We start from the raw sequence: 72,089 nt of genomic DNA, 5'->3' as shown, positions 1-72,089 counted from the left end.
TTGATATATATATATATACATATTTAATATTTTGGCATTACTTCAAAATGAATATATATATATATATATATATATATATTATGATGTTTATATATATAAATAAATCCATGCTTCATATTCATTTTCATGTGCATGGTGGGACCACTCTTTTGAAAAATTCTTCTCTTTAATGAATGATAGCCCGTGAGTATATATATATATATATATATATATATATATATATATATATATGCATGCTTGCCATTACATGTAACTTCATTTTTAATAATATATTCATATTCATGGTGGGCCCGTACCCTTGAGGATGTCATGAGCATGCATGGAGACTATGCATGCTTCTCATTCTTTATTTTAGATTTTGGTATGAGACTTTAAACTATAGCAAAGACACCTACTCTATAGGCCTTGTGAAATAGGTTCTGCCTTATTGCCCTATGAAAACCCTGGTATGATGCTTATTATTGAAGCAATAACTCAAATTTCTTGATTCGTCAAAGCAATTTTTTTATGGTACGTGAGCCCATGCTCTTTAATTTGCACGTCATGAGCATGTTGCATGCATGCATACTATGGCATGAGTCTCATTTTTTTTTTAATGCTACAAGGAGGAAATTAGTTTGTATATTAATATGTACGTGGCTTTGAGAGAGCTTAACTGGTTTTCATGCAATTAACCAATATTTGTACCTCCGTTATTGGTTCCATTCCTTACTTTTATTTATTCATTTAATTTTTTTTTTATCACATCAACACCATGATCAACAAAGAACAGAAGATGACAACAATCTAAAGCATCCATTTTCAATTCTTTTTTTTTTTTAATCACATCAACACCATGAACAAATAACAGAAGATGATAACAATCTAAAGCATCCATTTCATCTAGAGTTCAGTGAAAATTTTCTTCATAGAATACATCATCTTCTTCTTCATCATTTCCATCACGATCCTCCATTGCTGCTTGCATCGATTTGGAATGTTGGATCTGCGTCTTCCAGGTGATGACGACACGTGCCGGATGGTATCCTCCATGCAAGAGTAGATGACCTATGTTTTGCAAGTTAATGGAGGTCTATGTTAAGGTGATCTCCTTCAGAATAGATATCAGCATCCTTCTTTCATTTCACAGAGAGACAGTAACAACCATGACAATGATGGCGATGATAGCAACGTGCAATCTGGACCTTTGCCCGGCGACAATGACGATATCGGGGAAGAAGAGGTTGGCGAAGCCATCGATGAAATCGGAGGGATCTATGACGACGAGTTCCGAGAGCGGTGAACGTGACCGGCCTGGTCTTTTGAACTTTCTCGTCTCTCCTCCTTCTTCTTCTTTCTCTTCCTCTGTTTTCTTTGCTTTAGGTTTCGGTTGCTTCTTCCGGGGTCCCTCCCTGCCAATCGTTTTCTCTTCCATTTTTTTTTTCTTCTTCATCTTCTCTGGGTTCGGTTAGTTTCTTCTTCAGTCTTTCTCCTATGGGTTTTGGCTGGTTTTCTCATGACTTCTTCTTTGGCCGGTTCCTTCTTTTCTATTGGCTTCTTTCTTAGACGAGAAATTCCCAATCTTGATCTTCTTCCTCTTCTGAAGCTTCTTCTATCCCGACCTCCTCTGGCTGATTCTCCTTCTCCCCCGTCTTTCAGTCGGTCTTCTCCGTCTTGTTCTTTAGGTTTCAGCTGGCTTCCTCTGTCTTCAATTTTCTCCCCAAAGGCCACCTCCTTGGACCACGTCGGTCTTTTCCTCCGTCTTTGGCCCATCCGATTGTGTTTCTTTTTGTAGCATTGTCCTAGTCATTGCTCAGATGGGAGATCGCGTGCAGCGTGCGATCTGAACTTTCGCCTGATGACAATGACGGTATCGGGAAAGAAGAGGCTGGCGACATCATCGATAAACTCAGAGAGATCCATGATGACGAGCTCCGAGAACGGCTAACGTAGCCGGCCTCGTCTTCTAAAACCTCATCTTCTTTTTTCATCTTCTTTCTTTGTCGTTTATCTTTGCTTTAGGTCTCGGCCCTTCTTCTCCTCCGTCTTCTTTGCTTTTTAGTTTCTCCTCCTCTTCTCCTTTATTATCTCCCTCTCTCCCCGTCGGTCTTCTTCGTCTCCTTTATAATATGAGTGTGTGTTTTGCCAAGAGAACCCCCAGGATCTTCTTTCTCTGGGTTCGGCCTCTTCTCATCTGACAGAGAGGCAATGGCCTCTCTCCCCTGGTCACTTCTTCCTTTTCCTTTTTAAAGAGCTCTCGTCTTTTCGTTATGTCTTCGTGGGGCAACATGGCGACGTGAAGCGGTTGTCCAGATCGTGGGGTGACAACGCCACCACACCATCAAACCACCACTGCACGTATCCTTTTATATATATATAGAATTTTATTTTCTTATATTATATATTATATTATATTTTATATTATTCTATATTATTCTATTTAATATAATTATTATCATTTATATATACAGGTTTATTTAGTTACTTTATTTAAGTGATTTGATTTATATACGTATATTATTATATTCTTTTATTTGATTTTTTTTTTTATCTTTGTCTGATTTGATTTTGAATTAAATATTATATATATTTTTTTATTGGATTTTGTTTATTGGATTTTATTTATTTTTATTTATTCTATATTCTCTAATTTGATTCGATTTTTTTTTATTTATATATACATATTTTATCGTAATTTATTTTACTTTAATTATATATATATATATATTGCTTAATTTATTTTATTTTAATTTATCTTATTATATATATATATATGCATTATTATTATTATTATTATTATTATTATTATTATTATTATTATTATTACGATTTGATTTATTTGATTATTTGATTTTTTTTATGTTAATTTAAATTTTATATTATTTATCTATATATATTTTTGCCCCGTGATTTGTATACATGACTGATCTTGGTATTGTGGTCGCGCCAAGATCGATGCTATAGGCGCCTTGAAATTTGGAATACCCCAAGATCTGTGCTCTGGGCAGATCTTGATATTTGGTTATTTTGGATCGCCTTGAGATCGGTGCTCTTGGCTTATCCGGAGATTTGAATATTTGGACCGCCTCGAGATCGGTGCTCTTGGCAGATCTTGATATTTGAATATTTTGGATAGCCTCGAGATCGGTGCTCTTGGCTTATCCGGAGATTTGAATATTTAGATCGCCTCGAGATCGGTGCTCTCGGCAGATCTTGATATTTGAATGTTTTGGATAGCCTCGAGATCGGTGCTCTTGGCTTATCCGGAGATTTGAATATTTGGACCGCCTCGAGATCGGTGCTCTTGGCGGATCTTGATATTTGAATATTTTTGGATAGCCTCGAGATCGATGCTCTTGGCTTATCCGGAGATTTGAATATTTAGATCACCTCGAGATCGGTGCTCTTGGCTAATCTAGATATTTAAGTATTTTTGGATCGCCTCGAGATCGGAGCTCTTAGCTAATCTTGATATATTTTTGATATTTGTGTATTTTTGGATCGCCTTTGAGATCGGGTGCTCTTGGCTTATTCGGAGATTTGAATATTTAGATCGCCTCGAGATCGGTGCTCTTGGTTGATCTTGGAATTTGTAATATTTAGATCACCTCAAGATATGTATTCTTTGATGATCTTGAATATATTCAAATATTATGAAATTTATTTATCTTATCCACATGTTGTCCTAATTTGATTATGATTGGGTCACATGTGATTTTAAAATTTTAATTTGATTTGAATTAGGACATGCAAAATTTTTGTATAAACAGATATGTTGGGAGATGTTAATTAGTTAGGATATGACATTGAAAAATCAGTGGAATTGTTTTATATGGACAATGGGAAGGCATTAAAAAGAATTTGTAATGATGAAGTGATTGTAAGCCTTTGTGATCAATTATATAAAACTTGGATAGTGGACATCTTTGTTGAATCATCAAGTGATAAGCAGGACAAGTTGTTGCCAAAGGCATTACTTACTAAGTCTGGTAATTGTGTTGAGATTGATTTCAATGAGGAACATATTGTAGAGTTGAATGTGGATGACGCTAATGATGGTACTGGCAATTAAGCTAGAAATGTAGTTGGCATTGAGGATGATGGTGCTATTGGTATTGAGTTCAATAATGAGAGTGGCAGTGTTATTGGGAATGAACAAATAAATGAAGGTGGCAGTGGCAATGGTAGTGGCAGTGGTAGTGGTAGTGGCAGTGGGCGGTGGTAGTAGTAGTGACAGTGAGAATAGTAGTGACAATAACTCAATAAAAGATGATAAAGAGAGGTTAATAGATGTCCCATTTATTGGTTGCAACTTAGGCATTGATGATGAGGCAGAAGAGTCAACTAGTAAGATTAGAAGGCATGTTAATTTGATAAGACAATTGTAAGGTGCATATAATGCTGTGATAGGTGATGATGATGTTGCAAGTACTGATGAAGAGACTGATGAAATTATTTATGGAAATGAGATTGTACAACAAGATATTGGGAAAGTCAGTGAGTATATAAGTGATTACTTTGATGACTCAGACCCAGGAATCTATTCTGATACTAGTGAAGGCGGCAATGCAGATGATGCTAGGAGACATAAGTCTTCCAAGATGATTTATAACCCTAATGTACCTCTTGATGATTTCTACTTGGATTTAAGATTTAAAGATATCAAATCATTCAAAAGTGAGCTTATTGAATTCTCAACTAAGAGGGGAGTTGAATTCAAATATATCCAAAATGATTCAATGAGGATTAGGGCTTGATGTGTAGGGAAAGAATGCAAGTGGTTGATATTGTGTTCTTGGTGTTTGGCCTAAAAGATGTATGTTTCAAAGCATTCATGCCTACTTGGAACTACAAAAAACATAAGGGTGACAGCTTCTTTCATTGCTAAAAGATTTGGGGAAGTGATAAATGGCATGTCTTTCATTAAGGCTAGACAATTAAGGGCAATGGTGAGGGTACAATTGGGTGTTTTTATAACCAACAAGGTTTGTAGGAATGCAAAGAATTTGGTGCTTAAAAAAATTGAAAAGTAGTTCAAGGAGGACTTCAAAGTACTGAATAATTATGCACTTGAGTTGAAAGCAGCAAACCCAGGGAGTAATGTGGTTATTGTGGCTGAAAAAAATAATCCAAATGAGCTCCCTGTATTTCAAAAGATTTACATTTGTCGTACTGCTGTTTGACAAGGTCCCCTTGCTTATATCCCGTAAGTGCACGGGTTTGCGAAGTAATAATCCCGGATGAGAGGGTATCGAATCCACAGGGAGTAAGGAATAAAAACACTTAATCTGCTTCTTAGCTATGTGAAAGATCAGTAGTGATAAGTGTGAAAATGATTCAATTCTCAAAAGTAAAAACAACAAATAAGAGAGCACGAGTAAAGGAAGAGGTAAGGCAATCGATAAAGATGGAGTACTCGGATAATGCTCCGCCTAGGACAATCGTTTCAAGTGCAAGAACCCTCTATTATGCTTCCTAATCAATGCAATGGTGAGTCGTGGAAATCCTTAAATACATAGTCCCAAATCTAAGGTCAACTATGCCTAACTCTATACATGTCCCGAAGGAGAGATTAGATAACCTCTCAACCTCGCACTCGAATAGAGTTGCAATGAGCTCTAGGGATTCCAAGTGATAAATCTCTTCCTAAATATAGACCTAACCCTTTGGTCAAGATGGAAGGTCCCTAACCACAATTAAGCCCTAGATACTAAGATCACCTCAACGCTTCACTCAGTTGCACGCGCAACTAAGCCCCAGCGGAGGGTCATCCCTTAGACCATTCACTCTATTATGGCCCAAAGAACTCGAGGAACGGAAGTAGAATCTATCACGTCAGAGGGGAAAAGGGACGCTCCTGTACCTCTCGACTCACCCTCTCAACCCTCTCCAACCTAGCTTTGTCTAACGCTCGTGGTGTGTCACTGACTCACAAGGTTACCAACAAGAACTCTCAACCCTAGTGTCACTCTAGGGGAAATGTTCATACAATCAAGCATTCAAGGTTGGAACTCACAACAAACATCAATTAATTGAAAGCATAATAAAGAGATTCAATGAAACAAATACATCCTAGGGTTCACAAATACCCAAGTACCCACTAGGGGTTTAGCTCTCCATGGAGCTAAGTACAATCAAAAGAAATAGAATGTAAAAGCAATGAATCCATAGAGAAACTCCCTCGATAGTCGTGTCGATGGTCTTGTGGAAAGTCCTCTACTCGTCGTCCAAGGATTCCCTTATCCGGTATAAGATACGCCTCGACGGAAGCTCCCCTACCAACCTTCTTCCTAAGGAATGACGATGTCAAAGCCGTAGAACCTCTCCGAAACCTTAGCCAATACCTCTCAAAATCCTAGCCGAAACACTCTCTCAAGTTGGGGAAAAGATGGAGAAAAAAATGCTGAAATCGGGGCTGAATCGGCTTTAAATAGGGCTGGAATCGGGCGACCACATGGGCCTGTGGATTTTTCACACGCCCATGTGGAATTTCCACACGAGCGTGTATAATTTCCACACGCCCGTGTGGATTCTCTGAATTCCTGTTTTCTCGGCCGGCTGTAAACAGTAACTGCTACAGTACGTGCTGCAGTACTCTGCCAAAAAAATACTCACGAATCCACTTTTCATCGAGGTAACATTAACGGGCACACGTTTATACCGTGGATCGCTTTGCTTTATCAATGATGGATAAGTTGATGGAGATCTTGTTCTATGTGCATAAGCCGGAATGCTTGAGTGTGACTGCCCTTGTGCCCCTCCAAATGGTTGTGCTAACTCAAATACGGGGAGGTTGGCACACACTCTAGCATCTCGCACCCGACTCATATCTTCGCGTTTGAACTTTAGCAAGATTTCCTCCAAAATCGGTGCATTGTGATCCACATTGGCTTCTTTCCTTCATAATTGGTTTTACAACCCAACCTGCATAAAAGTAACATAAAAACACACATATTAGTGTAAAAACCCGAGAAAAGTAATGCTCAACATAAGGAAAGAACGCTTCACATTCATATCGCACAAGCACTTATCACTGTTAAAGAAAGGTTTTTAGCTGGTTGCAGAAAGCTAGTTGGTCTAGATGGTTGTTTTCTAAAAGGGTTGCTTAAGGGCCAATTGCTTGTGGTTGTGGAAGGGACGAGAACAACCAAATGTTCCCTGTGGTATGGGCATTGGTATAGAAATAAACTAGTCAAACATGGTCCTGGTTTCTTGAACAATTGAGGAATGATCATTGCATGGGAGAAGGTTTAGGTTGGTCTATAGTAAGTGATATGCAAAAGGTATTCCTTGAATTTTTTTTTCAAATAATAGTTGCATTTAACTAACTGATAACATTCCATGCAGGGGCTAATCAATGTTGTGGTTTGCCTTCTTCCATTTGTTGAGCATAGGATGTCCGTAAGGCACATCTATGTAAGATGAGCAAGAAATATCAGGGTAAAGGATTATAGATCCAATTTTGGAATATTACTAAGTCAACAAGCTTCCCTGAGATGCAAAAGCAGCTACACCAAATGAGGAATCTGAAAGGAGGGGCCAAGGCTGTTGATGAATTACTAGAAAAATGACCTATTCAAGGTTGGTGTCAAGCTTTCTTCTCTGAGGTAATTAAATGTGAAGTGATTGACAACAACATGTATGAAGTTTTTAATGGAGTAATTCTAGATGCAAGGAGAAAACTAGTGATATCTATGCTTGAAGACATACAACAATATGTGATAACAAGGATTGCGGTGAAAAGGGACTATGTTAGCAAGTGGAAAGGGGGTTATGAACCAAATATTTTTGCCAAGCTTGAGAAGGAAAAGTAGAAAAGTTTAAAATGGTGGTTGAGTGGAATGGAGGTTCTAATCATGAGGTGTATTGGGATAATCTGATGGTTCATGTGAGAGAGGCTTATCTTGTTATCTTAGTAGAGCATAAGTGTTCATGTGGAAAATGGGATAAAATAGGACTACCATACCAAAATGCAATGGCTAAATGGGAAGATTCACTTAATTATTTGGCTAATTGGTTTAGTAAAGAGACATATTTAAAAGCGTATCAATTTCTTGTAAGTCCAATGAGAGGCAGGGAATTCTGGCCTGTTAGTGATGAAGGACCAATGCTGCCTCCCTTGGTGAAAAGAATACCTATTTGTCCAACAAAAAAAAAAGGAGAAGAGAGCCCTTGGAAGGTAAAATCAAGAGTAGCACAAAATTGTCCAAGAGAGGTAGGATCTTCACATGTAGTTACTGCCATGTTCAAGGCCATAACAAGGTCACATTCGCCAAAAAAATTGACATACCCGTAAGTGCTCTGAATTAATATCAAACAAGAGCACAAAGTTTGTCATTAGATTAATTTGTTCCCATGTTCTAAAGTTATGTCATTTTTGTAGGTAACAACTAGTGACACGGAAAATATATCAATCGTGAAAAAATAGGAAATTGATGCCACCAAAGGGAAGAGCACAATACCTCCTATAGGCAATGGTTTGGTCAAAATTTTAAGGGTAAGAAATAATTTCAGTATATGTACTTTAGAAAAATACAATGAATTGTGATAGAGTGAAAGGGTTGCTAGAATAATGCTTTTCTGAATTTTTTTATATGATGTAGGGTTCTCACAGTGGTGGAGTCATTATTAGGAAGGAAAATCTTCAATCTTCTTCATTTATCACTGCCTCTAGCTTACTTGTAATATTTATTCCATTTTAAAACCATCTCATATTGTGCCTAACTTTTTCTATTTCTTAGAATATGTTATTGTTGTAAATGTTGTCTAGGCAAGGAGGAATGCAAGAGCTACTACTGCTGCGAAGAAAAAGCAACATGAAGTTAAATAGCATACCACTGTATTATTTGAATTTACAGAACTCTCTATATAGTAAAGCATAACTTTTGCTACAACTAAAGATAAGGTTAATCCTTGAAGCATGGAAACAACAATTGGGAGTGGGTTTTGATGTTATCAGTATTTTTTTTTTTTTGTTATGATCAATGTAGTTTTCCATGGTATTTTGGTAATGTTAATACACATGGAAACAACAATTGGGTACTGTTATTTGGAACTAGAATAGTATTTTGGTAATGTATACAGAACATGATGTTACTTCTATAAGGTTGATATGATCAATTAAAGCACAATGTTGTTATTGATCATAATTAAAGCACATTGAATATGTTATAATCAATAAAACTTTCACAAGTTCTGATCTTGGTGTTTATTTTTCTTTTCCGTATTCTTGGATGAAATTAATGATCTTCAGGAGTTGAAGCTTATCAAGTTTGTAACTCTAATTTATAACTCTGTATTCATTCATAAGTTTTGTATAATAGCTTGGAATTTGAAAGTAGACATTAAATTTGTATCTCTGTATGTATTCACAAGCTCTGTATTCTTTTACAATAGTGTGGAACTTGAAGGAGACATTAAATTTGTAACTCTCAAACAATATCATCCAATCAACATAACACAAGGAAAAACAAAATGGTAGGTACATGCATACATGGTAATGAATAATGTTCTCTCTCTGCGGTGACAACTATGATGGCAATGACCACGATGGTGGCGACACCGCCCCGTGGATTGTTAAAATTGGGTATCATATCGGCATTCGATTTGGACCGACCCGGATCCCTTTTTTAAAAGTATTTTTTTTAATCCACCTGAGTAATTTTTTAATAACATTTTATCTATCACAAATGCCACATCATCATTCATGGATGGAGAATAGACGGACCATTACTTAGAGGACTTGATTATACTCATTCGAATAATATAGGGACTTATCATGGGCAAATTAAACGATAGGGACCACAGGGGCACATTACATATAATATAGGGATTAAATAAGGTATTCTACCTTTAATTTATGTATAAATATAAAATTTATAAAGAATTAAGTTGCAAAATATTTTAAAAAACAAAGCCCTCAATCCTAACCCATGTTCATCCGATCTTTAGCCTCCCGGGCCTCCACGCATGCTTGCCTCTTTTCGTCAATTGCCTACCCCAGACCTTTGTGCCCGTCTTTTCTCTCTACCTTTAGCACTTATTTTCATAACAAAAACAAATTCCCAAAATCATCCCAAAGCTCAAGTTCTATAAGCCCAAATTTTCTTGCCTCTTCAAGAATTACTTCTCAAATCCTGAAGCCACATACAGTGGAATATTTCATTGAGCAAGCGCACAAATTTCTAGAGATAGAAATGAAAATTTTAAAAGAAAAATAAGAGAAATTAGAAAAAAGAATTAGCAGAGAAAATGAGAAAAAAATGAAGAGTTAAAAGAGTTTATTCAACAAGCATAAAATGAAAAAGAAAAAAATTTTGAAATATTTTCTGAAAAATCAATGAAGTTAAAGAAAAAGGTTTTTGAATTAGTTATGCAGAAAAAACTAAACCAACAGTTAGCTGATTATAGGGTTTGACAATATTCTAAGCATAATAAGAAGCCTCCAAAGTAGGTGGGAAACTCACATAATACATACATTCATACATACACTCATACATACCTATATAATACATACACTCATGTATGTACATATCACCCACACACATAAACCCTTTTTGGTTGTTTGTAGGTTTTTTTTGTGTATGGTTGTTACATGCATACATATGCTTTGTTGTTCATTAATGTTTTCCATCTGTGAACATGATAAATAACTGCACCATTTATTTTCCATAAGTTATTATCCTATACTCCCTGGGTTTTTGCTAGTTTTTTATGTGGTTTATGGTTTGTTTTCCATAGAATTTGCTTTCACTTAAATAGTTTTGTATGTTGTTTATGGTTTATGGTTTGTATAATGTCACTGTAATGAAAAAATTGCATCATGTGGTTTGTAATGAAAAAATTTGGTGGTTGTGAAGAATTTGTTGAACCCCTAACCCATTCAATGAAAAAATAAATTATCATGTTCATATTAATGAATTTTACTAAATTAATATACATGGTAACTATAGCTATTGCTATTGTCATTTTTTTTATCTCAAATTATGGAATTTTAATCCATGATGTTAGTTTTGTAATCTTTGTTGCATGTGTAGATGTTGTGGGAAGAAATTGTTTTGAATGAAAGTAAACCAGGGACTATAGTTTAGGTGTAGGTGTTGCGTTAAAAAAAAAAATCATATAAAGTAAACCATGGACATTAATTATTGATAAATTTTACTTCATCAGGAATGCTAATTTGATTCTCTGACTTATGCATTTGGGTTGGAGAGTTATGTTTGCCCCATAGAGGGCAATATTGTAAAATTTGTTTTTGTATAAGTATTTTTGTATGATTAGTTTCTATGCTCCATTGTGATGCTAATGAAATTTAGATGGTCCATTGTTTTTTCCAGTCTTTTACTTACATGGTTTATGTTATGCTGCATTGTTTTTGGTAGTTTTTTTAATTCAAAACATGACCATGTTGTATGTTATGCAGTAATGATTTTTTCTTATGATGCACATAATGGTTTTGTAAGTGATGCTTTCAAATTGTATGTTATGCATTAATGTTTTTTTTTTTAAATGATGCATACAATGGACTTGTAAGTGATTATAAGGGCATCCTAAAATTAAATCAACCATGGCATATCAATAACGTATGGCTTTTTTGTAAGTAGTTGAGGTTTTTAATTATTTTTTGTAACTTACATGTATCATTATTTTGAATAAACATACATGCATGCTTTTTTTTTTGTTAACCATATCATATTAATGAAATAAACTTACATGTATGCTTTTTTTGTAACCATGTCATATCAATGAAATAACTTCCATGTATGCTTTTTTTCCCTTGTTCTGATCATTATTTGGTCAGTTTATTTATGGTATCTTGAAATCTTGCAAGTAGTTGGTGTTTTTAATTATTTTTTGCAATTTACATGTATCATTATTTGGAACAAACTTACATGTATGCTTTTTTTTTTTGTAACCATGTCAAATCATTGAAATAAACTTACATGTATATTTTTTTCCCTTTTTCTAATCATTATTTGGTTAGTTTTATTACGGTATCATGGAATCTTGCAAGTAGTTGGGTTTTTAAATTTCTTTGTAACTATAGAATGTATTTTTCACAATACCAGATGCTGAGTTGTTCACAATTAAGATGCACTATGCAATTGGGACTATAGAAAGGTTAGCTGGGTTTGTAGATATTTCTTGTGCATACCAAAAATCAAGAATTGAGTTATTAAGCATGGCTAGGGAATTCAAATTAGATGTCACTGATTGCAAAATATAGTGGTTGGATGTGAACAGTGAACCTACTACTATGAGGGAAATTAGAGATGATATGGATGCACTAACCATGGCAAATGGTGTTAACACCTCTAAGGAGATTTATGTGCTTGTTAGAATTGCAAATAGCTGTCTTGTATAAATAGAAAATGTACCATAAGAGGAAATAAAGGGAAAAGAGGAAATAAGTGCGCATCAGACACTAACTTAGAAGAGCTAATAATTGGTACTGACAGCAAAGTGAATAAAATAATCCTAACTTGGAATTCCATGATTCTGACTATGATTTTATTTTATCAATGGATCAGATGGAGATGAAGTAGAGACCAATCAAATAGAAAGGGCCATGGTTATTGTTATTGGGGAACCACGATGGTCTGGACATGACCTAGATATTGAACCAGATTATGCAAATACTGATGAATCCCAGTGTTGCTCAAGTGCAGATGAAGATGAACTGATTAGCAAGAGGCCCGAGTACTTAGAATTTAATGATGAATGTGACATGAGTAATCCACAATTCAAAATAGGCATGAAATTTAGGTCCTTCAAACAATACAAGGAAGCTGTTAAAAGTTATGGGATAAGAAATAGATATACCCTTAATTTCAAACCCAATTCTCAGAAAAGATGCAAGGCTTTCTGAAAAAAAAATTGTCCTTTCTACTTGTGGGCTTCCCCTATGGTAAAAGACAACAACACCATACAAATAAAATCTAGACATTTGAATCATGAGTGTGTAAGAGATTTTAACAACAGACATTTCAATTCAGAGTGGATAACAAATGCATATCTGGAACAATTTAGGGTTAATCCTACTTGGAAATAGCTAGAGTTATCCAAGCTTTGAAGATCAACCAAGAGGTTGACATCAGCACACTGGAGTCTTATAGGGCAAAGGGCATTGCCCTAAGGTGAGTTGTAAACCCTAATTTTGTTAGTAATTTATTTTTTTGTAATATGATTAACATGTTTGTAATTAATTTATTATGTTCTGATTGTCAATCTGTGTTAAGCCTCATAGATGGTGATGAGAAGTCATAGATGACAAGACATTATGAATATAGGTTAGAACTCTTGAGGACTCACCCTAGATTAACAATAAAGTTCAGATGTGATGTAGGGGTATTTTTGAGCCATGTACATTTGTCTAGCACCACTCAAAAGGAGCTTCCTGGCAGGATGCAGACAACTAATCTCCCTTGATAGCTGCTTTTTAAAGGGTTTGTATGGTGGGCAACTCTTATCAGTAGTGGGGATATATGCAAATGACTGCATCTACCCCATTGCATGGGTAACAATGGGCAAGCAGAATAGGGACAATTAGACATGGTTAATCCAACTTTTGGTAGAGGATTTGCATATCAATAACAGCAATAGTTGGGCCTTCATGTCTGATAGGCAGCAGGTATGTTATAATCTATTTGTTGATTTTAGCAATTAATTGTGAAGAATCTTCTAGTTCTGTTAATTAATTTAGCACTAAATCTGTGCTATAATTAACAATTTGGTTTTATATCTGTAGCTTTTTTTCAAGGCTACTTACTTTTTTTGTTTATATCTTTGATCCCACCTTCCGTATTTTTTTTATGTTTGTTGGGGTTGAAGGTGTGCCATTCACATGTCCATTCTTAGGGTTTATTACCTGCCATTGAGGAATTGTTTCCAAACAGTGAGCATAGGTTTTGTGTTAGACATATCCACACAAACTTTAGGAAACATTTTAGAGGAAAGGCATTGAAGGATCAAGTTTGGGCATGTGCAACTGCAACATGTATTCCTACCTTTGCAAAAGTCATGGCCACTTTGAAAGACATGTCCCTAGGTGCATATGAATATATGAAGAAGATAGACCCTAGGCATTGGACAAGGTCACATTTTTAGTCAAAATTCAAATATGATATACTGTTAAACAACATGTGTGAATGTTTTAATAGTCATGTCCTAGAGGCAAGAATTAAAGGAATAGTAACAATGAATGAGATGATTAGAACTCAATTGATGATTAGAATTCAGAAACAAGTGACTCAATGAAGAAATACACAAGTTTGCATTGCCCTAGGATAATGAAAGACTTGGAGAAGTTGAAGCGATCAAGTTGAAGCAATCTAGTTTGGAGGAGATCAATACCAAGTCCTCGGACCTAAAGGTCAGTTTGTAGTGGACAAGGTTACTGCTACTTGTCCATGCAGGAGATGGCAGTTGACTGGTGTACCATGCTCCCACGCCATATCAATGATATACTATAACAATGATAGAGCAGAGAATTACTTGCACAAATGCTACAAAGTCAGCACTTATATGGATACATATGGCCACACCTTATCCCCCACTCATGATAAAGATGCTTGGCCCAAGAATGATCAATGACCTATGATCCCTCCTAAACCAAGTACCAAAAGGAGAGCCAGAAAGACATTGTAGAGGAGGAAGGAATTGGGTGAAGAAACAAAAACTTCACAAATAGTAGAGTCAACAAAAGAGGTGCCACCATTAAGTGCAGCATTTGTGGAGTTGCAAGGCACAACAAGAGGTTCCATGGTGGTGTGCACGTAAGGGTAAATAATCTTGTTATTATGGCAATTCATTATGAATTTATAGTGTTCTGCCATAATCATTTCTATTTCTGTTAGTAGGGAAAAAATTCAAGTGCAGTGAACAAGCAACATGCACAAACTACTAAAGCAAGCCTAGACAACCCTATGGATAACATTGACTATTTTGAAAGGTTGATGCCTAGATAATTTTTGACTATTAATGTTTGAAATAAAAAATCTATAAGGTTGATGCCGTTATTAGTGGGAACCAAAATGAAATAATAAGAACAAATGCACCTGCAAAACATAGTGTACATGTATTTTACATATTTACATTCTTCTAGCTATTATTTAAATGCAGTTAATTTTTCCCAAGTTAACATTCTTATGACATTGTAAAATTCAAAGGTTCATTCTTTCATAAGAAGCACCCAACCATAGAACTGGACAACCCATGATCACTCAATTCTACCAAATGTACGGGTAAAGGCAATCTTTAATTATGCATTCATATCTGACTTTTGGCCTGTGAAATGTCATTTTTTAGGTAGTCAACATTCTTCTAATAGTATAAAATTCAAGTTTGATCCAAACAAATTTATTTATTTATTTGACCATGTTTAATTCAAAGTGTCAAACGTCAAGTAGGAGCACTCAAAATAAATCAACTCAAGCATTTGAAGACCCCAACTCATAGGTTAGTCAAAAATGATTTATAATCCTCAATGGTTCACCTTGATAAGCATGAAAAATGTTTGGTTTCCCTATTAGCTGTAGGTGATTGATGCATATTGGGCTACAACCTGTAATTAAGACAGTCATAAGGAGGCAAAAAATGAAAGTCTTGGGAGGCAAGGGTAGCACAAATGCAAATCTACAACATACTAGCAAAATAAAAAAATGCACCAACTACTTCAAAATTTCTAGTGCTAAAGCCTCAAGGGAAATATAAGGATGCTGAAGAAAGACATAGAACGAGATGGTGCAATGAGAAGGAAAATTTGGTACCATCCAGAGGAAGTAAAAATTCAATTAAACTAAAAAGCTTTTGATTATTGCCCAGGTGTACCATAATGTATGGTTCTGAAGTCAAAATTTAATGAACATATATCAACAGTTCTCACTGGTTTTGTTTCACCAGTTTTGTAAAAACATGCATTTTATATCTATCAATAAAACTAAAATTCTTTTGACTATTGTGTAGTTTTTTATTTTTCTTTCTTCTACATGTATTTTTTTTTAAAAAAATAGGCATTTCCTCTCAATGACCATGTTTATACTGCTGTGATGATTTCTTCAAAATAGGCATATCCCTTTCTATTTCACAAAATTTGCAATAGTTTGTAATAAGAGACCAAACATACAAGTTTATCCAAACAAAACAACAGTTTGCAATAAGGGAACAAACAAAATCAACAACAGCATGTAACTAATGAAAAATTCAACTCCATAATTTGTGTGTCTTATCTCATTCATCAAAACAAACAAGTTAATCTTATCTTACACAAAGAGAAGGTAACATAAGGGAATTGAAAAAAATTTCAAAATAGAAAAAAATTCATCTTACTAATTATGCCATTATCAAAATTTCAGAGACATCAGATGTTATATAGAGAAAATGAAATTGAAACAATGTCCTGAATTTCACACTTTCAACAAGATATACAAAACTAACAAATAATCCCTTCTAAACTTTCTATACACATGGATAGGTTATAGATTTACAAAGTAGAAAGAAATTCGCAATATTTGACCCTATAAGTTGTTCCTCCTCCAATGTGAGCACATTCGGGTAGGGCATGATCCTCCCATGCGAGTTCACAATGGTTGCTTGAAAATACCCTACCATCTGCACAAATTCTCCTTCTGCTCAGGATGCACCATGGTTGTTTCTCAAGGTGTGTGGCGAAGTGGGGAAGAAGATGAGCTGACATGATATGACATTTATAATGAGGTGGCATTGGTTGAGAGCCTGTATGAATGGGCTTGCTAATATGGAGGCATTGAGAAGGTCATTGGAATTCTCCCGTTGCCGCATAAGCAAGGGGGCATTGAAAATTAGCAAATTAATTGCCGATATAACGAAATTAAAGATAAATAACCAAATTGATCCAAATTAAAATTTAGTGACTGATTTGATTCAATACTAAAGTTAGGTGACCCAAAAAAATTACCCAGCTATATTTACATGTAACTTAACAAGCCAATTCCCTTGATATTTTAAGATATTTTGATCTTATTAAAATTTTTGTGATATTTATAAAAATATCATCGGTTGCAGGTATATAATTATTTTAATATATTTTTTAAACTTTATTTTTTCATATTTTACTTATTATATATTATTTATAATTTTTTTAAAAAAATTGAGATATTTAAAAATTTAAAATTAACATGCCCTCGCTGGGCCAACCCCATGGTTGGTGGGCCGTTTAGCGGCCCAAAATACGGCCTTTTTTCACACTAAGAATACAGGGATTTATCTAAAAATTTTAAATTTCAGGGTTATATATGAAAAAGAAATATATATTTCGAGATTTAAAATGTTTCCTTTATTAGGGGCTAAATTGAAAAACCTCCACCACATTTGAAACCCTAATCGGAGATCGTCGCCGGAAAGAGTTCGTCGCGCTCCACAATGTCGACACCGTCGAGAGAAAGCGGCGCCGGAGGCGAGGGATCGGTTGGCGACCTCATGCTCGTTGCAGCAGGGGCGTCATCCCAGAAGGCCGGGGACAAGGCTGGCACGCTGGTGGAGTACGGGAAGGGCGGGGGCGGCGGCGTGCTGATGAGGGAGGATGAAGAGGAACTCGAGGTCAAGCTCCGCCGCATTATTGATAACGTTCCTGTTCGCGTCAGCAACACCTCCGGCTCTTCCGCCGGCTCTGGCTCCGGCGACTTCCATCAGGTTCGATTTCAAGCGCTTCTTTATGAAAAAGTCTCGTCTTTGATTTAATTTTCTGGTGATTCGATTGTTGCTTTCATGTGTGGAAATTTTATTGTTCGTAATGAATTGAGAACAGCGAGTATTATAGATTAGAAGAATTTTTTTTTTTTTTGTTTTTTCTTGTAGCTTATTTGGTTTGTGTTGGATCTGTTTATGTTTGAGAAATAGCAGATAAAATTTGAAATTTGAGCCAGAAAATTGTCTTCTCTTCATTGTATTTGCCAATTTCACTTGTAAATTGTCTGTGGAGTTTGTATGAGTATCTTTTCTGAACCTGAAATGTGTTATGCTAACATTAATTTTGATGGAGAACAATTAGGGAAAGAGTATACCATTTGTTAAAACACTCTTGAAAAGCTCATCCTAGTTTAGTCATTAACACCTGAATGGATTTAATACATTAAATATTCATACTTGATGTTCTATTATGCTGATTTAGCTTGGGATTACCTTTTTCCTTGGTGGAAACTTAGCAGGTAAATAAGCCCATGCCTATGGCCTGATGTAAAGAGAACTTTAGTAGAAAATCACATGGCTTAAGTGTCGTAAACAATTATTGCACTGCCTTTCCACAGTTCTAATGCTTTGAGGTATAGTGTTTTATCCTTAAAGGATCATTATAAGTGCAAAAATTGGAATGCTTCCTTTTAAAGAGGAATGATGTGGCTTGCAGTTAGATTGGCTCGTCTAATTCCAGGGAATATGTTCTAATTTTTTTTTTTTTTCATACAAATAAGGGCATTCTACCTTGTACTTTATTGAAAATTATGGGCGTAACAAACTTATCAATCTACCTGGCAAGTCACTAGTTGGTTTGATTTGTTGAATTTACACATTTTTATAGTTGTTAGTGGTGAATAAATGGTAGCTTAATTTAAGTCTTTACTGATTTACAATGAACCTTTGTTAACCTCCACTAATTACAACATGCATGATACTGAGGTATCTATGGCTGAACTTTAATATATTAATATATTAATTTATTTTTTAAGTAAATATGATAATTATTGAGCCATACTAAGCTTTTTATATCTGGAATGCAAATCAATGCCTTCTCTTATCAAATCAAATAAAGAAATTGTGCCACGTAAGATTCATTGAAGTTAACATTATTGTTAGTGTTCTGAAGCATTATGTTTAAAATGAAGTCTATGTAGAGTGCCATATTTGTAAACCAATCTGGAGCATCACAAATTTCTTGATGGAGATTTCACTCTCTTCTTTGTGAAATAAGGTTCTTTTGAAGATTTCTAGACTTGGTTAAAATATAATGTGGTTGGTCTATGGCATGGTCAATTAGGGAATGTTGATGTTAAAGCCAAGCACATTTGGAACTCTTTGTTTGGGGGTGAGATTTAATCTCTGAAAATTTTATGGTCGGTCATCCTCAGAATGCCTATTTGAGGCCACCCTTTTTCTCCATTTTCTTCATTGTGATAGCATAAAACAAGGGAACCTTAATTTGACAGTTGCCATCCTTTGAAACCACCTTATAACTTAATTATCAAAATTATACTAAACACAAGATTTTAATTTTACATATACAAGTTGTCTCTAATCACTATTGGACCCTTTCCATATATTTGGTAAACATTGTGATTCCAACCAGCTACATAATATCCAATTGCATCTTAATTTTGTCTTTGGTGGCAATTTTCACTGAAATTTAGCATTTGTTTATTCACTATACTTGCATCATGTAATAGACAAAAACTATCAGCCTGCACATCCGTAGAAGAATGTGATAGTGACACTTCCATTGCAGCGCATCAGCAACTCAGTATATTTATTCTTTCAATAGTTAAATCGAATGTGATCATTATGTATTACATTCTACCTGAATGTGATCAGGATAACAATCACGTTGTGATCCATGCAGAGTTGTGGAATTGTATTGTGCTGGTATACTTTTCTTGATCTTGCCTGAAATATGGAAATGCTCCTTCTGAATCATTACCGTTATTAATGGCAATCTTTACATTATCCATTCCCATCACTAGAATTGAGGTTTTGGTGGAAATTTCTTGCTTGGACAAAGCATTCAAGTTTTAACTCATCCATGATGACATGCCTTTCTTATTTAAGATTTTTCCCTGCCTTCAGTTATAGCAAATATCAATGCCTTCATCTGTAAACATTCCAAAATTAAGCTAGAAGGTTGAATTGAAACATGTCTTTTGCTGTCCTGAGAACTGAGTTTGTTCGTATTCTGTTCTCATATGACATGTCAATAGCAAGACAAATAGAGGACAATCCAAATGACAAACTAGATGATCTCTTTGAAGTTCTTTTGAAGTGAGAAAAATTTTGAGAAGCTTCAGTGGAGACAGTAAATGAAAGATAAGTTTTCTCCATAGATAGAGTTTATGTGTATGGTAAGTTACTATTTGGCTAATGGGGTATAATTATTAAATTCAACCAGCACAATGAATAGAGGTGCTATAATTAAGTTTTGATTCTAACTAAGCAAACTATCTGTCCTTGAAGCTGTTTGAAATTGATTATGGAGAACAGTTGCTTTAACTAATTTTGTTGCTACATGTTCCTATGGAAGAACAAGTGTAAGGTCCTTCATAGAGGGAACAGGCAAATATAAGTATAAATGTCCATTTGGGCTGTCTAAGCCAAGCATACATTGTTGAAGTTGGTTTGATTTTTTTCCATTGGGGCTGTCTAATCCAAGTATAAATGTCAACTTACAAAATGGCATGTGGCTAATTTTCCCTTTGCATCACCTGTTTTTGTGCTCTATAATTGCTACCTAGGCAAATACAAGAGAAGAAAGTCCAGAAATTGTTCAACATTTTGCCATCCCTCGATGCTAACTTACCAGACTCAGATATGTCAGCTGGTGAATTTTTAGTGAATTTTTATTCTTTTTTTTTTTAAGAGAGAATTGCTTGCCTATGCCTATAAATGTGGACAATTACTAATATGTGCTTATAAAAATTATATTTGCTTTTAAAACACTTTTGTTGGTTGTACATACCCCTATGGTAAGTCAAGTCCAAATTTTTGTAAAAATACTTATTTATTTTTCATCTGTATCTTGTCATTTGACTTTTCAAAGATGGAGTAGAAGTGGTAAAATTTTAAATAAGGATGATTTGTCGGGGTATGTAAGCAAATATGGTTTTTCTACTCTTATTTCTTTCTCTTTTTTTTCTCCTTTCTGCTACCATTCTGGAGTCTTTTGTGTAGTCATGGCCTTATTTCTTTTCCACATTCATGCTAAACTGAATATTCAGTTTTTATTTATGTTATTTTTATGCTAATTTTTATACATAAATTTCTCTTATCTATACTCCAGTTAAACATCTGTCGGAAAAGGATATTTTCCTTTATACCAAGGATTAGAATCAGTTGATGAAAACTCTTTCTTTTATATGTTGATAAACCTTCAATTTTATCAAACCTTGCTCCCTTCTTTAACACTTCTAGTTGCATAACAGTACCGACAAATGCGAAGGAAAGAACAAGATCGTCTTGCAAGAATGGACTCAGATTACCAAAGGAGGAAACAATTAGCTGAGTTCAATTTGAGGAGAGAGGAACGATTGAAGGCTGCAGAAGAACGAACGTCAAAGAAACGTTTGAAACGGCAGAAGAAAAAGCAAAAGCGGAAAGAGAAGAAAAGCAAAACTGATACTGGTAGCGAAGAACAGCACAACGATAAAAATAACTCAGAAGATGATGAAAATGATGATGACGATGATGATGAGCTAAAGCAGTGAGATTGTACTATTGTATTGTTAAATATATGTAACTCATCGAACTAATTTGTTTATCGATCATACAAGATATTTGATCCAAGTTGTTTCTTGGCCTATATTGTTGCATATCATGCAAGTGACATGATGTTCACTGTATGGTTGATGGCATTGATGTTCATAATTTAACTACTTAATTCCATGTTAACTAGATGGGATAATGTCATTTTTCCGATAAAACGCGCTAGAGGTTATTCTATTAAATTCTAATTATTATTTTTTATATATTGATTAAAATTTTATTAATATTTTAAACAACTGCGCTCTTATTTGAGAAACAAGAAATTGACGCCCATGAGACCATTGTTACTTGAATTAAGAGGGAGAATTCAAAAGTGGTCTAAACGAAATCATAGATCCACAAAAGCACTTGCGCATATAAAACAAAATTTAATTTTTAACTCAAACGTCATATTCACTAAATTGTAATTTTCAACCCACAGCAACATTAGATAACTTGGGATTGTATATATAGATATACACAGAGCCTTAAAGAGAGATGAAGAGAAAAACAAAACTTTCACAATTGTAGGTCCTGTTGATTTGTTTTTGTTTTTATGTTTTTAGAATTCATAACAAATTTTGGAAATAAGAAAACAAAAGAACATGTTTGAATGAAAGTGTTTTGAAAATATATTTAAAAACAAAACAAAAACAAAAACAAAAACATAAAAAAAAAAACTTGCTTAAAAAAAGTTATTAAAAATATATTTTAAAAACAAAAAATACAGAACTTGTTTGATTCAATTGTTTTATGTAATTGATATTATTACATGGTTTACAATAAATTAATAACCATATTACTTTAAATAACTAATATAATAATATATTTTGTAAAAATCAGCCTAGAATGAATACAAATAGAATTCAATATGACATTATAATGCATATGTTCAATGTTTAATAACATTTTTGGAAATAAAAAAGTACAAGCATAAGTTCAATGTTCCGAATTATTATAATGTACTCAAAGAAGGTAAAAGTTCAATGTTCATAATTATTATAAATGTAGCCATATTGAATCTGCAATATGATCACGATGTATTGTCATCTCAATCGCACTTTCATCGAATAATCTTGATAAGTTCTCCTCATCATAACCTAAGTTCCTAGAACCCTTCGCTTCTTCAAGATTCATATTCTCCCATTCTCTAAACAACATATTACATCTATCCCACTTTCATATATAATTATGAATAGTACAACATGCTATTACTATAAGACATACATTGCCTTGAAGGCTTGTATGGAGGCATCAATTTTAAGATTGGAAATCGAGCCTTTAACACACCAAAGCAATGTTCAATTGTCATCCTTAATGAGGAATGTTTGAAATTAAAAAGCTCTTTGCGATTTCTAGTTTGTCGATCTCTGCCTCGGCACTCTTAGGCATGATATCTTTCACCTCTGTAAGGTGGTAACAAGCTTCCAGTGTAAGGATATCCAAAGTCCACAAGATAATATGATCCTAGAAACAAGATCAATTTAAAATTAGACAAAAATAGTTCATCTAGGTAAAATGAAGAACACCAATAAAAAGAATATTCTAAAATGTATTTGTACCTCTAACAGACCATGGAAAATTTTCTTCATGATTGGTGATTGCATCTAACAAAACTTTTGCATCATGAGCGCTACCTTCCCAACATGAGTAAACATAAGTGAACATTATGTTGAAGTCACATATACACAAAACATTTTGTGTGGCAATTGTTTTTCGTCCTCTACCTAATGTTTGCTTCTCTGCAGGAGCCCAAGCACTTATATGCGTACCACTAATTGCACCTATACAATTCTGTATCCAAGATAATCCAGTCATGATCAATAGTATTGATGCTAATATCAAGAGTAACATTTAAGCAAAACAAACTTTCATCATAAATAAACACTTACACTGAACCAAGGATAATATATGGGGTTATGTTTGACATGATCAGGCAACTTTGTAGATTCTTGTTTTAAGAGTTCTTTCCCCAATCAACATATTGCTCTTAGGACTTCATTAAAATAATAAGACACTGGTTGTGTAGAATGTTGGAATCGATCCACAATCACTCTTTGTCTAAGATTGTGGCTTACAATGTATAAAACGTTGCAACCTTCTCTTCGAGCATCAAATCTCATGAATCGTGCAAATAACTTAATTTTACTCCTTAATTCATCACATAAATTAATGAAACATGATTTTTCATTCGCAATAATTCATAATAACAGTTCCCGATCCTTGTAAGAGCTTACGAATAAATTCCCGACCTGTTAGTGCAAATGTACGAACTGGAACCCTATTAAGGAAGTTTCTATTATATTCGCAATTCATACTGATTATGAGTAACTCTGCTATTTCAAATTCATCTTCACTTGAATCAGGAGGATATAGACCCCTCACAATTACTTTCACTTTTTTATGCCATTATGTATAAAATTTGTCAAGCATAAATCAATATAAAGCATGAAATGGATGTACAAATAAAGATTGCACAAACTAATTCGAAATAATACATCATGGTGAATAGTAAATTAAAGATATGTACTTCATAGTTTGTGTACAATATTCAAGAAGACAAATTACCATCAATCAAAAAGAGATAAAGTAACACAAAACAATACCACAACTTAAAAAATATCACTAATTTAATGTGACACGGGCTACACTAATCTATCCAACCATGCCTTCTTCCTTTCTAAAGGAATAGACATAAACAATTGTCTCCAAATTACATCCATAAATTTCTCCATTGCCTTTACATAAACATCGTCAGGGACACCATCAATCTGATCAAGAGTAGACATACATTTGGGAATAGAATAATCAGATGATGTGTCTTCAGTTTCACTAGCTAATATTCTTTTTGCCCTTAACCTCTCAGCCTTAGCAAGTTGAACTTCTGCCCTTGCCTTAGATGCCTCAGGCCATGCAAAAAGTGCATCTCCCATTTGATAAATCCTACAATCTTTCTTTTTCTTGCGCTCAGAAAATTCAATTGCATGTTTTACATTCTGTGGGACACGCTCAATAATTTGTGGGCCATAATCATCTTTCCCATTAAGATCAATATGAACGCTGCTATTAATATACACATTTTTAAGTTCAAGCTCATCTGTAAATTGGGTGGATCTTGTGTAGATGCATGATGAAGTACATCCATAGCAGTGCTTCTATTGAAAATTATACCTAATAGTTTATAATGCTCTAGCCCTTGCTTCTTATACTGTGCTACCTCAGGTAATATGTTAAATGAATCATTTTAGTTTATATGCTATCTAAAAAAATTAACATGTATTAAAATAGTTATGAACCAATAAGTAGTTCATCCAAACCTCCTCATCTACAATGACTGCATTGGTTTTTACATCCCAACCTAACTCAGTATGTTGTAACAGTAAAAAAAATTCTCGATGCTTAAGACGCAATTTGTTAAACTTCTGCTTTATTGGTTTTAAAGTGAAACTACGCCTCACAATGTTATTCAACCTTTCTAAAATAATTTTCCAAATTTTAGGACAAAACGCTCCATTGTTCATGTTTCTTTTTGTAATTTCTTCCACTATGATATCTATGTAGGACTTAACTACATTTTGGACCACAAAGAATTCTTTTGTTCCTTAGTCATTTTGCTAGTTACCATTTGTAATATATGTCATATAATAAATAAAAGATTACAAAATATGTGATCTACCTAATTAACAAACTTGATTTAACTATTTTTATCCAAAAAAAACAAGAGAAACAAAACTTTGAAAAAAGGATGGCGTTGTAGAAAAAAACTATCGAAAGTAGGTTGGAGGTGTCAAAATCAAAACCGGAAAAAACCTACTGGAGATGGAGCGGAGGGGGTGGTAGGGGGCAATTTATATGTATGAGAGAAGGGCTTTTTTTGAAAACCTGAAAGATAAGTCTCACTTTTATTTTGGGTTGTTTTTAAAAACAAAAGTTTGGAAACATCCCAAAGTTGTTTTTAGTTTTTTGTTTTTAAAAACACCTTTTTTTGTTTTAGTTTTTAAAACTGTTTCAAAAAATTAGGCCCCAAACAGTTTTTTCTTTTAAAACAGATTACTATTTCTGAAAACAACAATCAAACAGGCCCCTAATATCCATTTTCTATCACACGATTCACTCTTTCATGTTACTAGAGGTTGGATGCTCTCTCTCTCTCTCTCTCTCTCTCTCTCTCTCTCTCTCTCTCTCATGTTACTCGGTGAGCAACTTTATTTGGTTTTGTTTCTCAATTCCGTTCTAAAGAGTAAAACTTGAAGAAGCTTTGGATTGTTGGAGCAAAATAACTTTTAAATTAAAGTTCTTCTTTTATTGAAAAATTTCAAGAATAACATCGGTGAATAAGCCTTTTATAGGTTAAACTCCATAACTAAAAAAAACTTTGAAAGATAAACATTAATTTAAACTAAACTAATAAATAAAATAACTAAAAGATCTCTAATTGATAACCGCTATCATATTTAGTATTATCACTGACATCCCCCTTAAACCAAATATGAAAGACTAGCCATGCCCAAACTCTTCTTCAACTTAATAAAGGAATCAAATTTTAGAGGTTTAGTAAGGATATTAGCAACCTGGTCCTCTGATTTTTAACAAAGAACTTCAATATCCTTCTTGTTGACTTAATCTCCAAGAAAATGAAATCTCATGTCAATGTGCTTGCTTTGATTCATTACAGAAGTTTTGTCTACTATAGGATAAAAAATGGAGGCTACTGACAATACTCTCAAAGTAAGTTGGATCCATCACTGAGTCTTCTCCTTCCTTGAATAATTTGTTGCCAACCTCTATAGGAGCATGCACAGGATTACAACCAAGCATTTGAATTTTTTTAGGATGTTTATTATATAGGTATAATCACCAAAATAGTCCCTGTACTTTTCTCTCTCTTCCCTTTTGGTCTCTCTACTCAGAAATGCTCCCGACTAGTCCCTCTACTTTTGAAATTGTGCCCACTTAGTTAAAAATGCCCCCAACCAGTCCCTCTACTTTTAAAAATGTGCCCACTTAGAGGGACTAAGTGGGCACATTTCTAAAAGTAGAGGGACTGGTTGGGGGCATTTTTAACTAAGTGGGCACATTTTCAAAAGTAGAGGGACTAGTCGGGAGCATTTCTGAGTAGAGGGACCAAAAGGGAAGAGAGAGAAAAGTACACGGACCAACTAGGGTATTATACCTATTATATATTTCAATTGATGAATAAAAATTCCATTTTTACTCTGCATTACTTCCAAGCCCAAAAAATATGAAATATGACCAAGATCAGTTATCTCAACTTATGAAATCATAGCCATTTTGAATTCTTTAATCATATTTTGATTATTTCCCAGGAATATAATATCATCAACATAAAGAAAGACAAATAACATATCACTTGAATTAGTGGTTTTCACATATAAAGCATGCTCACTTGACATTTTTGAAGGCCATTTGCTTGAAAGAGATCATCAGTCAACTTATTCCATGCTCTTGGGGGCTTGTTTAAGCCTATATAATGCCTTCTCTAAGTTATACAATTTTTTTGGATATCCTTCTTTTATAAAACCTACTTGCTGCTTGACATAGACTTCTTCCTTAAGAGGACTATTAAGAAAGGATCACTTGACATCCATTTGATGGATTTTCCACCTGTTCTAAGCAGCAAGAGCAATAATTAATTTACCTGTTTCAATTCTAGCAACAACCGAAAATACCTCTTGATAATCAACTTTAGGACATCATTCATTGCCTTTCACTTCCAATCTTGCCTTATACCTTTCTATCTAATCAGTTGGCTTGATTTTTGTCTTAAACACCTACTTCACATCAATTGCTTCTTTCCATGTGGTAGATTGGTTAGCTTCAGGGTCTTATTCTTTTTCTATTGCTTTTATTTCTTCCCTCATGGCACTAATCCATTTCGCATTTCTAATAGTTTCTTCAAATTTGATGGGATCATAATTTGCAAACAATGCTTAGTGAACTAATTCTCCATCATTGTCAACAACATTATTAGAAATTACCTCAAAATTCCTTAACTGACAAGATGGTTATACATTCCTTTTTGGTCTTCGTACTACAACTCCAATTTGATCATCATTTGTAGCAACTTGTACATCTTTGAGTAAGGTAGTTTCTTCTTCAACAATGGAAATTTGGCATGAGTTGGCTCTAGTGTAATCACTCCAATTCGGTCAAAATATCAAAATGGTCCCTCTATTTTGCGTTTTCCACCCTTTTAGTTACTCTAATATAAAATCTGCCTTTTTGATCCTCGTATTTTCACATTTCTGTCTTTTTGGTCCCTATAATTGACGGATCTGCCATTTTGGTCCTTCCAACTGGTGAATTGGAGGGACTAAAAAAGAGGAAAATGTGTAAATACGAGGACCAAAAGGGCGGATTTTACAACTAATGGGCGAAAATGTACAAATACAAGAACCAAAAGGGCAGATTTTATATTAGATGGACTAAAAGGGCGAAAATCACAAAATAGAGGGACCATTTTGATATTTATACCCTCTAATTCCATGAATTAGATTCATCAAAGATCACATCTATACTAATAAGAAATTTCTTTATGGTTGGGTTAAATAATTTGTATCCACAAAGATGTCTAGGCTTGTAGGCAACAAACACAGTCTTCTTCCCTCTGTCACCTAGCTATGTTCTTGTTTCTGCTAATATATAAGCATATGCAATTGAACCAAACACCTTGAGATGTTTGACACTTGTTTTGAATCTACTCCAAACTTCTTCAGAGGTAACATCTTCTAATTTCTTGGTTGGTGATCTGTTCAATAAATGAACAGAGCATGAGATAGCATCAGCCCAAAAATAATTAGGCATACTTTTGGCCTTGAGCATGCTCCTAGCCATGTCCATAATTGTCCTATTTCTCCTTTTAGCAATTCCATTGTGTTGAGGAGTATAACAAATAGTGACTTCATGTCCAATTCCATGTTCTGCACAATACTCAACAAAATCATTAGACATGTATTCACCACCACCATCAATTCTTAAAACTTGAATTGAATGCCCACTTTCTTTTAAACAACTGCTTGAAATTCCTTAAAAATTCCAAACATTTCAGATTTTTCTTGCAAAAAAACACCAAGATTTTTCTACTGAAATAATCAACAAAGGTAAGAAAATATCGATTCCCACCAATGGATAGTCTACTTATGGGTTCACACATATCTTCATGCCAAACTATTAAGAAGACCATGCAACTACATGCCTTCATTTATTCTTTTTATCAATGACATGTATTCTGCTTCAGTAGTAGACAAAGCAATTGTATATTGAAGTGTTGCTTTCCAACTGATGACATATCCATATAGGGTAAAGATATAGGAAGTCAAAGATCTCCTCTTCATATTGTCTCCATCATAGTCATAATCGGTATAGCCAACAAGACCACCAGTACAACCATAAGTACCATAGACTACGCAAATATCACTTATACCTTTCAAATATCACATAATCCATTTAACCACCTCCAAATGAGCCTTTCCAAAATTAGTCGTAAACCTACTTACCACATTAACTAAATAAGCCAAATGTGGCCTAGTAGAAACCATGGAATACATCACGCTACCAACGACACTAGAATAAGGGACTTTACTCATGTAATTCCTCTCCTCATCTGTACTAGGTAAAGCACAAGTATTAAGTTTGAAGCATGCTGCCAAGAAGTATTAACAGGCTTAGAGTGTTTCATCTAAAAAGACCGCGACAACCTTTTAATATACTTATGTTAAGAAATGTACAACAGTCATGGTTTCCTGTCTCTCCAAATCTCCATGCCCAACAATCTTCTTGGCTACACCTAAATTCTTCATCTCAAACTCACTGCTCAATAAGGCCATCAAATTGTTAATTTCAACTTTGCTCTTAGCTGCATTTAGCATGCAATACACATATAGCAACAAATATATGCAGGAACCATCTGTCAGCTTTCTTGAGTAAACAAATTTATCATGTTGACTATGTACAAAATCATGAGAAACCATATATACATCAAACCTCTTATACCATTGCTGTGGAGGCTGCTTCAACCCATACAAGGATCTTTTCAGCAAACATACATGATCTTCCTTTCCATAACCAAGAAATCTCTCTGGTTGTGACATATAAATTTACTCCTTTAGATTCCTATTTGAAAAAGTTGTTTTGACATCGAGCTATTCCAACTGCAAATTAAAAAGCACTTATAATGGCTAGAAGAATTTGAATTGTCTTATGCTTCACAACTTGTGAGAATACTTCATGATAATCAATCCCTCCTTCTATGAGAAGCCCTTTACCATAAGCCTTGCTTTAAACCTAATTGGCTTAACTCCAAGAATGCCTTCTTTTTTTTTTAACACTCATTTGCATACCATTAGTTTCACACCCCTTGGAAATGGCATTAATTCCCAAGTTTTGTTCTTAGCTAGATACTGCATCTCCTCATTCAAGCAATTAACCATTCCGATACTTCTTTACTTTGCACTACTTCTTTATACAACCTCGGTTCATCAGCATCAATATTTTCAACTATTGCTAAGACATAAGCAATAGAGTTAGTATCAACAACATCAACACAATCTACATACCTCATAGGCTTTTTGATTTTCCTTCTTGGTCTCCTGGCTGCTATACAATGTGATTAAAGATTTTTCCTATTTTTTTTAGGGGCCGTTTGGATCATGGATTGAGGGCTTGGGAATGAGAATCTTATTCCCAAGCCCTTGTTTGGTAACCAGGAGAGGCATAGGTTGCCTCCATGCATGGGAAGAAGATTACTCCCAGGAGAGGCATCCTATTCCACCCAAAAATGAGAGGAGAAGTATGCCTTAGTTATGAAAGTACTAATTTACCCTTAGCATATAAAGCCTCTTTTCTCACTTTCACGCTTTTTTCTTTCCCATTCTCCAGCAGCCGAACCCTACTCCAGCCGAACCCCTGCCTAATCCCGGTTTTGCTATCTCGCACCCTCCTGCGCGTCCACGAGGTACTTTTCCTTCCTTCATTTCAAGCTTCTTTGATTTCATTTTATCATAGTCAATGGATTTTGTGATTGATAATGGCCGGCATAGCAGATCACGGAGGCTTGGGGCATTGCCAATCGACTGGATCTCGTCGGTCCTATTGTCAATTATTATTTTTTTATCTTAAGTGTTAATAAAACAAAATAAAAAAATCAAATCTTAGTACAAGTACTATTAGATTTTAAAAAGTTAAAACCTTTAGGTTTAAAATTCTCAACCATAATTGAAAAGGATAATGGATAAATAAAGAATATAAATTGTATAATTTTGTGTTGACTTAAATGACCAGTTTAGGATGATATTTATTTTTAAAATTATCACATATTCATGTATTAACAATAATCTTAATTAATTGACATATTTTAAACGGATCTTCTTTAAAAAAAATTATTAAAATTATTTTAAAATTTTAAATATATATATTATCCTTATAAAAATCCAACTTACAACTAATTAGATAACTCCATAAATTTTAATTTATTAATTTTGATTTAATTAATACCATTATCATGTTTTTAGATTTTTTTTGTTTGGTGCAAACTACATAATAAATATGATATTAAGTCCCTATATCTTTTTAATAGTTAAAACAAAGATATGCTTATTACATATTTATATATTTAGCTTTACTTATTACATAATTTAATTAAATTATTTGGGAAATTAAAATTATAATCAATAAATGAAATTAACTGAATTAAACATATTTAATGATATTAACTAATTTCATAAATATATAATAGTTAAATAAATAGTTAAGATTAATTATATAATTATAATATATTGAAATATATATATTTATATTATAAATATTTAATAATAAATAATGTTAAATATTTATCATTAAACATAATCCGTTATTTTATATAATATTTTAGTATTTAACTACAAGGGTATTGATGTAATTTTACTACATCCCACCTTTTTACTTTTTCTATTCCCAATCTTTATTCCCTCAATCCAAACACATTATTCACATTCCCCTTATTCCCATTCACATTCCTCCCCTTTTTCTATTCCCCCTATTTCCATTCCTATTCCGCAATCCAAACGGCTCCTTAGAACTTCAATCTCAAACTCCACCTTATGCACCTTGATCTTTGTTACCCATAAGAGAATTGAGCTCCTCTCTCTAGCAAAATGCAGTAGACTCATCCAAAGTAACATCTTTGCTAATAATAAATTTTGGAATTTTATCTTTTTCAGTACACCACAATTTATATCCCTTAACTTCAGTATCATACCCTAGAAATATGAATTTCATTATCCTTGGCTCAAGTTTACCATCATTCACATGAGTATACACACAACAACCAAATATACAAATGGCAGAATAACAAGAGGGTTTAATAGACCATATCTCTTAAGGAGTCTTCAAATCAATTGCAAATGATAGATCTATTCACATGATAATAAAACAGTATTAACTGCTTTAGCCCAAACTTACTTGGAGATGCCAGTACTTAATTGCATGTATCAAGCAAATTGCACGAATGTTTGGTTCATGCGTCTTTCAACTCCATTCTATTGTAGTGTATATGGTACAGTATAGTACATCACTATACATTCCTTCTTGTCAAATTATCAAATAGTGCATTACAGAATTCCAAACCATTGTTTGTTCTAAGTGTCTTGACTTGTTTTCTAGTCCGTTTTTCAACCATAGTCTTCTTCTCCTTGAACCGCCCAAACACCTCATCCTTTAATTTCATAAAATATACCTAGATCTTTCTAGAGTAATCATTAATAAACGTAACAAAATACTTGCATCTAGCATGAGACTCAACTGGAGAGGAACCACACAAATTTGAGTGGATATAATTAAGAATACATGTTGAAGTGTGCTTTCCAGAATTTAATGTCACCCTGCGCTACTTTCCCATAACACAAGCCTCACAAAATTTTAGTTTCCCAATTTTTGCACAACCCAACAATCCTTGTTTACTTAGCACTACAAGCCCTTTCTTATTCATGTGCGGCAATCTGTAATGCCATAACTCTGTAATATCATCATGCTAATCCAAGGAATAAGATACAACCATTGTTCCCATCACTGAAATGCCATCAACAAGTAAATACCATGTTGTAAATTTACCTTTCATCACTACCAGAGCACCCTTAGGAACTCTTAACTGCTCACCTCTACCAGAGAAAATGTACCCTTATTTAGCTATGGTGGCAATAGAAACTAAGTTCTTGCTTGGACTAAAAACATACCATGCATCGAATATTCTAACTATTCCTTAATTTGCATAGAACCACTACCCTTAACACTAAGCTCCTCGTCATCACTCAAATGTACATTACCTCTCCATTCCTTGAAAAAAGTAAACTGCTCATTTGAGAATACCATATAATTGGATGCACTAATGTCTAATACCTAGGTATTTGCAAAGCCTACCATACTAACAGTTAAAACATCATTACCCTCTCATTCATCAGCGATATCCGCTACTACAAAACTATTTTTCTACATATCTGTATCTCTTTCTTGCACTACATCATCACTGGTAATGCTACTTGATCCCTTATTCTTGTTTTCATTTTTCCTTTGTGGGCAATCATTTCTAAAGTGCTCTTTTTCTTTATAGTAAAAAGATCACATTCCTCCATACCTTAATTTAGAACATGACTTTCCTTTGCTCCTACCATCCCTTTCCTTGTTCATATCTCTACTGATAACCAAACTTGCATCTGCATTGTCTCCTTTGGAACTAGAAACCTTTCTCTTCAATTCCTTAGATTGCATTGTATCTTTTACATCGCTGACAAAAATATTATCTCTATCATATAACATAGTATCAATGGATTTCTCATGTGAATTTGGCAAGAAACACAAGAGAATGATGAGTTGATCCTTATCAACAATTTTAACACCAACACCTTGTAGATCTAAAATAATCCAGTTAAAATTGTCAATATAATCTTTCACTTGCATATTCTCTGTCATATGTAAGGTATACAAACGTTGCTTTTGATATAACCGGTTGGTTATAGATGTCTTCTGAAACTTGCTTTTCAGCTTCTTCCATAACCTCGCAGCAGTCGTTTCATCAATGATCTATCTCAAGACTTCATTAGTTAAACTCAATAGAATAAAACTATATACCTTTGCTAGAATCTCTTCTTTCTCCTCTACCTTTAACTCCACTGGTAATTTTTCTTCTTCTTCTAGAGGTGTCACACATCTCTATTGAACTAGAATACCATTCATCTTGATTTTTTACAGAGTGAAATCATTCGATCCATTAAACTTCTCAATTTCTAGGTTATGAGAGGCCATCCTTTCAACAAAAGAGAATTTCTGTGAGAAACACTGAATTCAAAGTAGAATTCAAGGAACCAATCTCTGATACCATTTGTTACATGAAACACAAGAGATTAAGAATATTAAAATAATGAAAAACAATAGCACATAGAAATTTACATAGTTTGGTAGATGCCACTTACATCCATGGGTCGGGAGATAGGGATTTATTATTCTTCTTGCTTAAGGAAACCTGATACAAGATACATGAAACTCTAGAATCCAATACATAATATAACTCCCAGAAAAACTGATTTGGGATGAGCCAAATAATACATTAAGAAAAAACTGGTTTGGTTTGTACTTTTTCAATACCTTGCCAATCAGTCAATCCGAGCCTTCTACAGCTCTGCTCCCAAAATTTTTGGTTAGGGCATAATTCGGATCAGGACATGGCAATCAAATTCTAGGTATCTCAACATTTAGTTAAGCAATTAAATAGTCTAGAATAAGCAAGAGCTAGTTTGACCATTTAGTATTCTATAATCTATATATGTCATTATTCTAGCAGTTATGTATGTAGATGATATTGTTATCATTGAAAGTGATAATATGGGATTCTTCATAGCTAGTTTTACATGAAGGATTCAAGAGTATTGAAGTACTTCTTAGGAGTTGAGGTGGTAAGAAGGAAGAAAGGTATCTTCTTATCTCAAAGGAAATATATGCTTGATTTGTTAACCACTATAGGAAAGTTAGGGGCTAAACCATGCAATACTCTAATGCGACCTAATCTACAACTCACAAAATGAGGGAGACTTGTTTGAAGTTCCTAAGAATTATAGAAGATTGGTTGAGAAACTGAATTATCTTACGCTAACTGGTCTTGATATTGCTTATTCCATTAGTATTGTAAATCGATTCGTGTGTTCTCCAGCTGCTCGTCGCTGGGCTGCTTTAAGACCAATGTTATGTTACTTGAAGGGAGCCCCAAAATAAGATATATTATATAAGAATCACGATCATGCTCATATAGGATGCATCTTAGATGCAAATTGGGCAGGGTCTAAGATTGACGAAAAATCCACTACAGGTTATTGTGTTTTTGTCAAAGAAAACTTAGTTTTATGGAAGAGTAAATAACAAAATGTTGCATTTGGTTCTAGTGTAGAATCAAAATATAGATTTACACCACAACCAATGTGTGAAATAAGGTGGATAGATTAGCTCTTAATTGAAGTTGATCTTAAAGTCTTGATACCAGCAAAATTATAATGTGATAACCAAGTTGCTTTTTGTATTATTTTTAAACTTAAGGGGGAGTATTACAAAATAAGAAGTTCTTAAGATATGGAATGCATATATTTAGAATCTTATTTGCAAAGATTTTAATTCATCTCTTTCCTAATATAGATTGCAAAATTGTATATATATCTATTTGTTTAGACAATCTTGAAGAGGGATGAAGAGAAAAATAAAACTTTCACCATTCCGATAGGTGTCTTTCCTTCACACCATTTACTTTGTTTCATATACAGGGAAAATTCCTTCTAAGTTATATTAAGATGAAAATTACACTAATGGGGTCGTTTGGTTTGTGGTAGTGTTTTCACATTACCGCCTGTTGCATGATAATCTGAAAAGATTACCACGCTTAGATTGGTGGGTGTGGTAATATTGATGATAATCTGTGATTAACAACCTTCGAATATTACCAAGGAACTTGGTAATCCTAGTACCACCAAAATGATTATGTTAGATTACCGAGTGAGTGGTAATCTGAAACTTTTTTTTTGGATAAATATGCCTTTGTTTAAAAAAAATAATTTTTAAAGATTGCATACTTTACCGTTGGATAAAAAAATAATTTTCAAAAATTGCATATTTTACCGTTGGATAAAAAAATAATTTTAGATAATGTTATTTTGAGAATATCTTCACTTTGAAAAATTTTTTATTATAATTTTTTAATTTTTTTTATGTAAAAAATTTTATTTTATCTTTGTTTCTATTTGCTCAAAGTTTTAGATAAGAAGGCATTTTAAAAAAAAGTAAAAATTAATCTTTGATGTTATAATTTAATTATTTTGATCCCAAATTTTATTTTATTTTAAATTTAACTTTGCTCAAAATTGTAGATACAAGGGTATTTTGAAAATTTTGAACATTACCAAGTTGATTACTATCTGAGTTCCCAACCAAATATCATATTACGACAATATTTCTGAGCATATAACATTCTCAATCTCATAATCACGGTAATATCATTACATGGTAATATATTATTATCGTTAACCAAACGCCCCCAGGATTCATCGCCCAAAAATTTCTTAAAAACACATAATTAATTTCATACCATAGAGCATCCTGCAAGTAAAATTTATAACTATTTTTTAAGTTTGTTTTTATAAAAGCTTACGCATGGCAGTTACACTACACAGTCTTGTAGGAGTACATAAGCAATTGTTCCTTTTTTTTTTCTTTTAGAGGCACAGAAATTATACCAATTTTAGGGGTTATACATGCAAAAATCCCATATATATTTTTTTTCCAAATTTAAATAATTTGTTCTTGTCTTGCAGACAAAACCCAAAAATAGTTGTTTGCTCGTCGCTTTGAGAGAAAGAGAGATCTCTGAGAGATCGAAGAAGAGAACGGGTCGAGATCTCAGAGAAAGAGCTCAGCGATGCTGCCGACGGTGTCGAGGGGGCGCTCGCCTTCCACCGCGCGCCCAGCTGCGCCAGTCTTCGCTCAGTATCTTCGTAGAATCGTCAAGGTTTCCTCTTTCTTTGGTTCATCCTTTCTTTTCGTTGGAATGCTCGCATCTTGTTGGAATAATCGGAATTGGATGTAGTCTTGCTTAGATCTGTGCTGATCTTGTGCTTCGTTGTTCCATTTTGTGTTTTTTGTTATTGTTTTTAATGTTTCGGGTTTGATGAGAATTGGAGCGCGATTGATTTGTTGATTATTGAGCAATGAATTGATTGAATTAATATGGGGAAGTTGTGGGATTTGTTGTTCATAATTTGAGGCTTGATTGGATGTTTTATGAGGTCAGATTTATGATTGAGGCTCTGAGAGCGTTGGTTATAGTGTTCTAGGTTTGTTGACTTCATTGATTTGGAAGAAGGATGTCTTGCGCTTGAGTGATTAAAAAAATTGTGAGAATGATCCTATGACTTTGTCCTGTGCCTAGAATTTCTAAACCAAGAGCTTGCATAAATATTAGGTCAAAAACAGTTTTTTTGCCAATCGCTAAGCAACAGATAGATTAAAAGCTTTAGTGAGGATTTCTTCTTTGTTGGTAAATGATTGAGTGAGAAATGGATTGTGGCTAGAGTGGAGTGAACCTTTTCTCATTATTGTTATTGGTGGTTATGCCATTCTATATCAAAAACTACAAGAAATCATTGCCTTTGTTGTAAAAAATAAGAATAAGTCTATAACTAAATTGTTGGGGAAAATAGTGAGCAAATCATAGGTTCAGCTCATCTGTAAGGCTTATTTCTATTAGTGGAGATTCTCAAAAAGGGTTTCACTAAAGGGGTGAAGAACTCAATGATGATTTTCAATGATAATGAACAACATGCTTCTCTCAACCAAAACACCAAAACAGTAATAAATTTCTTTTTGAATGTGTAACCCTAACCCTAATATCCTATATATATTCAGATCATATACATAAAAATCTTCAGGATAAATTGCATAGACACTCCTAGCACCATGAGGAGATATGCAGCCATGAATTGAAGAACGGTTAATGGTATATAAATTAGCGTTTGAGTCCACTTATAGGGTTCTCTCTTTTCGACCCAGAATCTTTTGGCCCTAGGAGGGCCTCCCCATGCTCCAAGGGCAAGATGAGATGACCCATTTGCAGAAGAGCTCGCACAATAGCTTAGAGACTAATGTACTGCACAAATAGACCTACAGGGCCTTTGAGTTTAGAGCTGCTAAATAATAATCTCTATCCCAAAATTATGACATCAAAAAGTATTGGGTGGCTTCTATTTCTAGAATGATGCTGCATCCATTCTGGTTGTTGTCATATGATGAGCTCTGATAGCTAATGTTTCCCAGCTTTTATGTATGTTTTTCTCCCACCACCACCCCATCTATTTTGTTTTTTCCATGAAGCTATAACAACCAAATAATTACTAGCTTCTCATTGTATTTATATTAGGATTTTGGAAGTCAACCTAGATATGATATATTCTACCTTTTAACCTTATTGTTGATTAATAACGATTTGTGCATGTAATTTTAATATTTTTCTCTCAACAACCCTCAGTAGCTTATATATTCTTTACTTTCTGCAACACATTGTTCCTTATGTGGATGTAATCTTTTTACATGTGCAACTCTCTGAACTATCTCGTATGCATCAACAGTATGTTCTTCACAATTGTGATAACAGCTATTTTTAAACTAACAATATTTTACAATCAGATTTGCTTCATGAAGCTTTTAATGGTTAGATTTTCTTTTTTTTTTTTTATGTTCATATCAAAGTGATTAACAAACTTTTACTGATGTATTCCCTTATCCATAACAACACTACTATATTCAATGTCTTTCTAGTTATCATTGATGTGAGCTGTTGTAATAAACAAATTTAGTATGAGAGCTATGTGAAGTTTTGCTTATGACATGCTTCTATTTAATTCGAAGTATGCAGTTGTGTCTGTTTGTTTATCTGCCATAAATATTGCATGGTAACTGCAATGTTTAATTTTTGTTTGACTTTATGTCTTCCAAATAGGTATTTTAAACTAGAAAATGAATGCAAATCATATAATTGTTAAGATTTTCTTTTCAGTGCAATTAGAATCAAGTATTAGTTTGATCAAGCGTATGTTAGCTACAGAAGTCATGTAAGTTATGATTTTGGTTTTTGCAGTGGCAACAAATGGATATTGAGTACACCTTCTGGCAAATGCTTCATCTTTGCACTTCACCAAAAGTTGTGTATGTTTCTTTCCTTAATGCCTTACTGGTACATGGTTAACTAAATGCATTTTCCTAGACATGTATATGTATATATATATATATATATTAAATCATCTGGTTCTGTGCACTGATGCATGGCCTTTCAATAGTTAGCCATATATATTCCTGCAGCAGCAAAGATAACTTGAAAGATAGAGCTAAAGGGACTAGATGGTTGAATTGATAGGTATAGTTGGTCATGTTGAGATCATGCTTTTCAAATTTTGTGTCATATGATTCCTTCTAACTCTTTGGGAGCAGCCCATTATCAGAAATATTTGCCAGGTAAAAAAGAAATATATTTAATATTAAAGCCTTCCTTTGAAGATTTAGCAATTTTATGCATGCAACAGTAATTTAGTATGTGTATTGCTGACCATGCTTTGACCACTACACTATAATGCAACTATGAAATGGTCTGATGATGTGAACAAGGCTTATTTGCACAAAATTTTGATAGGTATTTTTGCACTGGTAAGGAAATCTGAAGAGTGAAGAAGGTTCACGTTAAATAGATGGAACCTTATACATTAGTGAGGAAATTGGTCTGGTCGCTCATATAGGGGACTGCATAGTGCTTGGGTTATAAGGAAAATAGCAAAGATGAAGTTTAACCGTCTTTTGGGAATACATTTTTGTGAATAAACATAGAAGTTGCATCATGTTTTATAAACAATAAATATATTTGCATATGTTGTGAATATTTCTCAGATTAATGCAACAATGCGTGCAACTAAAATGCAAGGCTTCAGTTGAATTAGGAAAATTATCGTGCATTTAAGTTAGTCTCATACATCATGATAAAAGCTAAATTCTTTGTAATAGAAGAGCAAATTTTTCTACGTTATGCTTACTAGAAGTGTCAAATGGAGGAAAAGTATGGCCAAGAAAGCATATAAACCTATTAAAGGCTATCATAACATCTTGTGAGCTTGCAAACAAGAGTATAACCAGGTGTAATGGTCCGACTTGCAGCCGAACAGATGCATTTTAATCTTCATCAATCTTTAATGCATGGAGGACTTGGTTTTAAGTGTCTGCAATCAAGTATGGTTTGCAGAGGATGAAGGACTTGTACCCTAGTAAGTTTGAAGGCATGTAGGATAGACGTGTGTGCATAGTTATTCAGCAATAAAACGTTATGAAAGGAAAGGGGTTGCTTTTTTACGAATAGATGTGACTATAAAGTTTCACTTTATTGTTTTGTTTGTCATTGATTTCACTGAAGGTGAATACTCCACTCGGTATGTAAGGACCGACTGCTGCAATGGCCTTCAATGACTGTATCACACTGTCAGACTTTATGTATCAGAGATTAGTTCTTATTTTTTTAATTAAAGTTTAACAGAAATGTCTTAGCCCATAATTTCTTTAAACCTGTTACGTGAGGTTGTTTCCTATAAATATCTTATGAGAGTGTTTTTTCTCCTTTTGTACATGTGTATTGTCAACCCAAATCTGCGAACAGCTATCAGCACACAAAATACCACAAACGTAAGCCATTTAACTTTGCTTTAGCATTTCTTAAACATGCCTTGTTCCTTCTCATTAAAATTCAAGTGTTGCTTTGTTTATCTATTTCACATTGCTGATTCCTGTTGCATTTTTTTTTTCTTTTTTATGGGTGGTTTTCTTGTTTGGATTGCACTGGTCCAAGATAATGTTATAGGGCATTGGGCTTGTTTATCAGAGCTTTTAACAACAAATGGTGGTTGGCAATTACATCTGTTTCTACAAGACTCTTTCTTGAATAGATTTCTGAATTTATCAATGAAACAGTTGAATATTGCATCCTTAACTTGGTATCTTTGCACTTTATTATTATATCTTTTTATTAAAAGAAAGGTCAGAAGATGTAAATGCACCAGTCTGGTTGCTAGTTATAATTCTCCCCATCTCAATAGTCAATACATGCCTTTTACAAAATTAGTTATTTGCTGCGAACAGGGTAAACTCTTTTTATTCATCTCATGTACTTTAAGTATTATTTATGTGATGTATTTCTCCTTGCACTTCATTACTTTCATTTACAAAGTAAACTGGCATAAAAGTTAAAAAAAATTAGAATCTGTCAATGAATTAGTTGATTGAAAACACAGATAGGCCTTGATAGCTTCTAAAAGATTAAAAGCCCATTTTTTTAGACCAGACTTCTTAATTTATTTTTACCTTATTGTTTCAGAAACAAAGAACCAGTGGGCACGAGATGATCCAGCTTTTGTTGTGATCCTGTGTCTCTTTTTGGTAGTTGCTACTTCAGCTTATTGTGCCGCGTAAGTTCCATTATTTTATTGTCACTGTTTCATTATTATTCATAATATTGTGCATTGCAGTAACTACTCATGATTTTTTTATAAAAGTTTTTTGTATTCTTACCCTATAATGTACAAGTATTGTACAAAAACAGATTTTTTAGATGTTCAATGGAAGGCCAGTCCTTGTTTATCCTGTACAATGCATAATTATGTATTTCTCATTGTATAGGTATGACGGGAGTTTTGCACATGGTTTCTTCACAGTCATTTCTGTGGTTGTTTTCCATTTCTTATTACTCGGAATAATTCTGGCAACTTGTTGTTGGTAAGCATTTCTTTTTTAAATATCTCGTTTGAGGATAGAAAAGATTTTGTGCTCTTATTCTGTAAAACATCTGTGTTTTTTATTTTTATTTTCATGCTCTTGTGACAATTTTTTTTTTCTTTTTAAAACATCTTATACAGATTTAAAAATTTTAATGCTGATGGGATATATGGAACAACTATCACCTCTAATTGGGACTATTATTGATCCTTTTTAATAAAGGTAACCACAAAGTAGATTTAGTGTCAAAACTAATATATGGATTGGATTTAATTAACACTCTGATATTGGGTCATAAGCATTGCTCTGTCCATTTGAGTGATTAACGTGGGGGTATAGATAAGCAGAATCAAATTTTTTGAAGCTTTCTTGGAAGCAACTAACTATATTAAGTGTTGCAATGTTCACAAATTAGTGAAAGGAAGACAGTAAAACCTTTGCTATATTGCTTAGAGATTCTATTGCACTTGAACTGACCTTTTTTTTTAAACAATTGAAGAAAGTTGATTGGAGGGAATTTGAGTTACCAACCCATTGAGACGTTGTATCAACATAAATAAATTAAGAACTTGAATTTCCTTGGTTCTCAATTATTTCTTATGCTTAATCTACATGTCTAACAGGAAGATAAGCTTATGCTAAGTAAATTTTCCAAAATAGTCCTACGGCTAATATCTCTTGATTCTGGAATATTGTTCCAGCCTATGTAATTCCTTCACATGCATGACATTTTGTGCCTTGGCCAATTTTTGAGGAATACAAGAAAGTTAGGCGCTGTAGATTGTTAAATGCAAACCAAGTATAGATCACCTGAGTCTGCTTCAACATAAAGGCTTAAGCTTCTAGGTTGAAAAACCTAAATATTCAAATTCATATTTATTAACTTAACTAATGTAGAATATTAGTTAGTCTGATATGGCTGAGATGATGGTAGAATGATAAAATTATTGCTGCTTTCTTTTCTTTCCTTTTTGGTGCGTAATCCATCTACGCATAATACAGAACATGAATCTAGTGTGGACCATCTAACCTGTATTAGAGCCATCGACGTTGCTGAGAATTGCATGCAAATCAAGTCTGATGGATGTGAGCTATGAAAGACGAATTTCTTTTCTCAAAACCATTGCATTTGGAAGTGTCAAATTTATAGGTTGCACCCATGTTTCATGCTTATAATTATATATAGCTTTAGTGTAAACAGCTGTATCGTAGTTGTTACTTGTTACTGATGGTATGCATTTCTCTAATTTAATTGTAGCACTCATGGTTTTTAAATTATTTTTAACTATTTCGCTGACATTAATTTGTATCGAACATTTGCTGACTACTTGTTTCATGTAGGTTCCTAACAAATTCTTATCTTCGGGAGGAGGTTCCTAATAGCCATGTGGTTGAACAACATGTTGAATGGTATGTTGATCATGCTCCATGAGCATCTTTACTTACTTTCTGAGGGTGATGGTGCATGAAGAAAGTTAAAAATTGTTAAATGTAGACCAAATATATTATCTAGGCCTGATTCAACCAAAGCTTAAGCTCATAGGATGAAAAGCTGAGGCTTATATATTCAAATCTATATTTTTCAAATTAACCGATGTGTATTATTAGTTACTCTACAATATCTCTTTGATATGTGATAGTCTATTTTTGGTGGTCACGTTGCAAACAAACCAAGTTTTGATACCATGTTTGATGTAAACCAAATATATTATTTGGTTCAATTCAATTCAAAAACATAATCTGATATGATGAGAAACCCAGGCTTATCTATTCAAATTTATATTTTTCAAATTAACCGATGTGGGACTATTAGTTACTAGCATAAGTTACATAAATGTCAACAACCATAAATTACAAATGAACCGATGTAGACTATTAGTTACTTGATCAATTTTGATCTATAATTAATATATCCATTGTGTAACAACCTTCAGATTTTCAAAAGTCACTAGGCAGGCAATGTGACTGTTTTTGGTTGTTTGTAGCCATTTAAAATCTGACTTTGATGTGGTTAGGATGTGGAATGTCATATTTTAAATCCTTGGCCTTGTATGAAGTGTAGCCAAAGATTTGATAAGTTCTTGGTCCAAAATATAAATTTCTTAGCAACTTGTTCTTATTTCTAATTGATGTTAGTTTTCTCTTTCCTATGCATGAGCGGTTGATATTCTCTTTTACTGGGCATCTGAATGCTTAAATTTGTAGTTTTATATTTATCAGTGGGGATTAGGTGAACAGATAAGCTACTCATTTGACATATTGAGGAAGTTCTATTTATCCAAAGTTAGCTTCAGATGCAATAGATAAATAAACATGAGAGGTTCTTCTTGAAGCTTATGGAAGGTGATTGAAGAAATAGGATCAAAATTTAGCTCTAGGACAGTGCACTTGTTCTATTGAAGCTACCTTCAAGAGCATGATTAAGATCGCTGAATTGTGGGGCCTAACATTGGGTGTTTTGGTTGATCTAACAAACATATAGGAAGCTACTAGTTCATGATTATGTTTCTGATGTGGTAGTTCTTTTTTGTGGTTGTACTTCTGGGAAGCTGAGGCTTCCAGCTGTTGCAGAAGTTATGGTAATTGTTCAATTTCCTTCTTTTGTGGTCAAGCAGGTTTGTTTCCATTTGCTTTCTTCATTCTGGAAAATGAAAACATCTAACAACGTTGCCCTATTTCCAAAATTCTGAAGTTGACCTTGATACATTATGCAGACAGAGTAGACATGATAGAGACAGTCCTTCTATAGTTCAGTTTTTGAAGTTGTATGTGTGAAGTATTGTTAAATTCCTTGGCTTTTTTGATGGAGTTAGATTGTGAAATTTTGTTTCCCATGAACGAGGAGTCATTATTACCGGTAGCACTTGATTTAAGTGATCAAACAAGTTTGTGTCCTCAGATAATCACAAGCAAAATTCCAAAAGTTCTTTCAAAGTGGTTCATGTTGACAATGATTGGAATTCCATTTGCTCATCACTGCAACCTTTGCACACATGATATATCTGGCTTACATTTCTGTTAATGATCATGTTTCTAATGAAAACATGCACAGGTTCTATAATGTTTATACAGTAAAAATTATGTTCAACCAGTGACCAACTTCTTGTTCTCTCAACAGGCTATATGCATTTGATGTGCACTGCAACTCTTTCTTTCCAGCATTCATCCTGCTTTATGGTAACTACTTCAACCTTCATCTGTTAGCCATTCTCAATAATTTTTCCCTGACAAATGTACGTTCATTGCCAGTGTTCCAATACTTTTTGGCACCTGTTTTGATCGCACACGGTTTCATTCCTCTTCTCCTCTCAAATTTACTCTTCATGGTCGCAATTTCATATTACCACTATCTGAACTTTCTAGGATACGATGGTATGGCAATTTTATCTTATTTCCTTTTGTCTTCTAATTTGAAGACTTTTTCCATAACATAAGCTCGTATTGCTTTTATTCTTTTTAACTGATACCGGTTTGTTGAGACAGTGTTGCCCTTCTTGGACAAAACCACTTTCTTCCTGTATCCAATTGGTCTTGCCATCATCCTCTCTCCTCTGAGTAAGTATATATTTATATCTGTGTGTGTGTGTTTTTTTTTGTCGTATTTCTCATATCTTATTAGCATTCGATCGTGATTTGTTCTTGTTGCCAATGTTTCTAGTGATTCTAAGTGGCTTCAATCCAACAAGATATGTCATGAACTTATACTTCAGTTAACAACTCCGATAATGATTAATAGAAGCTGAACAGACAAATCATCAGTGAAACCAAATTGACAAATCCAGATTGACAAAAGGCTTATGTGAAGGAGGATATACCAAGTCCATGATATTTTTTGGTTGTCCTTTTCTTTTTTTCCCCGTTGTTTTTTCAATGTAACAAATATAGCAGGCGGGGCACGTCGAGCACTGTATTAAATTTTTTTTTATTTTTTTAACCATGGTAGAGTTCAAATTTGAAGCAGTTAAATGCCAAAATTTAACATTGTTGTGTTGAGTAAAGATGATGTTCATGGGAAATGATTGGAATTGGATAAAAGGAAGAAGAAACCCTTGTAGTTTTACATGTATGCTTCTGGTTTTATTGTACATGAGCTTGGTTTGAGTTTGACATTAATTTTTAGCTAAGCTCAATTAAGCTCAGCTCAATAGTTTTTAGTTAAAAATCAAGTATTTTCACGTTAAGTTGAGCAGATCTGAGCTCTGAAAAAAAAATTCTCAGTTTCATGCTGTGACACTTGATATTTTCTTTATTTTTTTTTATGAAATGCAATGAGTGCGGGTCAAGAATGTGTGCAGGTGTGAAGCAAGCTTAATAAACACATGTTTTCTTCTCTTAAGTGTGTTTTAGGATTTGATCTTGGATTTTTCTCAGGAAATAAACCACTATACACATTTATACCAATTAATTAAGAGGTCGTTGGTACTCGATATTTCAACATGTATAAATATATTATAATTTTTATATATTCATATCATACAATATACTACTATGTTAAAAAATTTATTTTTATTTATAATTATGAACAGAAAGATCAATTGGATTTTAAAATATGAGGCTGATCATGAGCTTTTGAAATTAAAACTAGCCAAGCTAAAAGAAACTTTATGAGCTAATTTTAAGCTCGAGCTTGAGCTACATAATTTCGAGCTTAAGCTCAGAGCCTCTTTTATAGCCCAACATGTGACTCTAGTATAACTATTTTTGAAGCATTTTGTTGTCATAGAGTTTAGTTTGTCATTTGTTTTTTAACAAATAGACAAGTGCCTCTTTTTTAAAAAAAATTAAGAACATGTATAGATGTGAAGTCAACTCAATAATCACATGTGCCCTTACCTTACTTGAGTTGTAGAACTCAAGTCGACTAAGAGACCATTGGCTATTTTGTCATTTGTTATGTTCCTGCACTCCTTTAATTTTAAGAAAACATATATATATATATATACATATGTAAAACTCAAAAAAGGGTTATAAGATACATGGCTCATGGCAGAAATTGGCATATAATTCCTTTTCTTGAGATCCAAGTTCCTCAATGAATGAAATGTAACTACTTATTTGGTCCATGAACATCAGTTGGCATTCTTACAAAATATACCCATCTGGAAAAGCTCATATACACTGTTTTATCAATCAATCCAAACAACGTTTACTTCAAAAATTCTCATAGTAGTACACCACTTAACAGGCAGCAAAGTAACTCCCATGTCTGGAACAAAGTAAACTTGCATTATGATGATAAACCGACACCATACGAGAATAATAACTTTGAGTGGTCACTGAGAAGCAGTTCCTAGAGAAATTGCATTGAGAATTTAAAGCTCATTGAATGACTGAATACCTCTTATTGTCAAGAAAGAGCTTGTTTTCGAAACAAAAAAGGGAAAAAAGAAGAAAGTGAAGAAAAAATACAACAAACCGAAAAGCAGAAAGCTATGCAGCTCTAGGGATTGGAATGGCTTCCAAATTTGGCAATGTAACGGAACGTAGGAGTTCCAAGGAGAAAACAAGTCCCAAGAAGTGCGACAGTATAGTGTTGGCCGATGCCTGAAACATTAGGTCAAAGGACATGAGATAAAGCAAATTTTCAGATGAACAAGTTCATGTTGCAGCAAGACATGGTCAGACCATTATTAGTTATAAGCTGTTACATGTAAACAAGACCCTACACAACTAACCTAACCAATTTTTGCAAATGAATATGACAGGGATGCCAAAGGATGCCATTTAAAAATGTGGGAGAGCCACAGTAAAAATGTCTTTCATGATGCTTTTGAAATTCCATGTGAGATTCCCAGAAAGATGAAGCCAAAAGAATTTTTTTTTTTAAATCACAGGACCTTGATAATAAATATGGCTGGAATATTCAAACAAAAGACTACAAAACTGGAAACTCATTTCCAAGTTGAAGAGGTCAAAGGGGAAGTAAACGCTGCAGGGACTTGTAAAAATGTAAACATCAAGTAGATAATATAATCAAGTCATGTATCTAGAAGATAGCATATCAGTAAAGAGCGACTTCGAGCTACGTTCTTAGTAATGTAGCAAGAAAATTTTATTCTATGCTTAAAATGTGCATCATAGAAAGTCAAATTTGAATTTATGCAGAAATGGTCTTGTTTCATGTTAAAATGACATTATTATTTTGTTACATATACTTAGAAGACAAATATAAACTACAATCCTTATGGCTCAAATATATTTTAAGAAAGAAATATTATAAAAAGATATTCTACCAAAACATAATATTCAAAGAACGAAAGCATATACAAAAGAAAGAACAGTCCAATCAGTAGGTGATAAAATAGAATAATCAAATTATGTTAAAGAAACTCATAATAAGGAGAAATTGAAATAGGCAATAAATAAAAGCAATTGAAGTAATTGTCATACCTGCACCAAGAAAACATCTAGGGCTAAAACAGGACTCTGTCCAGGGGGTATTCCTTGGTAATATGGAACTGCTGACGTAGTAAGGGCCTTTGCAACCAATAATCCAACTGTTGCTTGCATCCCAATTATGGCAGCACCCAATCCAAGAAGATTAACTACTATGCCATTTTTCAAGCTTTTAACAACTTCAGCCCGAGGAGGGGCCTAGAAAACAACCAGCAAGTAATGAGCTCGATAAGGTATGCCATTTAAAGAAAATCTAGTAATCGTTGATGCCAAAACACTTCCTACTTTAACATTAAGAAACCACTACTAAAGCACAGGAAATTTAAACCCCAAAACATTAAGAATGGAATTCATTAGTGTCTTGCACATGAAATTTAACTCGGAATCAACTAACTGCTTGCTTTATAGAATAAGAAATCCAAGTTAGGGTCAATAAAGCTCAGTCAACAAGAAGTTATTCAACGAGATATTGAATGACAATTTATTCACTTTTAGATTGAACCTAAATCAAGAAGAGGGTCTTGACTAGACGGCCTTTGTTCTCTAATCCAATTTTGTATTAGAGTTGGAAATTCTCATGTAAAGGTAAATCTAGACATATGGCATATCCAAGAGAAACGGAAAGGGAATTATCTGCTAACACCTTCTGCATCAAGTAAGAATTTCAACATCATTGGAAAGGAGATGAATCCACTTTCAACATTAAATGTGATAGAAGAAATTACAAGCAAAGGAAACTTCGAAAGTTGTTTTAGAATTTATCAGTATTATTTCATCACCCAGCTACTTTAATCTCCTTTTTCTTTTCTTTTCATTTTTTTTTTTCTTTTTCTTATTTTATATAATAAAAGAACCAAGAAGAACAATATTGAGATGAAAATTATTAATTCATTGGATGATTGGATTCTATGTTGGGCATTAACGCCAACCAAGTTGAGGGCCAATAATTGAAAACAAAAATTTCGGTCTACTTGCATCTTAAATTAGGAAACAATGATGAGGTTCTTACATAGTAGATAATGCCACAATCATCCATCGGGGTAGTAACATGGGTAATGGTTGGCCATTTCGGGTTTGACAATTTGGTATGGACCTGTAGCCAACCATGAGCATATGGTGCTAACAGAATTCAAGGAAACCAACTAGAATAGCATTTTGATGATAGCATAGTGGCACTTATTATTCTGTAAAGTGATGGTGGAGGAAACACTTCAGAACAAATTGTCAATCAGAAGGTAGAGTTATGCATTTTCATCTAAATGAATAATCAAGCCCTGACCATCAATTAATGATATTGAATTGCATAAATACCAATAATCATTTGAGCTTTTAGTTTAGCCTGAAGTTGGGGACTTTAGATGGATTTTATAAACAAGAATCACACTAAAACCAATGTTCCAAATAGCATAGCAAACTATAAGTACCCAAAGGCAAAAATATTTTAACTTTATGTGTCTAACATTAAAGGCACAACTTAAATACAATAACAAGCTATCAAAACCCATAAAAACAATATAGAAAAAAAAAAATTCTTACACACAATTTTATTTATGGGCAACAATTTTGTTCGAATACATTAGATTCCAAAAATTAATAAAATAAAATAAATAAAAACAATGTAATTTAGTATTACTTCAAAATCCTTTTTTTTTAACTATAAATACCACCATATATGAATATGACTTGGAAAGCTAATGGCATTTAAGGTTGAATGAAACACCAACAATTTTTTTCAATATATGTACTAAATCGAAGAGAGATGATCACCTTTGAAGGTTCATTGGCGGTTCTTCGAAGTCTTTCAGACAGGCGGATGTAACCAAAAGACCAAAAGACAGATACAAATGCTGCAGCAATACCACCAGCAGTGGCATAAAATGTGGCTGGTGAAGTAACCTTCCCAGTAATAACTGCAGAGAATGATAAGATCCCCGCGGCCACAACAGTGCACACTAGCTGTCCCCAAAACCCTAAACTACCCAATCGCTTGAAGTATCTAGAGGTACTCTCCAACCTCTTAGAAACCTTTAAAAAAAACGAAAGAGAAACGCTCAGCAGATACAGAAAATTAAGCAAACAAAGATCCAGAAGAGTGAAATTGCTCAATGTGACAAAGAAAACAGCATATATTATTTAAGAATTCAGTTTAAAATATTTGTTATACATTTAGCAAAGATGGGAAAAATTTTGATCACTGATAGCACTACAAATTTATGTTACTGATTAAAACAGTACTATAAGGTAATTGCCAAATCCTCTTCCAACTTAAACCTAACTGCATTAAAGTCTTAGACAATATAGTATTCTCAAAAAATATAAGAAAACTAGCAGAAAAATTGAAGATTAATTTGAGCAACACGTGAACTTCGATTAAATCCTGATTTCAGTAACAAATTGTTTCAATTCATTCTGCTAGATGAACAACATTTTGATTGCTGATTGAATTAAAAATTTATTCAATTGAGAAAAACAAATTTTACAGGTAATTACCAAATCATCTTCCAACATTAGAGTCTTAGACACACAGCATTCTCATCAAATATAAGCGCACTAGAAAAAGTAATATAAATTGAAGATTAATTTGAGAAACAGGTGAATTTCTTCAAATTCCAACATATTCCTATTCAAACCTTTGTTCAGCTACCAATTCACTACATTTTTTTCTAAAAAAAAAAAAATGTTATAATGCACATTGGATTGAACTAATGCCCAAATACCAAGATAATTTTCGCCAATCATCTTCCAACTTAAGCCTAACCACATTAGAGTCTTAGTCACCAGAGCATTCTCATCAAATATAAGCAAACAAGGCAAAAGAAGATTAATTTCAGCATCAATTGAGCCAAGCTCCATCTAAATCCCACATCTCCCTATCCACGCCTTAGAAATTCACTACATTTTTCGAAAATATTCTAATGCACAATGCATTCAACCAATGCCCTAAAACCAAAAATAACTCACAAACAGTTCAAAATCACAAACAGAGAAGAGATTGAAGAGAAGAACAGTACCAAAGAGAGCTTGGCTTTCTCAGAGTCTTCATCAGGAGCTGAGAACCCGGAAGGAGGGGGAGATGCAGGGGCGGCGCGAAGAGGAGAGAAGGAGGGAAAAGGTCGAGGCAGGAGAAGAGGCGAGGGGCATCGGAGGCGGTGAGAGGATAGAGAAGAGGGCACTGAAGAGGGGGCGAGGATTTGGGGCCGGCAAGCGGCAGGGTGTGGCGGCGGCGGCGGCGGCTGGCGGAGGGAGTGGAGAGCGGGGCGGGGGAGAAGGAGCGTTTGCATCGCGCTCTTGATCACACGTGGGAAGCTCACGCGCGTGCGAGAGAAAAAGACGTTTGGGTCGAGCTTGGGTGCCAACCGGGATTAGCTACCTAATAATTATTAATTATTATTATTATCGAATCAAGCTTTGGGTGTGTGTGCAATTATTTTAAATTTGTATCCACCACATTTTTGGATTCCGGTGATTTTGTAGCCCAAATTTGTTTGAGTATAATTTCTAAGAGAACATCAAATTAACCCTAAACTACATTATGTAACTCGTTTTGATTGTTTTTTTTTTATTATTTATTTTTAATAAATGTAGATAAGTCATAATTTTTTACCTGTTATTATGAGAAGGAGGTAAACTCTGAAACTCTCACTTAGGAGAAAAATGAATTATCACTCTCTTATTGTGAATGTGGTTTTATTTTTATTAGTCACGTGTATTATGTTTTGAAATTACCAAAACATTTTTTTTAGGTTGATGATATGATAAGTATTGATGTACTTTGTATGATGTTAGCATCAAGCGCAACGTTAATAATCTCATTAAGTTACTTGAGTGCTACATTAGTTTTGACTATTAAAAAGAAAAGGGACCTTGATTTAATGGTTTTATAAGAAAATGACACTCAAATGAAATTTTAGAGACCTCGTTCACAGATACTTTAAAGTATGACGATGTAAAATAAATTTAACCCATAAAAAGTGTATGCAAAATTAGACTCAAAGAAGTACGTATTCTAATTAATAAAAACCTTATATAGTCTCAAGTCCCACAAGTTCTAGGTTATGTTCATGGCTTTTGCTTACCTTGCTAATTAATATTCTGAATTCCAAATATGAGAATTGGATGCTCAAAAACCTAAAGAGATTTTGAGCATCCTCATTGTTTTTGTGTTAAAAATGCTCTTTTCATTGTTTATCTTTTTAGACTATTCTCTATAATGTATTTGGCTCTTCCTTTTCCCACACTCTTTATGAAACTATATATGGAACTTTAGTGTTGAAAAGATGACTACGAAGATATGAAAAACTAACCACTTCATTTCAATCTATGATATTTTCTATTATTAAGTATTAAGTGTCGCACTTATAATAATATTTGTATGCTTTCTTCATTATTAAAGTGATTACATAATAGCCTTTCTGTTGTTTTTACTACATATTTAACTAAAAAGTTTGAATACAAATGCTTTCTTCATCTAGTGCATATACAAAATGAGAGGAGAGAAAGGTTAAGAGCACGATTGTTGATATTTGCTTATCTACATTTCTTTAACCTCAGGGCTTGAAGTCTACTATTGGCATGCCCCTGTTAGAGAAAACTAGAGAGTGAAGAAGTAGGATTTAGTAGATTTTGAGGCGTGTAGGAACACTATCTTTTTAGGAATTTATCTCCCTCAGATCTGCACCATGTTTTGCAACAATTCCCTCAGGATACAACAAAATCTCAAGATCAAACTTTACAGAAAAAGTAATGATCTTCTGTGAGAACTTTTCTGTATTTAAAAGAAGATGAAGAGGTGTGAACAACGATTGGATTTGTCTGTTAGAGAAAATGACTGACATCTCTTCATTAAAAAAATAATAATAATAAGTTATTTAATTCAACCCAAGATGCCCCAAGTACCCAAGTGCCATCCATAGATTAATTAAATAAATATATATATATATATATTGGAGGGCCTACTTGCACTTTTCTCAAATTCAATTATTTAATTTCTTTATTATCTTATATTATATAAACATATGTTCGTTTTTCTCTTTATCCGATGTAGAACTAAACTATCCACAATTATTCACACATACTACACTAACAATCCTCCACTTAGTATGTGTGAAATTGATATAATCATATTATAGCTAAATGAATTTATAAAGGTAACTTTCGTTTTAAACCTTTATGTAGTGTAAGTAATTCAAGAATTTAGCAAAATCACAAGTGGCTAAAGTTTAAACTGTGATTCTATCTGCCAAATCAGATTTACCACACATGTTTTGCTATTAATGACATTCAGACAGAAGTTCTCTATCAAATGAAAAAAAAACAACACTATTAAGGCCATGTGCTCCATCCTAACTTCATAAAATTTCACAAAGTTTACATAACTTTGACAGAAGCGGCACCACTTCTCAATTTTATATAGGTGAAGTTTTGTTTCATTAAGAGTGTTTAATTTCTACACTCACCCTCTGAATGACCATGGTACTAATTTGCTTATCAGCAAAACCTAGTACTCAAAACACTCATCACTAACTTGTTATTCCTTTAAACTTCTAAATAAGTGGTAATGCTAAAATAAAAGTTGGGTTCCTATTAATGATAAGTTTAGCTGAAAGGTCGTAGACCCATCTCAGCAGTAGTATTTCGTACTAAATCTCTTGGTAGAGCTTTAGTTAATGGATATGATAGATTCTTGTAAGATCTCACATAAGTTATGGTAATAATACCATCAGTTATCAATTGTCTCACAAATTCATGCCTTAGACTTATATGTCTTGACTTACCATTATATATTTTATTAAGCACTCTTGACATAGTTGCTTGACTGTCACAGTGCAAAGTGTTATATGTGTTTACTTCTTTGATGCCCAGGAGACAGCCCCGCCTCCTAATGTAAAAATCCATCCACTAGTTGGCATTTTGTCACTAGTACTTCTTATCCAACTAGCATCGGAATATCCCTCTAATACAGCAGGAAAAACTATCATAGAATAAGCCCAAGTCTTTTGTCCTCTTAAGGTATTCTAAAACTCTTTTAATTTCATTCCAATGCAACACACCTGGATTTTTAGTAAATCGTGATAACTTACAAACTGCAAAAGCTATATCAGGTCTAGTACAATGCATAGCATACATAAGACTCCCTATAGCACTAGCATATTCTAGTTGAGCTATTGCTCTTTCAAGATTTTTAGTCAAATTAATGGAAACATCATAAGGAGTATTTGCTTCTTTAATATTCAAATGATTGAACTTAATTAACACTTTTATAATGTAATGAGATTGACAGAGTGCAAAACCCCCACTATGTCTTTTAACTTGGACACCTAAGATTGTATCTACCTCACCTAAATCTTTCATTTGAAAATTTGAGGATAGATATGCCCTAGTGTCATTTATTCCTTCCATGTTAGTACTAATGATTTGCATATCATCAACATAGAGACATAGTATTGTACCAAAATTATTAGTGAACTTAGAACAAATGCATCTATCAGCACTATTATGCTTAAAGCCATATTGTAGAATTATAGAATCAAATTTTTCATGCCATTGCTTTGGTGCTTGTTTTAGTCCATACAAGGATTTTGTTAATTTGCACACTTTCTATTCATTTCCTGGTAGAATAAAACCTTCAGGTTATTTCATATATACCTCTTCATTAATCTCACCATTTAAAAATGTTGTCTTAACATCCATTTGATGAACTTGTAAATTATAAATAGATGCTAATGCAAATAACACTCTGATAGAAGTAATTTTAGCAACAGGAGCATATGTGTCAAAATAATCAATTCCTTCCTTTTGTTTAAACCCTTTTGCCACTAATCTGGATTCAAAAATATTTCCATCTTTAATTTTGAATAACCATTTGCATCCAATTGGCTTACATCTAGGAGGTGGATCAACCAAAACCTATATTCCATTAAACATTAGAGAATCCATTTCATCATTAATAGATTCTTTCCAAAATGCCAAGTCTCTTGAAGTAAGAGCTTCTATATAAGTTTTAGGAGTTTGATCTTCTTCTATATTTAATAAAATAGGAATTTTATTTGTTATTTCAGTTCTTGTACCTTCGACTAAAAAGACTAAAGCTTGAGAAGAAGTAAAATCAGAATGAAGATTCTTTTCTTTTCTAGTTCTTTGACTTTTCCTTGGTTCAACTTCTTTGACTATGGTAGTTCTTTTAATTTTCTTGTTATGATCATCTAATGTTGTATTTGGAGTTAACTCACTTGTGGAATTATGACAAAATTTATTTTCAATAAATTGAACATCTCTAGATTTCACAATGACATTAGATTCTAAGTCTAATAATCTATAGGCTTTAGAATTTTTAGCATACCCTATAAAAACACTCTTTATAGCTCGTGGCCCTAATTTAGTCCTTTTAGCATCTGTTACTCTATAAAATGCTAGACAACCCCATACATGAAAAATAACTTAATTTTGGTTTTCTACCATTCCATAATTCATATGGAGATGTCTTTGTCACTTTTGAGGGAATTCTATTATGCACATGACAAGAACTTAATAATGCCTCTCCCCAAAGAGAATAAGATAATTTAGCACTTAACAACATTGCATTTACTATATCAACAAGGGTTCTATTCTTTCTTTCAGCCAATCCATTCTGTTGTGGAGTGTAGGGTTGCAGTTCTTTGATGAATTATTCCATGTTGTTCACAAAAGATATTTAATTCTGTTGGAAAATATGCTCCACCTCTATCTCTTCTAAAGATTTTAATTCGTTTTTCTTTCTGATTTTCAACTTTAGCTTTAAATAACTTCAAATTTATCAAAGACTTCATCTTTTTGTTTCATAAGATAAACATGAGTGTATTTAGAGTAGTCATCAATAAAAGTGGCAAAGTACCTATTCCCTCCTTTAGTCAAATGTACTCACATATATCAGAAATGTATAATTTGTAACAATTCAGAATTTCTTTCTATTCTAGGAAAAGGTAACTTAGTCATTTTTGCATGAATGCAAATTTCACATTTATCATGATCACTATTTTCATAAGTATATATATATATATATATATCCATGTTTTGCCATAAACTTTAATGATTTAAAATTAACATGTGCTAAACATGAATGCCATAAAGTAATTGATGATTCAATCATATAAGCAGAAACTTTCTCAGTATTATTAATATTTGAATTACCGAAAATTTTAAACATTCCATCACAAGCATATCCTTTCGGTAAGGTTATCAGCTTCTAATAGTCTTAAATCCTCCTTTACAAAGTAAATTTCCAGACACCAAGTTTTTCCTAACTTCAAGAACATGAAGAACATTGATTAAAGTGAGTTTCATTCCAGAAGTGAAGAAAATATCTACAGACCCTTTTCCATGAACTTTAACAACATTATGATTGCCCATTAACACTTCATGTCCATCAGCAGCAATCTCGTAATCCTTGAACAGATTCTTATCATTGCAAATGTGAATGGTTGCTCTAGAATCATACCACCAGCCATTGGTGTTTGAAAACGCAGCCATATTAACTTCTGTTATCATAGAGATATGTAAATCTGAAACCATAGCCACAAGGTCTTTTACTTGTTCTTCAACAATGCTAACTTTGTTGTTTGAACCAATAGCAATATGATCCTTCTTCATTTTCTTCCAAAACCTGCACTCCTTCTTGAAATGCCCTTTCTTCTTGCAATGAAAACATGTCTTATTCTCCTTGGAACCAGAATTATCTGAGTTTGAATTGACGTCCATAAATTTCCTTCTTTGTAAATCTGTTGGACTTCTTCACATCAATAAAATTCACATTGGAGTCAGATTCTTTTCCGAATCTCTTTCCATCTCGAATTCTAGTTTCTTCTTCAATTTCTGAGATGCTTGTGGAGTTGTTCTAGAGAGAAACTTTCAGAAGAATGTAATAATTTCTTTATGTAATCATTCCAACTTAGAGGAAGTTTGGCTATGACAGCCCCAACTTGTAATGCTTAACTAACTTCAACATTCAAGTCCTTCAATTTAGAGACTAGGATTTGTAGTTCATGTACTTGATTTAGTACAAAAACATGATCGAACATGGTAAACTCAAAGAATTTCAGAATAATGAAATTATATGCTCCTTGTTTCTCAGTGTTGTACTTGAATTCCAAAGCTTTCCAGATTTTTCTTGGTGATTGAACAGATGTGAAAAGATCGTACAGACGGTCTGAAAGAGTGTTCAGAATGTGACCACGACACAGAAACTCATCTTCTTGACGCCTGACATGTTCTTCCTTAGCTTGTGCAGATTCATCAGGAGTAGCGATTGGAACTCCTGGCAGACTTGGATCAAGCACCTACCAAATCTTCAAAGCAGTGAGAAAGAACATCATCTTGTCCTTCCAACGAGTATAGTTGGTGCCATCAAAATGATAAAGCTTCATGAAGTCTTGGTTCATCACCTTGAAGGAAGTTTTGGGGTGTTTCTCCATTGTAAAAACCAGTATATAAATTCCTAAAAATTGTTAGGGAAAGCAGAGAGTGAAGAAGTAGGATTTAGTGGATTTTGAGGCATGTAGGAGCACTATCTTTTAGGAATTTATCGCTCTCAGATCTGCACCAGGTTTTGCAACAATTCCCTCAGGATACAACAAAATCCCAAGATCAAACTTTGCAGAAAAAGTAATGATCTTCTATGAAAACTTTTCTGTATTTAAAGAAGATGAAGAGGTGTGAACGACGGTTGGATTTGTCTATTAGAGAAAATGACTGACATCTCTTCATTAAAAAAAAATAATAAATTATTTAATTCAACCCAAGATGCCCCAAGTACCCAAGTGCCCATTCATAGATTAAATAAATAAATATATAATTATAATAATAAATATATATATATATATATTGGAGGGCCTACTTGCACTTTTCTCAAATTCAATTATTTAATTTCTTTATTATCTTGCATTATATAAACATATGTTCGTTTTTCTCTTTATCCGATGTGGATTAAACTATCCACAATTATTCACATATACTAAACTAACAGCCCCGAGCCCGAGGCATCGACAAACGGCCGCACACCTACAAGGCCGTGACCAAGTAGGCACGCAAGGCCTCAGTATCTATCTTAACTAAAAAAAACATTTAACAAAAGTACTAACTTCATAAAAACAAAAGGATTAAAGGAATACAATAACCATGATTACAACTATGGTCCAAGGAAACTAAAAGTGCAAGATTCGAAGCTTAAACAAATAACAAGTTCCAGGTTCACAATAGTAGAACTATTTACATGCTAACCAACTAGTGTTCGCTCAACTGTTCCCTGCTAAGCTATCCACCACACACTTACTCTTGATCTGAAAAGGATAAAACAACTATTTTTAAGCTTGACAGCCCAGTAAGCAACAACTAAAAACAACAAAAATATAGGGATCACAAAAACTCAATAATTTCAAAAACATGCTTAAGTGTGATATTGTACAATAAATATCAGAAATAAAACGCATAATTCAGAGTATTTCAAACAAACATAATTTTCCAAATGAACGAGTAAATATGTCTCCCAAATAACTAACTAATGCCAAAAACAAAACAAAAAAATTCATATATTTAAACTCGGTGCCCCGAGTCAGATTGTCAGAGTTTATTTATTTACCCTCGGTGACCCGAGCCAAATTATCAGAGGTTGTTATTCTCCATCCACCGACGGAACGGTGCGAAACTATAGTTTCTTATCAGAGTCAGAGGTTTATGTCGACATGGTCAATGTTTAACCCCTAGTGACAGGTTATTGCAAAATTAACTTGGAGACTACAAGTTACTATATCAAAATATGTCATGTCCAAAATCATTATCAATGCAAAAATAATAAAATTTGGTTATCCCATTTTTCGAATGAAAATAATTTTGTTTATATAAAAAAAGATAATAATAATAATAATAATAATAATAATAATAATAAATTAATTAAATGCATCTCGTAATTTAAATAAAAAAAATTACAAAATATCCAAATCTCAAGATCACCCGAGAGCACAGATCTCAAGGTGATCTAAAATACACAAATCTCAGGATTAGCCGAGAGCACAGATCTCGAGGCAATCTAAAATATTCAAATCTTTGGATTAGCGAAGAGCACCGATCTCGAGGTAATCCAAAATATTCATAATACAAATATCCGAATCAGCCAAGAGCACAAATCTTAAAAGCAAACCAAATATTCAAACCATAAGATCAACTAAAAGCACAAATCTTGAGACGATCTAATATTCAAATCTCTAGATCAGTCGAGAGGACATATCTCGAGGCGATCAAAATTACTCAAATCTCAATATCAGCCAAGAACACATATCTCGAGGTGACCAAAATATTAAAATTTCAAGATCAGTTGAGAGCACAAATCTCGAGATGATCTAAAATATCCGTATCACAAGATTATCTTTGAATGAAAATCACGAGGCAAATATATATACATATAATCAAATCAGATTAATAAATAATAATAATTAAATTTAAAATCAAATGAAATGAAATCAGATAAAAAAAAGATAAGATAAAATCAAATTGATAAATATATATATATATATAATAAAGAAAATATATATATAATATAATAAAAAAACAAACATAATAGTAATAATAATAATAATAATAATAATAATAATAATAATGATGATGATGATGATGATGAAATAAATAAATATAACCATAATAAAATATATTAATAATAAAATAATTAATTAAAAAATAATAAAAAAAATAATAAATAATAAAAGTACATAGATAAAAAAATATATAAATAAAAAATTAAAAAAATAATAATTAATATAAAATCATAATTATTATTATCATTATAAAAAATAAAAAATATATAAAAAATTAAATTAATTTAAAATAAAAAAATATATAAAATATAAATTAATTTAAAATAATATATATAAAGAAATTAAATTAAAAAAAATTCACGTATTCGTGGTCACCCATGACGAAGGCAACCGACCCACATAATAACCTCCACGATTAACATAACTCCCCACGTCCCCATGATCAACCAGGAGGGTTGAAACTCTTTAAAAGGAGGGGCAAGAGAAGATTGAAAAAAATGAAGGAAGAAGAGGTGGAAGCGAAAGAAAGAAGGAGAAGAGGAGAAATGAGCAAGAGAAAGACAGAAGAAGGCGAAAAAAAGAAGAAGATGGTGTCCCTCTCCCCCTCATACCTACATATATATATATATATATAATAAAAAAAGAATTGATGTCATTGCTGCTGTTGTTGCTGCCTTCTGCCGTCAGTATCACTGTCGCGTTGTCGTCTCTGTCGCCACCCCTTCTGCCACTGTCTCTCTGCATGATGAAATAGGGAGGTTGAGAGTAGGCAAAAAGAATCCCATCCATGTCCAAGGATAGAAGAAGGTGGTGCTCTCCTTCCACATCCTCCAACTCTTCGGATAACGAAATCCTCGAAAGAAAAGAGAAGAAGCATGAAGATGAAGACACCTAGCCGCCATGGAGTGATCAGAGATGACAATGTTGGTGATTCCGGAGTTATCTCGATTCTCCTTTCCAACTCATCGCCATGATTCTTCATCGGAGATCCCAGAGATCATTGTCTAGTGCGTTGATCTCAAGCTAATCGTTAACAACACCATGAGTAACTCCCCGAGGCCTTGCTCGATGCCAATGTTGGGTTCAATGTAATAGATGCTATCTTCGTTGACCAAGCTTGACTGGAGAACTCTGAAGTCTTTCACCAAGTTTGACTGAGGAATCCCAAGCCGTCCCCACTTGTCAGCTTTCTTCCTTGAATTGTGGATCTTGTCGCCCTGGTGGGGAGTTATTGAGCTATAATTATTGAAGAAATTTTGCTTTCTTTTAAGGCTTTGGTTTGAAGCCAGTTCATCTTCAAAACTTCTTCTTCATCTTCATAATCACCTGACCCCCTTTCCTTGGATTTCTTGGTACCGGCAGCAGCTAAGGAGATTGGAGTTTTTTGTAGTTGGTTCTTCATCAAGATTCAAGGTTTTATTTTGGTTTTTTAATCTTAAAGCTTCAAGTCTAGTGTAGTTATTGGAGAAATGCATATTTGTATATTGTGTGTGTGTGTGAGCTACCTGATGTTTTTAATTAATTAAATTTATGCATGTTTGTTTTTTTTCGTTGAATTGTTAGAATTAGGGGTCTGCGATCTCTTTAATTTAAAGGTTAGATTGATGTTACTTTTTCTGTGGGGAAGTTAGCAATGACTGATATTAGTTAATTTCTAGAGAAAGGGGTTCAGTTTGTTTCTTTTTATTTATTTGTGGTCACACTTTTGTATTTGTCATTAGAGGCACTGATGATTCACCCTTGAATTCCTGTGTTCAAATGGTATGACACCTTTGTTTTGGTATTTTAATAATCTCCCTTCATTAAGTGTGATACTTATTGTTGATTAGATGTCTGTCACTCTTGCATTGTCAGCTCAAGCTGTTGTTTTTAATTGGGTCTAACATTCATTTGGCCAAACTGAGTTTTGTGGGTCTTCGCCTTTGCTTTGCATCTTTGAAGCCAAAAATATAGGTTGTGTTTGGATCTTGGAAACTAGATTTGCATATTAATGGCGGGGCTAATCTCTGCAACAACCATATTTGGTTCTTATTTTTATGTTAATGGTTGTAAGCATGATTTAGTTTTCTAATCATTCATGTTAATGGTTTTAATTATGTTTATGCTTATTTATTGGTGCAAGATTGTTCGGTTTCCTAGTTGGCTTTGGGTTAGGAATATCATGTCGTGATTAGGGAGATTCTTTGATTAAATTCTCATAGTTTAAGCTTGGTGTTTAAGACTTGTTCTTTTTCTGATTTAGTGTTTTTAATTTGAGGTTATGGTTTGAGTGAGTGTAAATTCTTCCACTTGGGTTTAGTTATAAGTTTAGGCCCAGCCCAAGACTTATTTCTAAGTATAGTTTTCTTTTTTGGGTAGATCCTGTAGCGAGCTTTAATTCCAGGGCTTTGTCGAACCCCACTTCATAGCTCGGAGCCTGGTAGGCTTTCGTACCCGTTTAATTATGCATTTATTGGTGTGTGGTTAATTATTGAATTATTTAGTAATTTGATTTATTTTTATTTACTTGTTTATTTATTTAATTTTTTTTTGCATTATTTATTCGGTAATTTCTCTGTCTGTACTCTGTATTTCTGCGGTTTTTAGTACATCTCCATTCCTGGCTCGCCCAGCTAGGAGGAGTAAATCCTTGCCATGTGGACATGTTTCTGTAGTAGAGCTACCATCAGACTGCGGTCGAAAATCCAGCTTCGGCTGTTGATATTCTGTCTGTTCTATTCCGACTTCACAGTCGAAGATTCAGCCTCGTGCTGTTGATTTCTATTATTAGTTAGGGAGATGTGCACGTCTGTTTTCGCGTATTTTCTGTATTTTGCATTATTTTTGTATTTTGAGCATTATCTGTATTTTTGTTTAAATTATAAATATTCTGGAATATTTGTATTATCTGTTATTTCTGCGATCCTACTGGGCCCTTGTGGCTCATGTACTCTATGATTTTCTTTATCGCAGGTGAAGATTAAGCCTACGATCGGGGGGATTACCTTGGAGTCGTCCTCATATCTTTGGTTGTGAGCCTTATAGTGAACTTTCCTATGTGAGTAAGACTTGTATCCTGTCTATATTTTTGGTTCATAAACTGTATGTGTGCCATTGTTTTCTATAGGGTTGTTAAAGCTCATATTGTATTAACTATATTACTGTTGTTCTATTCATAGTTCTGTATTATTGTTCTCTGTTCTGCTTGTTAGGGTTGACTCTGACCAGATCAAATCTGAGGCCTTGCATCCAGAGGGGCCCAACCCTATTTGATGCGGCTGATCTGTCAGCAGGCCCGGCTATGGGGCTTCGGCGTGTTAGATTAAAGTGGTATCAAAACCTGTTGTCAGACGTCACCCTTTTGATTTAAAATTCTATCAACCTTTGAAAGTTCTTTCTGAGAGTGGGTCTAGGTAGTGTAACTTGTTTTAAAGTTCTGTTTGTCTTTTAAACTGCAGAATCATGCTTAGGGGTAGAGGGTGACCTCATAGAAGGCCTGCAAGCCCAGCCCCAGAACCCTTACAACAGGAGTAAGAGGCTCATGATAAGTCAGTTGAGGAAGTACAACAGGAAGAGCAACCAGATCTTACTTATTTGACCGACATCATGAGGGAAATGATGTTGATAATGCGTGCTCAGCATCAGCAGCATACTTCTGCAGGTGGTCGAGATTTATTAACTGAGTTCGGACGGCACACACCACTACTGTTCGGAGGGACCACCGATTCGACGGTAGCCGGATACTGGACCAGTCGGTTGGAAAGGACTTTCTGGGCCATGCAAAGCCCTGATAAAGACAAGGTGAGGTTGTTCACATTCATGCTACGGGACAGTGCAGCTCAGTGGTTTGAGAACGAACTACGCCTTAAGGGGAAAATTCTTTCCAGACCTAGAAGTAATTTAAAGAAGCTTTCTACTCCAAGTATTTTCCTTTGAGTCGTCAAGCCCAGATGGAGAAACAGTTCCTTAGTCTGAAGTAGGGATCAATGAGTGTGGAGGAGTATTATGCAAAGTTTGACAGATTATCGCAGTTTACTTCATCCTTAGTGTCAGATGAAAGCAGCAGGTCACGTAGCTTTGTAGACGGTCTGAAGACCCACATTCGCGAGTTATTGTGCCACTCCTGAGGCAAACTTATGCATAGATAATTGACATTGCCAAGGACTTAGAGATCACCTGGCAGGAGACACAGAACCAAGGGAGGCATGAGCAGAAGTGACACTAGGGTCCGAACCCTTGGAAGAGTCAATTTCTGGGAGTAGCTAAGGGCATTCTAGAGGAAAGCACCGGTCACGGCCATATAGTAGACCTCTGAGTTCATCATCTGGTTCTGGAGGCAGAGGGTCTTCTGGTAGGGCAGTTTAGGAGGTTCGGTGTCTAATTTGTGGGGGACATCATTCTCAGGCGGAGTGCAGGCGCGTAGTAGGCGCATGTTATCATTGTGGCAGTAGAGACCATTTCATCGCTTAGTGCCAGCAGAGTTTGCCTTAGACTTAGGGAGGCGATGGGACTCAAATTACGACAGTTGAGCAACCCAGATCGTCTGATGGGTCGCGACACAAGGATACTCCAAGCCGTTCTCAGCAAAGTGCCTTAAGGGGTTGGAAGGGAAAGGCGCCTATGACAAACCAGCCTTCTTCCTCTTCTCGCCCAGTAGGCCATGGTAGGCCAGTTACTCAGGGTTGAGTCTTTGCACTGATACAAAAGGACGCTCAGGCATCCCACGATGTTGTGGCAGGTATTATTTCTGTGCATTCTTGCTATGCATGTGCTTTATTTGATCCTGGTGCTACGCATTCTTATGTATCATCATCTTTTACCGGTAATAATTCTTTATGTTGTTGATTTGCTGTATAATCTGTGTGTTGCTACTCATGTTGGAGAGGTAAGAATCGTTAACTAGTTAGCACCAGCTTGTTCTATTGTTATTAAGGGCGCGAGCTTTTCTCCGATCTACACCTGATAAAGCTGCGAGACTATGACGTTATTTTTGGCATGGACTGGATTTCTTCAGTGTATGCTGTAGTGGACTGTCATAGAAAAAAGGTGCAGTTCTGTTTTTCTAACCAGGGAGAATTTACCTTCAGTGTCAGTAAGGGGTACACCTTAGCTCGCTAGATCTCTTCCCTTCAAGCTCAGGAGCTAATCAGAAGTGGTTGTGTTGGTTTTTTGGCTATATCTCAGAGGCTACTCACACCGGTTATACAGTGTCAGATATACCAGTTGCCAGTGAGTTCTCTGATGTTTTTTCTGAAGATCTTCTAGGATTACCCCCTGTGAGAGAGGTAGAGTTTGCCATCGACCTGGCTCTAGGCACAATTCCTTTATCTAAGGCACCGCACCTAATGGCACCTGCTGAACTGAAGGAACTGAAGAAGTAACTGGAGGAGTTGTTAGAGAAAGGGTTTATTCGACTGAGTATGTCATCTTGGGAAGCCCCAGTTTTGTTTGTCAAAAAGAATGATAGATCTCTGAGATTGTGTATTGACTACCTTGAGTTAAACAAGGTGACAACCAAGAATAAATACCCATTGCCAAGGATTGACGATCTCATGGACCAGTTGTATGGAGCTCAAGTCTTCTCCAAATTGATCTGCAATCTGGATATCATCAGGTTCGAATCAAGGACGAGGACATCTTGAAGAGTGTTTTTCATACGCAGTATGGATACTATGAGTTTCTAGTGATACCGTTTGGGCTCACTAATGCTCCGGCGGTGTTCATGGATCTGATGAACCGGGTATTTCGACGCTACTTGGATCGATTCGTAGTTGTCTTCATTGATGATATACTGATCTACTCGTGAAGCAAGCAGCTACACGCGAAGCATTTGAGGATTGTACTAGAGACACTAAACAGTATGAGCTGTATGCTAAATTTTCCAAGTGTGATTTGTGGCTTGACAATGTGGCTTTTCTTAGTCATGTCATTAGAAAAGATGGTGTTTCTGTAGATTCCAAGAAAGTAGCAGTGATGGACTGGAAGAGACCGAACTCAGTTAGAGAGATTCGGAGTTTTCTTGGTTTAGCAGGCTACTATCGGAGGTTTGTACATGACTTCTCTCGGTTAGCAGTGCCATTGACGAGACTGACTCAGAAGGGTGCCCATTTCACATAGACTGAAGCTTGCAAGCAGAGTTTCCTGGAGTTAAAGCGTAGACTCATATATGCACCTATTCTTGCTCTGCCAGAAAGTGGTTGTGGATAGGTGATCTATAGTGATGCTTGCAAGACAGGCTTGGGGTGTGTTCTGATGCAGAATGGTCGAGTTATTGCCTATGCTTCAAGGCATTTAAAACCTTATGAGGAGAATTACCCCACCCATGATCTGGAGTTAGCAGCAGTCATTTTTACAATGAAGATCTGGAGGCACTTTCTTTATGGGGAAACCTTGTGAAGTGTACACAGACCACAAGAGTCTAAAGTACATTTTCAACCAAAAAAAGCTCAACATGAGGCAAAGGTGGTGGTTGGAGCTGATCAAGGACTATGAACTCAATGTTCACTATCATCCATGCAAAGCCAATATGGTGGTTGATACACTGAGCAGGAGGTATAACTATGGAATTGCCACGGAGATTTGATTGAGCAAAAACCATTTCTAAAAGAGATGAGGAGGTTTGAGTTGGAGATTGTTCTGCCAAGCTCCGAGGTAAACCTGGCCAACATACACATCCGACCGAATTTGCTGCAGAGGATCAAAGCGACTCAAATGCAGGACCCCAAATTACAAGAAATATGTTCTAGATTTCAGCATGGAATGCCGTCTCAGTTCCGATTGCATAAAGATGGTACCGTCAGACTTGGAGATCGTGTATGCGTATTTGATGATTCTAATTTGAAGAGGGATATTTTGGAGGAGACCTATTACTCAAGCTACACGATCCACCCTGGAGGTACGAAGATGTACAGAGGGTTCAAGGAACATTTCTTGTGTAACAACATGAAGTGAGAGATAGTTACCTTTATAGCCTATTGTCTTATTTGTCAGCAGGCAAAAGCAGAGCATCAGAGACCAGCTGGTTATCTCCAGCCATTACTAATACTAGAGTGGAAGTAGAAGCACATCATGATAGATTTTGATAACTAGTTTACCCCATACCCAGCAGCATGAGTCAGTGTGGGTGATTGTCGACCGCCTAACCAAGTCAGCACACTTCTACCTCTGAGGCCTAGGATGGGTCTAGAGAAGCTAGCTAAGTTGTACCTGAGAGAGATTGTTCGACTATATGGCATACCAATATTGATCACATCTGATTGCGATTCAAGATTCATCTCGAGATTTTGGAGGAGTCTACAGTTAGCATTGGGCACCAAATTGACTTCCAGTACAACTTTTCATCCACAGACAGACGGCATGTCTGAGAGGACTATTTAGATTTTGGGGGATATACTTCGTGCATGTGCCCTCGACTTTTATGATTCTTAGGACCGCTATTTGCCTTTGGCAGAGTTTGCTTACAACAACAGTTTTCAGGCGAGTATTCAGATGCACCATATGAGGCTCTCTACGGGTAGATGTATTGATCTCTTGTATGTTGGGATGATGTGGGAAAGCGCCGCTCAGACCTAGAGTTTCAGGTTGGCGATTTAGTCTTTTTGAGGATATCTCCTATGAAAGGCGTTGTGAGATTTGGGAAACGTGGAAAGCTCAACCCACGCTACATTGGACCTTTTGAGATTTTGGAATGAGATGGAGTAGTTGCTTATTAGTTGGCCCTACCTCTAGACCTAGCTCAGGATCACAATGTCTTCCATGTCTCAATGCTAAGGAAGTATCTGTCAAATCCATCGCATGTCATTCAGCGTGAACCTGTAGAACTTCAGAGGAATCTGTCTTATGAAGAGCAACTAGTGGAGATTCTTGTCTGCAAAGAGCAGCATCGGAGGAATCGAGTGATTCCATGGATCAAGGTCAGATGGATCAACCACTCCAGTAGTGAAGCCACTTGGTAGCGAGAGGCCAATTTGAGGGAGCGCTATCCCGAGTTGTTCCCAGACTCTTGATGCGAGTTTAGAGGACTATACTTCTTTTAAGGGGGTGGGGGTAAGATTGTAACAGATGCTATCTTCGTTGACCAAGTTTAACTGGAGAACTTTAAAGTCTTTAACCAAGTTTGACTGAGGAATCCCAAACCGTCCCCACTTGTTAGCTTTCTCGCTTGAATTGTAGATCTTGTCAGCCTAGTGGGGAGTTGTCGAGTTGTAGTTATTGAAGAAGTTTTGCTTTCTTCTAAGGCTTTAGTTTGAAGGTCAGTTCATCTTCAAAACTTCTTCTTCATCTTCATAATCACCTGACCCCCTTTCCTTGGATTTCTTGGTACGACAGCAGCTAAGGAGATTGGAGTTTTCTAGAGTTGGTTCTTCATCAAGATTCAAGGTTTTATTTTGGTTTGTTAATTTTTAAGTTTCAAGTCTGGTGTAGTTATTGGAGAAATGCATATTTGTATATTGTTTGTGTGTGAGCTGGCTGGTGTTTATAATTAATTAAATTTATGCATGTTTGTTTTTTTTCGTTGAATTGTTAGAATTAGTGGGCCTGCAATCTCTTTGATTTAAAGGTTAGATCGATGTTACTTTTTTATGAGGAAGTTAGCAATGATTGATATTATTTAATTTCTAGAGAAAGCTGGGGCCAGTTTGTTTTCTTTTATTTATTTGTGGTCGCTCTTTTGTATTTGTCATTAGAGGCACTGATGAGTCACCCTAGAATTCCTGCGTTCAAATGGTATGACACCTTTGTTGTGGAATTTTAATAATCTCCATTCATTAAGTATGGTACTTATTATTGATTAGATGTCTGTCCCTCTTGCACTGTCAGCTCAAGCTGTTGCTTTTAATTGGGCCTAACATTCATTTGGCCAAACTGAGTTCTTCGAGACTTCGCCTTTGCTTTGCATCTTTGAAGCCAAAAATATAGGCTGTGTTTGGATCTTGGAAACTAAATTTGTATATTAATGGCGGACTAATCTCTGCAGCAGCAATATTTGGTTCTTATTTTTATGTTAATAGTTGTAAGCATGATTTAGTTTTCTAATTATTCATGTTAGTGGTTTTAATTATGTTTATGCTTATTTATTGGTGCAAGATTGTTTGGTTTCCTAGTTGGCTTTGAATTAGGATTATCATGTCGTGATTAGGGAGATTCTTTGATTAAATTCTCATTGTTCAAGCTTGGTGTTTAAGAATTGTTCTTTTTATGATTTAGTGTTTTTAATTTGAGGTTGTGGTCTGAGTGTGTGTAAATTCTTCCACTTGGTTTTAGTTGTAAGTTTATGCCTGACCCAAGACTTATTTCTAAGTATAGTTTTCTTTTTTGGGTAGATCCTGTAGCGAGCTTTAATTCCAGGGCTTTGTCAAACCCAACTTCGTAGCTCGGAGCCAGGTTAGCTCTCGCACCCATTTAATTTTGCACTTATTGGTGTGTGGTTAATTATAGAATTATTAGTAATTTGATTTATTTTTATTTACTTGTTTATTTATTTAATTATTTTGTTTTTTTTTTTGCATTATTTATTCGGTAATTTCTCTGTCTGTACTCTGTATTTTTGTGGTTTTTAGTAAATCCTAGCCATGTGCACATGTTTTCTGTAGTAGCACTACCATCCAACTGCGGTCAAAGATCCGGCTTCGACTGTTGATATTCTGTATGTTCTGTTATTAGTTAGGGAAATGTACACGTCTATTTTCACATATTTTTTTGTATTTTTGATTATTTTTTGTATTCTAAACATTATCTGTATTTTTGTTTGAATTATAAATATTCTGCAATATTTGTATTATCTGTTATTATCTGTGATCCTATTGGGCCCTTTGTGGCTCATGCACTCTGTGATTTCCTCTATCGCAAGAGAAGATTAAGCTCTAGGATCGAGGGGTTTACCTTGGAGTCGTCTTCATGTCTTTGGTTGTAAGCCTTATAGTGAACTTTCCTGTGTGAGTAAGACTTCTATCATGTCCGTATTTTTGGTTCGTATATTTTATGTGTGGCACTGTTTTTTGTATTACTGCTAAAGCCCATATTGTATTAACTATATTACTATTGTTCTATTCATAGTTCTATATTATTGTTCTCTGTTTTGCTTGTTAGAGTTGACTCTGACCAGGTCAAATATGAGGCTTTGCACCCAGTGGAGCCCAACCCCGTTGGATGAGGCCGATCTGTCAGCGGGTCCGGCTGTGGGGCTGGGGTGTGACATTCAATGTCAAGAATGTTGTTGTCAAGGATCTGAAGCGTGGTTTTGTCGCATCAAACTCAAAGGATGACCCTGCCAAGGAAGCTGCCAACTTCACTGCCTAAGTCATCATCATGAACCATTCAAGATAGATCGGCAATGGTGATGTCAAAGTCTTTAATTGCCACACATTTCTCCATTGCTTCCAACCTCGGTTTCTCCATCCCTCCCGCCCAGGAAGACTGCCGAGGCATATCTAACTCGCTGATTGGGGACAAGAGTGATGATTTAATCAAAGTTTGAGAGAGTTTGCTTCTATGCTACAGAACATGGCCAATCTACAAGTGGAGCTTCAAGGGTGCAAGGATGACAAGAATGTGGCACATCTAACTCATATCAGTGAGATGGAGAAGAAATGTGGGTCCTTAGTAAGAATGATTGCTATACTTAAGGATGTCACTCAGAATAAACATAGCATCATTGCTCGTCTGCAACAACCTTATTCTCTAGATTGCATTTCGGTGAAAGCGGAATATCAGAAGCAGTTTCTTTCAAAATTTTTGCTTAAAGCTGCTTGTGATTTCATGGCCTTGACAACTTCAGTAAATGATTTCCACTGTAGCTAGAATTTTAGGAAAGCACCCTCCGTGTGGAGGAAAATGTTGTGGCCAATCTCTTCTACTCTAGCGTCACATACACATTTATTCAAAGCCATGTCTGCGATGAAGGACTCATTCACCACCCTCCAGCAGCTGCGTGTAGGCCATTCTTTGTTATGACTCTAAGTGACTCCATTGGCTTTTCCAAGTTCACAACCTCACCTGCAAGCTAAAATACTGAATATGGTTGATGTTTCTTATGAAGGGGAGAAAGAAGGTTATTCCCAAGTTTCCCCTTAAAGACCAAAAGACACTATTACTGTCCATGTCGTTGAAATAGCAGAAATTCTAGATAAGAAATTATCGAAGGAAAGCATCAAGAGACTGAAATATCTTCTTATTAAAAGGTCAGAGCAAGTACTACTCTTTGGTAGGTCAGATCTCCTGGTCAATGGAAAAGAAATCAAACACAATTACGTGAAAAATTGTTGATAAACACTCGATAAAGAGCATGGACTTAACTTCTGGAGTACGAAAGGCATACAACATTATTTTTGACTTCAAGAAAGACCAGCAAAACTAGGAAGTATTCAAAGCATAAGGAACGAGCAAGGAAACAAGCATAGAAAGCGTAAATAATGGTGCTCAGACTCATATTCATACAGCAGATAATACCATCATAGGGTACAACATCAGCCCTCAGGTTCTACATACAAGTCAAATTAAGCAATAAACATACATGATAAATGAGGCTGATTCATATTGAGACCATACTACAAGAAAGAGAACTTATAGCGGTCGAAAAAAATCGGTTCGCTATAGGTCTCATTTTAGTCTCAATACCCTTATAGCAGCAAATAAACAATTAGCCACTAAATCCTTGGTCACAATATTCTTTTTACAACAAATGTACACTTTTGCCTATTTCATCTTTTACAATTTGAGATCCATAATGATCTATAGCGACAGAAAATTTGCTGCTCTAAATTTTATAAATGCGGAATATTTCGGTTGCTATAAGTCCAATAGATTTGTTTAATATCCCTATAGTAGTAGAAAATTTTGTCGCTATAAATGTTATAGTGGCGGAATATTTCCACCACTATAAATTTTATAGATTTGTTTGACATCCTACAGTGACGAAAAATTTGCCACTCAAAGCCTTGTTAAATTTTGTATACGCTTTAATAGCTAATCAAATATGTTTTCAATATTCACAAACATACAAATATATATATATATATATATGAGACAACATTAATATTTTAATTTATTAATCTCACACCATAAAAGTTTCTAAAAAAAGATAAACTAAAAAATAATTTTTTATTATAATCAGTATACATATTATAAACAAACACACACATACGCCTTTACAAACACATATTATTAGTCTCTCAGAACAAGAAAGTATATAGATAGAGATATCATGCGGATTGATTGTATCCTACAAATACTCGAGATTTTTTGTAGCACCGTCTGCAATTTTCATTCTTCAGTGCCAACTTAATTGTTTTTGATCCAGTGTAATATCTGCTAATACAATGTGTTGAAATCTCAACTATGAAATTGCAAACATGAATTATTTATGCAAAAATAAAAGATGATAAAATACCAAGCAAATGACCTTCTAGAGATCCCCCACCATAAACTCATACACCAATAGTCTCTTATCTGCATCAACACAATAACCAATAAAATTAACAAGGTTTGGATGATGCAAAAGACTGAGCATCATAACCTCAATGAGAAATTCTCTATTTGCCTTGAAAGCCATTTTTGTCAAGCTGTTTAACAACATTTAATAGCTTTTTCAGCTCAACATCACCCATGGCAAAAATATCATGCATCATGAATCTGAATAATGACCGTTGCTTCTGTAAATATAAGTTTTGCATTCATATTAATATAAATATTTACAATTTGCTAAGAATATGGATGGTTTCATAAGATAATCTAAACGTATAATATTAAACAATAATGAAATAATGATAAACATTAATCCTTAAGCCAAAGTAATAAAGGTAGATTGAAGGAACAAGGATCCTATTTCAAGGTAATTAACATTAGGTCTAGGGGAAGTCTGAACATAAGAGCACT

General features: G+C 34.4%; 3 protein-coding genes and 1 pseudogene across 4 annotated transcripts; 3 read left to right on the top strand and 1 right to left on the bottom strand.

Moving 5' to 3' along the window:
* Window positions 1-17,308: 17,308 nt before the first annotated feature.
* LOC120278796 (PRKR-interacting protein 1) lies at window positions 17,309-21,608 on the top strand. The gene is made up of 2 exons (XM_039285530.1): window positions 17,309-17,646; window positions 21,138-21,608. Exons 1-2 carry the CDS (start codon window positions 17,377-17,379, stop codon window positions 21,417-21,419), a joined length of 552 nt encoding a protein of 183 aa, XP_039141464.1. The 5' UTR covers window positions 17,309-17,376; the 3' UTR covers window positions 21,420-21,608.
* A 14,687-nt stretch (window positions 21,609-36,295) lies between these two features.
* LOC120279299 (protein unc-50 homolog) lies at window positions 36,296-45,343 on the top strand. The gene is made up of 10 exons (XM_039286204.1): window positions 36,296-36,490; window positions 38,615-38,682; window positions 40,172-40,197; window positions 40,886-40,976; window positions 41,188-41,283; window positions 42,625-42,693; window positions 44,402-44,460; window positions 44,533-44,655; window positions 44,767-44,838; window positions 44,942-45,343. The coding sequence occupies exons 1-10, from the start codon at window positions 36,401-36,403 to the stop codon at window positions 44,995-44,997; spliced, it is 750 nt and encodes a 249-aa protein (XP_039142138.1). The 5' UTR covers window positions 36,296-36,400; the 3' UTR covers window positions 44,998-45,343.
* A 917-nt stretch (window positions 45,344-46,260) lies between these two features.
* Window positions 46,261-51,017, bottom strand: LOC120279620 (protein TIC 21, chloroplastic). Of its 2 annotated transcripts, XM_039286544.1 has the most exons (5): window positions 50,691-51,017; window positions 49,447-49,704; window positions 47,674-47,877; window positions 46,700-46,827; window positions 46,261-46,573 (listed from the first exon to the last, which is right to left on the bottom strand). In XM_039286544.1, exons 1-4 carry the CDS (start codon window positions 50,958-50,960, stop codon window positions 46,714-46,716), a joined length of 846 nt encoding a protein of 281 aa, XP_039142478.1. In that variant the 5' UTR covers window positions 50,961-51,017; the 3' UTR covers window positions 46,261-46,573; window positions 46,700-46,713. The 2 variants fall into 2 exon arrangements, with proteins under 2 accessions (XP_039142478.1, XP_039142477.1); XM_039286543.1 differs by having other exon boundaries at window positions 46,533-46,827.
* Window positions 51,018-69,531: 18,514 nt separating this feature from the next.
* LOC120279453 lies at window positions 69,532-70,420 on the top strand (annotated as a pseudogene).
* The last annotated feature ends 1,669 nt before the right edge of the window (window positions 70,421-72,089 follow it).

The sequence above is a fragment of the Dioscorea cayenensis genome, chromosome 16, assembly GCF_009730915.1.
Source record: "Dioscorea cayenensis subsp. rotundata cultivar TDr96_F1 chromosome 16, TDr96_F1_v2_PseudoChromosome.rev07_lg8_w22 25.fasta, whole genome shotgun sequence".
Lineage (NCBI taxonomy): Eukaryota > Viridiplantae > Streptophyta > Magnoliopsida > Dioscoreales > Dioscoreaceae > Dioscorea > Dioscorea cayenensis.
This window is presented reverse-complemented; position numbering and strand designations above follow the sequence as displayed.

What these genes read in the sequence shown, in the direction of transcription:
- LOC120279620 (XM_039286544.1), bottom strand. Translation starts at nt 50,960, where the DNA reads ATGCAAACGCTCCTTCTCCCCCGCCCCGCTCTCCACTCCCTCCGCCAG. An exon ending in AGAAAGCCAAGCTCTCTTTG is followed by an intron (nt 49,705 to 50,690) that starts GTACTGTTCTTC and finishes TTTTTTTTAAAG; the next exon opens with GTTTCTAAGAGGTTGGAGAG. An exon ending in TAGATGTTTTCTTGGTGCAG is followed by an intron (nt 46,828 to 47,673) that starts GTATGACAATTA and finishes CTAATGTTTCAG; the next exon opens with GCATCGGCCAACACTATACT.
- LOC120278796 (XM_039285530.1), top strand. Translation starts at nt 17,377, where the DNA reads ATGTCGACACCGTCGAGAGAAAGCGGCGCCGGAGGCGAGGGATCGGTT. An exon ending in GCTCCGGCGACTTCCATCAG is followed by an intron (nt 17,647 to 21,137) that starts GTTCGATTTCAA and finishes GTTGCATAACAG; the next exon opens with TACCGACAAATGCGAAGGAA.
- LOC120279299 (XM_039286204.1), top strand. Translation starts at nt 36,401, where the DNA reads ATGCTGCCGACGGTGTCGAGGGGGCGCTCGCCTTCCACCGCGCGCCCA. An exon ending in AGCATTCATCCTGCTTTATG is followed by an intron (nt 44,461 to 44,532) that starts GTAACTACTTCA and finishes GTTCATTGCCAG; the next exon opens with TGTTCCAATACTTTTTGGCA. An exon ending in CATCATCCTCTCTCCTCTGA is followed by an intron (nt 44,839 to 44,941) that starts GTAAGTATATAT and finishes CAATGTTTCTAG; the next exon opens with TGATTCTAAGTGGCTTCAAT.